Source organism: Oratosquilla oratoria, unplaced genomic scaffold (assembly GCF_046742065.1).
Source record: "Oratosquilla oratoria isolate Oo_2021 unplaced genomic scaffold, ASM4674206v1 SCAFFOLD72, whole genome shotgun sequence".
Classification (NCBI taxonomy): Eukaryota; Metazoa; Arthropoda; class Malacostraca; order Stomatopoda; family Squillidae; genus Oratosquilla; species Oratosquilla oratoria.
Window position 1 is genome coordinate 229,484 of NW_027467736.1, and position 58,829 is coordinate 288,312.

The 58,829-nt window shown below is 38.1% G+C and overlaps 2 protein-coding genes across 2 annotated transcripts; one reads left to right on the plus strand and one right to left on the minus strand.

Annotated features, from left to right (window-relative positions):
* The first annotated feature begins 2,851 nt into the window (after nt 1–2,851).
* Nucleotides 2,852–29,288, plus strand: LOC143023938 (uncharacterized). The gene is made up of 7 exons (XM_076182610.1): nt 2,852–4,867; nt 5,275–5,457; nt 9,138–9,337; nt 11,615–11,669; nt 17,289–17,400; nt 20,045–20,138; nt 25,039–29,288. The coding sequence occupies exons 1-6, from the start codon at nt 3,548–3,550 to the stop codon at nt 20,095–20,097; spliced, it is 1,923 nt and encodes a 640-aa protein (XP_076038725.1). The 5' UTR covers nt 2,852–3,547; the 3' UTR covers nt 20,098–20,138; nt 25,039–29,288.
* LOC143023939 (3-hydroxyanthranilate 3,4-dioxygenase-like) lies at nt 28,306–57,159 on the minus strand. Its single transcript, XM_076182611.1, has 7 exons — nt 57,022–57,159; nt 41,494–41,659; nt 39,470–39,576; nt 37,822–37,955; nt 35,461–35,567; nt 31,589–31,708; nt 28,306–30,174 (listed from the first exon to the last, which is right to left on the minus strand). Exons 1-7 carry the CDS (start codon nt 57,111–57,113, stop codon nt 29,998–30,000), a joined length of 903 nt encoding a protein of 300 aa, XP_076038726.1. The 5' UTR covers nt 57,114–57,159; the 3' UTR covers nt 28,306–29,997.
* Nucleotides 57,160–58,829: the final 1,670 nt, after the last annotated feature.

Genomic DNA, 58,829 nt, shown 5'->3' on the forward strand with positions numbered 1-58,829 from the left:
AGTGTAAAGATCAATCAAAACTATTCTACAGATTTGTAAACAACAAACTGAAAAACAAACAAGATTTGGAGAAATTAAGACAAGGAGGAGTTGAATACACACAGGAAATTGAAATGGCGGAAATTATGAACAAACATTTTAAATCTGTGTTTACAAGGGAGAACATACAACTTGAAGAGATTGAATGGAAAGAGAAAGCCCCCCCTATGAAAGAAATAGAAGTAACAAAGAATGAAATATTAACACACTTGAGTAATCTTGATGTCAGAAAATCGCATGGACCAGATGAAATGGCAAACTGGATTTTGAAAGAATGCAGGAATGAACTGGCATAATAAACAGTAACTTGAAAGAAGGTAAAGTTCCAGAAGATTGAAAAAAAGCAAATATAGTACCTATATATAAAGTGGGAAATAAAGAAGACCCTACCAACTATAGGCCAGTCTCTCTAACAAGTACAATAGCAAAAATATGTGAAAGAATTGTCAAAAATAGATGGGTAAAATATTTAAGAAAAAAAAACAACGTGCTAAATCGAAGACAATTTGGATTCAGACAAGGACGATCATGCATCACCAATTTAGTATGTTTCTATTCAAGGCTAATAGATATAATACAAGAAAGAGATGGATGGGCTGATTGTGCATTTCTAGACCTAAAAAAAGCTTTTGACAAAGTACCACATAAGAAGTTGCTTAAGAAATTAGAAACTGAAGGAGGAATACAGGGCAACCTGCTAAATTGGATGGAAGACTTTTTGCAAGAAAGAAAAATGAGAGTAGTGATAAGAGACCAACACTCAAAATGGGATGAAGTAATAAGCTGTGTTCCACAAGGAACAGTTCTGGCCCCAATAATGTTTGCTATATATATTAATGATATGGATGAAGGAATTGAAAGCTATATGAGCTTCTTTGCAGATGATGCAAAACTATTGAAAAAAAGTGAACACGGAAGAAGATTGTGAATCACTACAGAGAGATCTAAATAAAGTACAGGAATGGAGTAGGAAGTGGGAGATGGAGTTCAATACAAAGAAGTGTAGTATAATGGAATTTGGAAAAAGTAAAAAGGGTCCGAACTTGACACATAGAGAGATTAATCTAAGTAAATCATTTTTACCCACCGGTAAATCCTGGTCATCCATGCTGCCGATTGTTTCCTTGGCTGCAATTAGGAAGCAATCGGCAGCAATTAGGAAGCAATCGGCAGCATGGATGACCAGGATTTACCGGTGGGTAAAAATGATTTACTTAAATTAATCTCTCAGTGTGTCAAGTTCGGACCCTTCATGTTCAACAATGAAGAATATTGTCAGATACGTGGCTTGGCAATGGGAAGTCCGCTAAGTGCAGTCCTATCTTCGTTATACATGGAAGTCTTAGAAAGAGATCATTACATGAAGATAATCGGGAGAGGGACACATTGGTTTAGGTATGTAGATGACATTCTAGTCATTGCTCCAGAGAAGACCAATTTCTCTAAATTACTCAATAGGCTGAACTCAGTGGACTCGGACATTCAGTTCACAGTGGAACACGAGGTGGACAAAAAGCTACCTTTCTTAGACGTACTAATCTGGAGAAAGGACAATGGCACGGTGAGTTTTTCGGTCCACAGAAAGACAACTAACAAAAATGACCTTATTCATTACTTCTCGGCACAGCGAGAGAACCAAGAGAGGAGTAATGATTGGATTTTTTCTTAGGGCATTCCGGGTATGCAGTGAGGAGCATATTGATAGAGAGGTCAAATATATTTTTAAAGTCTTCACAGATCTCAGGTACCCGGAAGGATTGTTACACAGCTTGAGAAAAATAGCACTCAGAACATTGGATAAAAAGGATGAGGTTAAGGAAGATAAGGAAGGTGACTTCATTGTGGTTCCCAGTTCCAAACACACGGAAGAATTAGGACACCTACTACGCAACACAGGATTGAAGATTGCCAGCTCATCCAGCATGAAAATTGGCGAAATAGTGAGAGGTAAGGAGAGAAAAGACAACATCACTAATAGCGTGGTATACAAAATACCATGTAGCAGCTGCGAACTGAGCAACTTTGGAGAAACTGGGAGAGGTCTACGCAAGCGAACATACGAACACAAGAACGACCTAAAAGCCCACCGCACTTCCAACGCATTGGTGGTTCATGTGGACCAACTTGGACACCTTCCCAACTGGAGCGGGGTAGAGATTTTACAACAGGGGTTAGAAAAGAAAAAGAGGAAACTAGTTGAGGCAGCATATATAGCATCTCAGCCTTGCCTTAATCACAGGGACGGATTCATCAAACTGTCTCAAATGTCCGGACGACTCATCCGCCGGGAGATGAGGAAACAAGCGGACTCGAGTGGCGTGGGTTAGCAGGAACGCGGACATGAACGCGTGTATATATATGTTGATTTTATGCTTATGTACTCATACTCTGAAGAAGTCCTGTTAAGGACGAAACGTCAGTAAATTTACACTCCAACATTACTCGGTGTTTATCTCACCACCCTTCCACTCATTCTGTCGTCCTTCTGTCCAATATATATATATATATATATATATATATATATATATATATATATATGTATATGTATATATATATATATATATATATATGTATATATATATATATATATATATATATATATATATATATATATATATATATATATACATACACACACACACACACTTATGAAAAGAGTATGATATAATTGACAGAAGTACAGTACCTTAGACCTGGCATCAACCAATTTACTCTATCTCCTAATTCGATATCAAGGAAGTGCCAACAGCTAATACGGCTACTGTACATGAAATACGACAGCTTTAGTACGTTTTATACGACAGTCTCGCTTCGACAATTAGTAACGATGTTTTGGTTTGTGTATCAACAACAACAAACGGCAGAAGAACACATAGTCATAGTGTCTTGTGGTTGTGGAAGCAAAGGGAGTCCCTTACATCCCCTCCAAGAATAAAGAAAACTTACAATTCACAGTGTCAGTGTATATCGTCCGCCAATACCAATAGCGCGTCATTTTATGCGCACGCCATCAAAACGGCCAAATTCACATATCACGGGAAATTTAATTTAAATAAAATGTCACGTGAGTGTATTTTACTACGAGCATAGTAAATTTCAACCAATCACATATCGGTACATAGAAACATAAAAAAACATGGCAGCTTGCATTTAGGAATAAATCGAAAATTTGTTCATGTTTCAGCGTGAAAATAAGCTAGAAAACTCCAGTAACCGGGCAACAGACCCAAATAAACGGAAACTGCTAGTCTCACGGATTATTCTGATACCAAAAATCAGGGCAGGGTATCACGGGAATGTAATCAGAAAAGGTGTATTTTTATACCAGGTCGGGTAACTACAACGAACGTATTGAATTGTGGCATCTCAGCCGCCGGTGCTGACGTGTCCGTCGAACCATCTTTTCATGCTTTATCAAGATCTATTCTGGTACTCTGACCCACTGTAAGGTAGTATAATCCTCCAGTTATATCTTGTTATTGAACATTGTGTAACTGTACTTGCTGATATGTCATTCCTTGGGCCGTATAGTGAGAAGTTTGGCATAAAGGATGCAAACTTCCTGGAAGATTGCAGTCGGCTAAACATCAGCCAGGTGAACAATGGTACTATCCATGAGATGTTGAACTTCATAAAGAAACACAAAATTCCTTGGAAAGCTGTTTACTGTGCACTCTGCCATCAAATGCCAAGTCTGAGTGAAATAACTGAGGCTAGCCTCAAGCGATCATTCCACCGGGTGTATGAGCAGAGAAAAAGTAAGCGTGGAAAGCTCAGGACAAAATTTGTATCACAATTGTATTGCCTACCCCAGAAATCTGCACCTGCATCTCTGGCTACTACTGAGGCCGTGCATAGTGATAGTACAAGTACTACCTCTGATGCAGATGAGATTCCTGCAAGTACTAGCTCTGATCAGACTGATGTAGATCAGATTCCTGCAAGTACTAGCTCTGATGCAGATCAGATTCCTCGAATAGCTGCGGATTTCAATAGTGTAGCAGAAAAGGAAGCATTAAAGAAATTAGCTGTAGAGTGGAGGGAACTGAATGACCTTAAACTGAAGCTAGAGAGTGAGAACAAAGACCTGTCTCATAAGCTGGAGGAATGCATGCAAGAGGTAGTAGCTCTAAGGCAACTACACCCAAGTCGAGCAAGACAGGCCTTGACAAGAAAAGATGAGTCAGTAGCAAATTGGAAGGAGAAGTATGCTGTGATGAAGAAACTGAAGCAAAGTGCAGAAAAGAAGGCCTTCAAATATCAAGAAACTCGGGACCAGCTGAGGCGTTTAAAGGAAGCAAAGAGAAAAATGAAGATGAGAAACGATCTAAAAAAGAACGACCTCAAAAACAGTCAAACAAGGGAGGAAAACCTGAGCAATGGAAAAGTTGTGTCAATGATGGTAAAACAACTGATTGGCAAACGAGAAGAGAATGAGAATTTGGTCACACTGCTGAAATGTAGAGAGGAGGAATTGCTCAAAGAGAAGGAAAAGACCTCTGAAATTGAAGCTAATCTGAGGAATGTCATCGAGCAAAGGCGTGCTAACTCAGCAAAGATCAGACGCGCATCTTATGTTCTGCAGAATTATGGAGTGGCCCAAAAAAATGTGTCAGAAGCATTGCGTGCAGTTTATCGTGCCCTGATTGGTGAGACCCTACCCGGTCCACTGCTGTCATACACCACCACTGAGCCACTTACCCACTTTGTGGAAATGGAAACAAGAGAGCATGCAGGAGGACAAGCCGATGATTACCTTGATACCAACTTAACGACGCTCCAAGACACAGAGACTGCCAACAACACCAGCAATACCATGAGTGATCAGGTTTGTATTATTCCAGTATCACGCAAGCACATTTTTCAGATATTTTGTTGTCCTACTTAAAAGATCTATTATTTTCTATGTAATGGTTAGGTTAGGATATGTTACAGTTACTTGCAGTCAACATAAATTTCTTGTTAAATATATGTGTATGCATGTGATTCTTTAATTCTCCCAAATATTTGATCCTCGGCTGTTTTGGAATACTTCAAGAACAGTGAATTTTTTTTAGATATTATTGCAATGATTATGTAGGATCAAGTCATTATTGATTTCCATAGTTACTCATGAAAACAAAACAAAACATGAACATGAAATAATTTATCTGCAAAGGAGTAGTTTCTTAATTGATAGGCAAGGGAGATTATTTAGAATTTAAATGAGTCATAAGATGAACAATTTTATTTCAGAAAAAGGCCTTACAGGCTTTAAAGACCCCAAAACCAGAGCCAGAAATGCTAGTACCCCTCAAGCGTCCAATGGAAACCAAAGATGCGAAAGAAATGGCAAAGAAGATCATCAAGTCAGGAGCAATTAAAGTTCCTGAACGTCCACAGAACAACACTGAAAAGACCACTTTCAAAAGATCAATGGTAAGAGTTTGAAGAATATATCTGTCTACCTGTACTACCAAGCGGGCTTCTTCCTCCTTATATGAGAGGTAACCAAATCAAAGTCATGCACCTACTCCCACCCTTGTTCCACTCCTATCTTAGCTATTTGTCCTAGGGTAAAGTTTTAGTTGTGCACACGCAAGCGATATAGCAATAGAAAATTAATTATAATAGATCAATGTGATATGTGATTTTCTTGGCAGAAATCAATAACAAAAAAGTTGCTAAAACCTATTTTCTAACGAACGAAGTTGTGGCGGTTGAATGATATGCCACGTTTGTTTTGTTAGGTGCCAAGGTCGAAGAAATGAAAGGATGATAAGTTAGTCTATTCTAACCAAATCTAACCTACAAAACCTAACCAATGTTTAGTAATTTGGGACCTCAAATTCTAAAGATCATCCGGGTTGTCGTCATTGTCATGGGTACTGATGGCCTGATCTTTATTGTACCTCAGGCAATTAACAGACGATGGCAGAACCCTGTGTTCCCTCATAAAGTCCAAGGAAGCCCTATTGTCTTTGTAACAGCATTTATAAACGTCACTTGGAGTTGGACAATACTGGGTCTACAACGTGAAAACTGTCGTCTGATAGTGACTGGACTGGCACAGAGTCCATACCCTATCCTAGTGGCTTCATTCATTAGTAAATTTGCTTGTGGCAATATTTTTTTTTTTTTTCTTTCTTTTTTGGCCAAGAAAATCGCATATTATGTTCATGTATTATAATTTACAAAATTAATATTTAATTTTCTAATGCTATTTCATGTAAGTGTGCACAACTAAAATAGTACTGCTATTTGTAGATGAAGGGACATCCTTGTTTTCTGCCCACTGCCCAGGTCAGAAACAATGTAGCAAGACACAGCACATCTATAGCAGGGCCACTTCACTTACATGGCAACCCCCCCCCCCCCCCATCCCCTCATGCAGAAAATAAAAAATAGAGAAATCCCTCTGGACTGCATCAAAATATCATCCATACACAACTATTCTCCACTCACCTTTATCCCTGCCTTTTCCCTTCCTTGCTTAGAAGGCATTCTCCTCTTGCTCAAAGCCCCCTTTTACACCATCCATCCATCTCATTCTCCGTCTTCCCCTCAAGTTTACTTCCTTGAAGTTCACATTGGTGTGCTAGTATATGTAAATAAATACAGAAATACACTCACACCCAGGTAACTAAACAAGTCCTTCAAAAGCCACCAAACTCAATACTCCAACAATAGCCCTGAGATGTAAATCACATAGAAAAAGACCTTCCCATACCAGACAAAAACCACACTAGCACACTTGTGCTTAGGAGATCATCTGTCATTAAAACAAAACCAGCATAGAAGAGGCCTGGCCACAGATTCAAACTGCCAGAGATAAAGCCACCACACAGAAGATATAGAACACCTCATATGTTCCACACTAACAATCCTCAGACAATAAGATATTATCTCTTCCCTAAGTGAGTTATGGCCCTGCCTGGAGGCTGTTGCTGGTTTCTTGGAGGCTGCAGGTCTTCTGCATGAGAGACTAGAGGCAAGGGATTAATGTGTGTGTGTGTGTATATATATATATATATATATATATATATGTATATGCTATTAAGAACACGCGTACGTGTGTTCACTTATGCAAACTAGACCACTTGGAAAAAAGAAACTAATGAAGCAGAGCGCTTTCGTATATTACATCTTCAGTGCAACAAGTGAAGTTGCACTGAAGATGTAATATACAAAAGCGCTCTGCTTCGTTAGTTTCTTTTTTCCAAGTGGTCTAGTTTGCATATATATATATATATATATATATATATATATATATATATATATATATAATATATATATAATATATATATATATATATATATATATATATATATATACATTTCACCATATCAGCAACGTTAACTAATTCCAATAAAATTCATTTCAAACACAATTGAGACTAACAAAGTGCTCAATGGAAGCAAATTCAAAATATGAAACACTGTCTGTCTATGCCTCAAACCTAGCCAATATGTAACAAATGGACTGTGATTTAACCTGTTGCACTATCAAGATTGGGCAATTGGTTAAGTCACTGTCCCTATGTATCAGCTAGGTTTGAGTCCTAGCCCAACAACATATCAGTTTTTGAATATGTTTCCATCGAGCTCCTTGTTAGTTTCAATCATGTTTGTAAGGAATTAATCGGGAAAAAGTTAATGTGGTTGATAAGATGAAAATTTGTGTACTGGGGACCATTCAGTGTATGTTGTAATTATATACATATATCACTAGTGAGAAATGTATTAAGGTGTTTGTAAATCATAACTAACACCACAGATGGATATAAAGAAAGAGCTAAATAAGCAAATCTATATATTTTTATTGCTAACTGCAATCCTCTTCAGTAGTACAAAGTGGGGGGAGGATGCTATCTTTAGATAACAACTTCTTACAAAAGCAAAGGAACTAGGGAAGGAGTAGATACCACGACCCTCACTCTCTGGTGACCTGAGAATGACATGAGGTCGGGTCAGGGGGAGGGGGAGGATACCTATTAACAATTTGTTTTTTAATGAAGATTTATGAGATTATGTCAGTGGACCCCAGACATAATCTCAGCATTGTTCATTACAAAACAAACTGTAGGTATCCTGACCCGACCTTATGTCATCCTCAGGTCACCAGATAGCGAGGATAGAGGTATTTACTCCTTCCCTGGTTTCTTTTCTTTTGTAAGAGGTTGCTATTTAAAGATAGCACGCTCCTCCCAGTTTGTACTACTGAAGAGGATTGCAGTTAGCGGTTGAAACATATAGATTCACTTATTTAGCTCTTTTTTTTTCTGACTGGTGTTAATTGTGATACATATATATGTGTGTGTGGTTCACGGTGGTCTTGGATTGCCTGTTGGAAGAGAGCTCAGAGCTCATATACGATCTATGTGTAATGCTGTGACTTTACATACACCCACCCCTAACTCTGCCCATGGGAGTTGGAGTAACAACTTGCAGTGCAGCAATACTGAAATTTTTTCAGCCCTGGGCAGGATTTGAACCCAGGCTACCATAGTGGCAGCCGGAAACTTTAACCACTATGCCACAAGGTAGTTAAGTGTGTGTGTGTGTATGTATATGCATACACATACACATACCCGTACCTTTATATAGGGGGGACGGAGAGGGGGGGTCGCCGATTTAATGAAGTGGCCTTGCTGTGGATGTGCTGTGTCTTGAGGCACTGCTTCTGACCCAGGGCAGTGGACAGGGTGCAGGGATGACCCGTCATCTGGGAGGTGCTAAGATGGGAGGGAGGGTAGAGGGTTGTGGAGTGTTTTTGGGGATGGAATGGGTGGGAATGTTTTTATGCCTTTTCCTTTTTGGCTACCTCCCTAGTAAGGGGGAAAAAGCCTTGGTATATGTATGTATCATCATATCATTTATGGTGATCATCTTTTGATTTTACTTACATGCTTATGCATTGACACAACTTTTGCATGAAGGCATTTTGCCCTAGAAATGCATCAGTGTAGTAGAGGATTAAATTCACTATTAGATTGAAAATTGTGGCATATATCACTGACGACATTGACGTTGTGCATGCAAAAGGTGAAATATATGTTTTACACATTAAAGTTGTTTTGATGTTAGGAATATATCTCCTAATATTACCATTGTTTTCAGAATCTATATGATAGATTTGCCACTGCACGGGACCGAGAAGAGCGAGGGGAATTCACGCGTGACGGACGGGGAAGTGATGGCAAACCAAGACGGGGCCATACTATTTATGTATTTGGGAACAATATAACAGAAGAAATTTTGAAGAAAGCATTTTCAACATTTGGCAATATTGTAAATGTTAATATGGAGATTGGAAAGCAGTAAGTACATTTTTGTAAAATTTTTAGTTGTTGGAAGCAAATTCTGTAATCTCTATCTGTCTTTATACCAAGGACTTTTTCCACCTTATAGGGGAGGTAGCCAAGGCAAAGGCACACACCCATTCTAGTCCCATTCACCACCCTTGTTTACCTCTCGTCTTAGCTCCTTGTGGATAAAGGATCCCTATCTCCTGCTTATTGTTTATTGCCTGGGTTAGATGCCATGCAACAGGACAATACGTCCACGGCAAGGTCGTGTTTATTATGGATATAATTATTATGTGATGGATGATAAGATTATATGTTATCAGTTTTGACTACTTGTAAACTTTCTTTGCAGTTCAAAACTGGTGAAATAAACTATTGATATAATTATTATGTGATAGATGATAAGATTTTATGTTGTCAGTTTTGACTGTAAACTTTTTTGTAGTTCAAAACTGATGAAACAAATTATTATATATTGTTATACCAACATTGTGTTTGTTGTTGTGGTCTGTATGTAAGGTTATTTGGGATATTAGGATAGGGATTTTATGATATAAATATTTTACATTATCAGAGAAAGACATTGAAGAAATCTATATTACATGACATCAAGTTCCTTCTTTTTTTAATGTTTATATTTATCATCCGGTCTTTCTGCATTGCTTCTGACCTGGGTAGTAGGTGGGAGATAAGAGATAACCCATCATTCATAAGGAGCTAAGGTGAAGGTGAATATGGTAGCTAGGGATCTCATTACTTTTTTTTTTTTTTTTTTTGCTCTGAATTTATTGGGGACTCAGAAGAAATTTTCAGAATCAGTGGAGTTTGCAAGCTCTGTTGAATATATAGTAGTGTCAGGCAAAGTTGATAGAATATGTGAAGGTATTGCTATTGTTGGTGTGTCTGTTATGGTACTGACAAGTTTGAAAAATTAACCCAATGTCGGCTGTTTTCTGTCTTGATACAGCTCCTTAACCACTTCAGTACGGGACTTAAATCTCGCGGACAGCAGCCAATGCCAGCCGTATGACGTAACGAAATAATATTCGCATCATAAAATATAGTCGCCGCTTATATCGATCGTTCTCTCTTTAACCCGCGAATTTTGAAAACCACAGAGAATGGGATTCAGGGCGCATTTGGGAGAATGTAAAAACACGGGCGACTACAATAAATATAATCAAGACGCCGATATGGCAGCGTCGCGAATCCACTTGCTCCTCATGACGTCTACGTGTGCGGCACCGTATGGAAGGGGTTAATGACAATCACTCAAAGACACTTCACTTGTTCACACAAGGGTTGAGCTTCCTTGTTAAAAGTAGCATTCAGGTATTGTAACAATGTCCCCAGAATTACAAAGAAGTGATAATTTTGTCATTTTTGTTAGTGCCTCTTCTTCTTCACTCTGCTGCTGTTATGGTCGCCACATGCACCATTCAGAATTTGTCCATTAGTAATAAAATCCATTGCTTCAATGACTGAAATTCCTGTTTGACTGTAATATGTAGCACGGAAGATAGTAGCACACTGGTCTCCTATTTGTGAGGTCCCTGGTTCAAGGTGCTGTGACTGCTGCTGATAGATTTGATTATTTGAAAGACACCTCTGCAACTAGTGATTTCTTCCATGATGCCTACAACAACAAAGCAAGTAGAAATATCATTCAAATGCTACCATATGTACTGATGGGTTGGGGATTCGGTGAAATTTCTGAGGTGTGTGGACTGCAGTTTTGATTGGCATTGCTTCCTAGTCTAAAGTATGTAGTAGGTTCTAATCCATTGTGTGGCAAGACAGCAACAGACCGAACTCCTAATCATGAAGTCCCGGGTTTGAGGCAATGTAACTGCTGGATTTGATTATTTGAAAGACATCTTTGCAGCTAGTGATTTATTCCATTTATTTATTGATATATATATATTGTTTTTGTGATGTGATAGTACAGTTTTCGTCTTATAAGAAGCAAGCCGCTCAGGCGAGGGTTCAAATCCCAGTAGGAGAGTTTATTTCCATATATATATATATATATGTATGTATATATATATATATATATATATATATATATATATATATATATATATATATACACACATATATACACACACACACGCATATATGTATTTCTGTGTTTGTAATACAATATTAAAATAATTCCAACATTTTCTGAAGCAACACCACAGTGAATTAGTCATGAAGTGGTACTTGTTAGTTTCCCATTTCAGTATGGAAATGTATTAATGATCTTCGGATTAGATAGGTTTTTAATATTTTTACATTTCATTTCAGTGGTGGGTTTGTGACCTTTGACAAAGTAGAAGGAGCAGAGAAGGCCATTGCTGAGGTAAGATTTCTGAAATATGTTTTCCGAGTGTGCATGTACAGAGTAATGCTGTTTAGTCTCTCTCTATCTATATACCAAGGGTTTTCCACCTTTGTGAAGGAGGTAGCTATGTCAAAAGACACATATCCACTCCCATCCACCACCCTTTCCTTCCTCTCCATTTAGCTTCTCATGGATGACAGATCATCTCTGTATCTTACCCATTGCCCTGGGTTAGAAGCAGTGTACAGGCACACCTCGACTTACGTCGTTTTGACTTACGTCGTTTTCGAAGATACGTCGGTTTTCAAAAATAATATGGAAAAAAATTCAAGTTGTCGTTTTACTTGACTTTACGTCGGTCAGCCAATAATGGAATCGCATAAACACCAAAAAACGTTTCAAGCGTTTCAAGCAATTCATGTTACAATAAATAAGAATAAAAGCATGTAAAATTATATAAAGATTCAGTAACTGCTAAAATATATACCATAAAGTAGTATGGCCTAGTCCACTAGAACATGAAATCGCAACGGTACTTCCAATACGTATTTACCGTAAGCGGCGTCTCGACTCCCGCAATTCTTTTGGATTATTATCTGTTTACTGAAGTTTTGTAAATTTTCTCATTAACATTCACTTGTAACTGTAATATTTGCCCCCATGCCTCCTAAGAAAAGTTCTAGTGAAAGTGCTAAGCGTCATGCTATTTCGCTGGAGGAGAAAATGGCTATGATAAAACGTCATTGTAATGGTGAAAAAGTTGTATCGATTGCACGATGTTTTGGAGTAAGTCGGACAACTGTATCAACGATTGTGCATAATAAAGACAAGATTTTAACACATGTCACATCTGAAGCCCCATTGATGAAGAACACGATCATCAACAAGAAAAGAGGTAAGATATTTGAAGAAATGGAAAATCTTCTTTCGATTTGGGTTGATAGGAGGAATCGTCAGAATGCAAATCTTAGTCAAGAGCTCATTCAGGAAAAAGCGTTGTCTTTGTTTGAGGACCTAAAGGAAAAATATCCAGATGAAAAAGATGTAGATTTCAAAGCATGTCCTGGATGGTTTATGAGATATAAAAACAGGAGAAATTATCACTTCCTTAAAAGACAAGGTGAAAGTGCATCAGCTGATGAACAAGCAGTAGTGGAATTTCCTGCTACGTTGAAGAAAATCATCAAAGAATACGGGTTTCTTCCTGAGCAAATTTTCAACATGGACGAAACAGGATTATATGGGAAGAAATTGTCAGATTGTTCATTTGTTTCCAAGGAAGGGAAAACAATTCCAGGTTACAAGGTCTCAAAAGAACATGTGACCATAATGTTGGGAGGTAATTGTGAAGGATATTTTAAATTAAAGCCTCTGTTTGTTTATCATGCATACAACCCCTGTGCCCTGAAGACCATTCCCAAAGCATCTCTCCCTGTTATATGGATGGCTAACTCAAAAGCTTGGGTCACTGTTGTTATTTTCGAAGATTGGTTTTTCAATAATTTTGTCCCAGCAGCAGAGAAGTATTGTAAGGAGAAGGGGATTCCTTTTAAGGTTTTACTTATCTTAGATAATGCTCCTGGCCACCCACAAAACATCGCAGATTTTCACCCCAACATTACCGTCATATACCTCCCCCCAAACACTACATCTATTCTCCAGCCAATGGATCAGGGGATAATTGCTATCTTCAAACGTTATTATATGAAGCGTACGCTACGGCAAGCAATAGCTGCAATTGAAATGGATGAGTCTATCACACTTCGCGACTTTTGGAAGGGATATGACATCTACAAAGCTTTACAGAATGTAGCAGCAGCATGGAATGATGTTCAGAACACTGCTATGAATGGTGTATGGAAAAAGCTATGCCCGCAATTTGTGCACGAGTTTAAGGGCTTCGATACTGTTGTTGTCAACAAAGATTTGGTTACAATGAGCAAAGAGCTGGATATGAATTTGGAGGAAGAGGATTTCACAGATTTATTTGAAAAAGACAAGGAGTTACTGACAAACAAGGATTTGATGGAACTTCAGGAGCAACAAAAGAAAGAAGAAGAGGATGATGAATCTGAGCCACGCCACTTCACCATTAAGAAAATGGAGGAAGCATTTGCACACATCGAAAAAGGTCTTGCTATGTTTGAGGATATGGATCCAAATGCTCAACGCTTTTCCAAGATAATGGGGGCTTGTTATGAAGCTTTTGCTCCTTATAATCTAATCCTTGAAGAAAAGAACAAGAAGACGGTTCAAGGCACTCTTGACCAGTTTTTACGCGTCGAACGACGAGAATCAGCTGATGTTGATGTCGACAATCCCCAGCCATCTACGTCTACAACGTAAACATCAACATATTGTATCTACTGTTTTGGTAAACTGAAAATATATTAAAGTTTTTCACTTATTACAATATGATTATATGTAAGCTTGAAATAGTTTTTATTTCTTTGTTTTTTGTTTTGTTTTACCGTATGTTATTGACATTCATAGAGTACAGCACCGCGAAATAGCAACGCGTAAACATCGACATAATGTATGTACTGCGTTGGTAAATTAAAAATACTTTATTCAATTTTTCACTTATTACAAAATGATTAAGCTTAAACTAGTTTTTATTTACAGGTAAACGTCGACTTACGATGGCATTAGGTTTCGATAGATCCATCGTAAGACGATTTCATCGTAAGTCGATCCCCAATTTGTGTATCACTCTGTTCCGTGGTCACTGTGCCTAGCCTACCTGTATATTAACCACCAGAGATACTGAATATAGCCTATTAAACATGTACAGTAGTTTATTTAATTATTCTTATCCTTTTTGCCATATTCAAACACTATAATATGTATTTTCAGTACGGACTTAAATCTCGCGGGCAGCAGCCAATGCTAGCCGTACGACGTGTCGTAATAATGCTCGCATCATAAAATATAGTCACCGCTTATATCGATCGTTCTCTCTTTCACCCGCGAATTTTGAAAACCACAGAGAATGGGATTCAGGGCACATTTGAGAGAATGTAAAAACACAGGGGCGACTACAATAAATATAATCAAGACGCCGATATGGCAGCGTCGCGAATCCACTTGCTCCTCATAACGCCTACGTGTGCGGCACCGTATGGAAGGGGTTAAATATATCATATCGTCGTCGTCGTCGTCATCGTAAAGTCGAAAAATCGTAAGTCGCGGCCATCGTAAGTCGACGTTTACCTGTATTTGTTTTTTGTTTTGTTTCACCGTATGTAATTGACAATGCATTCATAAAGTACAGCAAATTGTACGTATTGATGAATAAGTACAGGTACTTTTTTATACTTTATTACAAAATGATAAATAAATGTTCTGTTTGGAAACTTAAAATAGATTTTTATTAACCTTGTTTAATAAAAAATGCAATCAAAAGTAAAATAAAGTACTGAAAAATGGCTATTGGCAGTTTAGCCTAGGCTACACCAGGCCTACCTAGCCTACTTGTAAGCAAATTCGACTTACGTCGTTTTTCGACTTACGTCGTGTCTCCTGGAACCAATTAACGACGTAAGGTGAGGTGTACCTGTAGTAAGATACAGTACATCCAGAGCAAGGCCACTTCATTTAATTAATGACCCCCCCCCCTCTATGTCTCCTCATGCTATTTCTTCATGCTGTTGAACAACTATAATGATAATTGTTGCCTCAGCTTTCACTGAAAAATAAAAAAAGGGCAGATATACACAAGAGTGACAAAATGTGGTTCATATACTTTCTAGCAGTAGAAAATGCAATCTCATGGAAGCATCTAAGACTATTAGACTGTAAAATAGTGTTTTACAAATATCCATACTATCGCCAAAATTCCAAAATTGTTCAACCTTTTCACACACAACCTCCCTTCTCCAAAATCATGACTCAACACCACATTGTCAATCTTTTGCTGTCAGTCACTCTTGTAGGAGACCCACAGCTCCCAAGTCTTTGCCAATGGCCATCAGATTGGCCCACAATTCTCCACATTAACATTCTGTAGATAGCAACTCAATATTTCTTCCATATGTGTCTTGTGTAGGTCAGCTCTCAGATAGATTAATAGATTAATCTGTCTATATCAGCATTTCTCAACCTTTTTACCCTTGTGTAACCTTTAGAATAAATTGCATGTCTCAAGGAAGCCCTGCACAAAAAATAAAGAAAAAAACATGTACCATATATTTCTAATTTCATTTTCATTGTAATAATAGGTTAGATAGGATGTATATATTACATTATTACAATAACCAAGAATATGTCGTGTGTGTTTAATTATGTATATGAAATTAAATACATACATATACCAAGGCTTTTTCCCCCTTACAAGGGAGGTAGCCAAAAAGGAAAAGGCATAAAATCATTCCCACCCATTCCATCCCAATGAAATTAAATTAAAAATCAAAAGTGTATTAGCTTATCTCGCTTGTTCTCGCAGAACCCTTAGGGACCTTTTGCAGAACCTTAGATAGAGTTCTGGGGAACCCTGGTTGAGAAATGCTGGTCTCTAAACTAAAATGTTTCTTTTCCCTAAAGGAAGTAACCAGCCAAGGCATGCACCAAACCTGTAGTCATTACACACCCATCCATCACCCAATTGTTTCCCTTTTATCTTAGCTAATTAACAATGAAGAGTCATCTGCCCTACCCACCCACCCACTCACTGCCTAGGTTAGAAGCAATGCAGCAAGACACACCACATCCACAACACAGCTGGATTATTAGATGTATAGATAAAGCATATACATATACCAAGGCTTTTTCCCCCTTACAAGGGAGGTAGCCAAAAAGAAAAAGGCATAAAATCATTTCCACCCATTCCATCCCTAAATACACTCCACTCCCCTCCACCCTCCCTCTTGTTTTAGCACCTCCTGGATGACGGGTCATCCATGCACCTTGTCCACCGCCCTGGGTCAGAGGCAGTGTCACAAGATACACATCCACTGCAAGTAGACAAAAATAATAGGTGAATCAAATAGATAATTGATAAACATACATACATACATACATACATATACCAAGACTTTTTCCCCCTTACAAGGGAGGTAGCCAAAAAGAAAATGGCATAAAATCATTTCCACCCATTCCATCCCTAAATACACTCCACTCCCCTCCACCCTCCCTATTGTCTTAGTACCTCCTGGATGACGGGTCATCCCTGCACCTTGTCCACCGCCCTGGGTCAGAAGCAGTGTTGCAAGACACAGCACATCCACAGCAAGGCCGCTTCATTAAATCAGCGACCCTCCCTCTCCGTCCCCCCATGCATAAAAGGAGATGGGGAGAAATCCCTTTGGGCTGCGTCAAATTTTGCTCACACATACTACCTCACCCCCCACCCCCCCACCCATTCCACCTCATGCATTACAACATCATCCATATACAACCATTCTCCATTCACTCCATTCCATTGTCACCAGATAATTGATAAACATAAATAATGGAATGCATGAATGAAAATAAAGAATAAATAAGAGATAATTGGGTACTGGTTTAGGCTTTATTCCCCATTCTTGAATGAACTTACCTTGGTAATGTGTTTCAGTACAACATGTATTCAGTAATTCAAATAGGTGGTTAGAGAAAAGAGCTAACGGATTATAATACTGGTTGTGTGTATTTGTACAGATGAACGGCAGCATGGTGTCGGGCATACAACTCAAGGTGACCTTGGCCAGGAGGCAGCTGGTTATAATTCCAATCAATGATGCCTCCTCTTCTGCTACTTGCTCTACAATAGGTAAGTGTGATTAGATTGAGTTCCTATGAAACCTTGTCTAACCACACCAACCATGCACATGATCCACAGACACGTGACATGGCACTCATCTTGAGCGGAACTTGCCTCATTTGCTGACTGCTTTCCCAGAACAAAATATCTTACCCAGCACCAACTCAGACAACAGGATATCGCTACACAAAGATGCCTAATGTCACCAGAGAAACATACATACCATGTCTAACCATACCCACCAACCATACGACTAACCCCCATAAGTAGAACTAACTCCAATGCTTAAGAATAGTGAATTAACACCTTTACTTATGACAACCCACTAACCCCCTTTATGTGGACTGTTTTGTAACCAAGACAGTAGAGCTGGCCTGGTCAAATGTCTGCCAGACTGATCTGCCCAGGTCATGCACCTGGCAGAAGGCAGACATTTGCCCTAGGCAGTGTTGAGGTGAAAGCCCGGCACTTACTGTGTTTTACTCAAAGGGCCCATTGATAATTTGTTATTTAAAACCCAGATTGTTGTTAATAGAAGAAACTGGCTTGGAGTTTATATCTCCCGCATTAAGTCTACCTTGTGTAACCACAACCCATTTAATGGTTACACTGGCGACAATGAGTTACAGGTTACACCTATCCAGGAATGTGATGATATGGTATAATGTACAAACTCCCTCCTGTTGGGAGGTGAGGACGGTGCCCCTTACAGAGGACTTTATAGCATGGAATCCAATGAACCATGCCCTTAGTTCAACTTTGCTGGTGGAAGGATTTGAACCGCAATCCCCTCTACCTTCACTGCAAGTAACAATTCCCTAACCCACTTGAGCAGCAAGCTTCCAGGAATGTAAATCTTTTCATTACTGTTGCAACATCCATCCAAATAGACTTGGCTTGTAAACTATGTACTCAAGAACACCCTGACACTGAACTATGATTATTTCACTCTCATTGCTACTGTAACCCACTGTTCAGATTAGGAGGAGGTGGTTTTATTTAGTCAGTGATGGAATGGAGTGGAAATATGGGATTCAGGTTAAGAGGTGTTGCTCAAGGACCAGGGAGGTCATGCAGTTCCAATTCAGTTCAAGGAACACTTTTCTTTTTGAGAAGAGAAGTTAAGATTTCCTTCATTTATGCCTTCTCTAGGGTGACATTTACTTTACACATTTTACTGTGGCTAATGATAACTCCATTGGAAGTATTGTATTTTGTCAAATTTGTTTCTTTGAACAGGGCCAAATCGAAGCAGAAAGGCATGGTCTGTTGCCATGAAACTGTCTGGAAAGATGGGCAAAATATAATACAATATAAAGATGGACTCAGAGCATGTATGCATAAAAGTATACCAACATAAGAAAAGAAATTAGACAATCACTCATGGTCAACACAGTAGAAACGTTCACCATACAAAAAAAAATCTATATATATGGTTTAGTTTAACATTATGAAACCTGGCCCCCTGCCAGGAGGCTAGGACAGTGCCCTTTACAGAGAATGTCATAGCATGAAATTTAATGTACCATGCCCTTGGTCCAGTTCGCTGGTGACAGGGTTCAAACTGTTGTCACCTCAACCTCTGCTGCAAGTAGCAATACTCTAACCCATTCAGCCAATGAGCATATATATATATATATATATATGTATATATATATATATACATATACATATATATATATACATATATATACATATATGTACATACATACATACATACATACATACATACATACATACATACTTACAAGGGAGGTAGCCAAAAAGAAAAAGGCATAAAAACCATTCCCACCCATTCCATCCCTAAATGCACTCCACTCCACTCCACCCTCCCTCTTTTTTCAGTAATTCACAAGAACACATGAAAATTATTTACAGAAAAAACACTGGGAAATTTAAGAAACTTAGTCCAAATGTTTTCATCTATTTAAGACATCTTCATGGAATACATATTCCCTGAAGATATCATAAATAGACAAAAACGTTCAGACTAAGTTTCTTATCTCCCAGAGGTTTTCTGCAATATATATGTATATATATATGTATATATATATATATATATATATATATATATATATATATATATATATATATGTATGTATGTATGTATGTATGTATATAAATATATATATTTAACATTGTATTTCTTCCACCTTTTATGAAAGATGAGGAGAAGTAAAAACCAGTGACTGTCTTCCATCTTTATACTAATTTCAGTTGGTGACATAAACAATCCCACACTAATACAATCCAGACATCAGTTTAAGGTTTCTTCCAAGAGATCTATGGGAGAGTCTAAGGACCATTAACAGCTGCTGTAGGGTTTCAGACTTCCAGTCATTTAGCTGCCTAATGTAGGCCTTATGGTCTCTTGCAGTCTTCCTCATTCTTATGTTCTTACATTCAGTCAGTGAAACATGGAAACTATTAAAAATTCAATGCAACTGCTGTATCTCATCTCATGTAAACATTACAAAATATGGTCTGTGAGAGACTAAGCTTTGGTTGTTTTTAGAAAATGTATTATCTTTATGGATCAAAAGGTCTCCTGTCGGCATGCTTTGCCTTTGTAAAATAATTTGAATATTGAATGACAGGATTGCAGTCATTTTGATGTTTGCAAACTGTATGTTTTTTTGTTTTTCTTCAACAGCTGCCAGTCACTCACAGAAAGGCTCTCACAAAGACAAGAGAGCTTTGGTTTAATATGATGTGGAATATTTCTAATGTGGGCTGTCTTTTCAAAGGTAAGCATATTTTGTGGTCTTCCACCTAATCTCCAACCCATAACATACTTCACTTCACTTCACTCTGCTGGATCTTGAACCTCATGTAGATTCTGGTCCGCCAACAGTAAGCCTCTCCATGTCCTTTGGTCCTGTGCTGCTTCCATTCAGGTTGCTTTATTTATTCCTCTTCTGTCCATCTCCGCATCCACACCATCCATCCATCTCATTCGAGGTCTCCCTCTGGGTATTCTTCCAGGGATTCTACCCATCATAACTTGTTTTGGAATTCTATAACATACACTGTTCACAAAACCATATAGACCTCGCAAGGATTTGATAGGAAGTTACGAACTGTGTAGGCTTGATCGCAGTGAATAAAGAAAATATAAAATTGGATAATTCATACAGGTTTGTTTATAAGTGATAGATACATACATACACCAAGGGCTTTTTCCCCTTTACAAGGGAGGTAGCCAAATTCAAAGGCATAAATCCACTCCTATTCACCATCCCTTCCTCCCTCCCTCTTTTCTTGGCTCCTCCTGGATGATAGGTCATCCTTGCATCTCACCCACTGCCTTGGGTCTGAAGCAATGCAGTAAGACACAGTGCATCCATGCTTCTTTTAATTAGCGACCTCCCCCCCCCCTTCTGTTCCCTCATGCAGAAAAAAAGAAGTTGGGGAGAAATCCCTTCGGGCTGCATCAAAATACCATATACACATACTCCCTCACTCCCCACACCTATCTTCCACCCACTCCCTTCCAAGCATCACAGCATCACCCATACACAACCATTCTCCAATCACCCCTATCTTCTGTCTTCTCCCTTCCTTCCCCAATACCCCTTTTACCCCATCCATCCACCTTATCCTTGGTCACCCCATCTTGTTTATTTCCTCCACCTCTGCCTTCTGCACCTCTTTTACTAATCTTCATTTATTAATTTTTTACATGTGTCCAAACCATCCCAATACTCTTTCAACAACCCTATGTCCCAACTCCCTTTCCACCCTCACTCTCCTCCTCACCTCATTTCTCACTCTGTCCATCCTAGTAACCCCTACCATACTTATTTCATCTCGAACACATTTAAATTTTTCCTCTCTTATGTCCCATGTCTCTGCCCCATACAGTGCTGTTGGCACAATCACCTCTTCATACAACCTCCTCTTAGCATCCATTCCCAAATGTCCATTTCTTATTACACTTTTTAATCCCCCAAGGCATTTACTTGCTTCTCATAATCTACATTCTACCTCCACCTCCACTCCTCCCTTTCCCACCACATTTGCCCTCAAGTTTTTAAAGCTATTTGCTCTAGTCTTTCTCCGTTAATACTCACTTTCAATTTGTTTCCATCCTCTCCCCTTATTTTAACCTACATTTATCTTCAACTTCCTTCCTTCACACACCTTCCCAAACTCTGCCACGAGCTTCCTTAATCCATCCTCTGATCATGCTACAAGCAGGATAAGTGATACAAAGTGATACGAAACTTTTTTTTTTTTCTTTTCTTTTTTTTTCTCCAATCTATGCACCATTTCTAATATTTGCATGAGGGGATGGAGAATGGGGTAGGGGTTGCCCATCAAGTGAAGCAGCCTTGGAAATCCATGTGAACAAATTGCATAAACACGGCAAAGGAAACGTGGACTGGAAGTGAAGCATCTATTCCTGATGTTTCGTCTATTGACTTTCTCAAAGGAATGAGCATACTAGATTGTGCAGAGTTTATATACCCACTTGGATCTACAAATGCTTCACTTCCAGTCCATGTTTCCTTTGCCGTGTTTATGAAAGAGCCTTGCCATGGATGTGCTGTGTCATGTTGCATTGCCTCAGACCAAGGCAGTGGGCAAGAGACAGGGATGACCCTTCATCCATGAGGAGTTAAAATGAGAGGGAAACACGAGTGGTGGATGAGAAATAGGCATTTGGGAATGGATGCAAAGATTATATGAAGGGGTGATTGTGCTGACAACACTGTATGGGGACAGAGACCTGGAATTTAAAAGAGATAGGAAAAGTTTAAATGTGTTTGAGATGAAATGTCTGAGAAATATGGTAGGGGTTACAGGGTTGGATAAAGTGAGAAATGAGGAGGTGATGAGGAGAGTAGGGGTGGAAAGGGAGATGGCAGATAGGGTTGATGAAAGAGTATTGGGATGGTTTGGACAAGTGGAAAGAATGAGTGAAGAAAGATTAGTAAAAGAAGTGTGGAAGGCAGAGGTGGATGGAGTGAACTTGAGGGGACGACCAAGGAAGAATGGATAGGGGTGAAAAGGGCTTTGAGCAAGAGGGGAATGTCTGTTGAACAAGGAGGGAGAAGGCAAGAGATAGGAATGAGTGGAGAATGGCTGTGTATAGATGCAAGGATAGGGGTGAGTAGGGAGTGGTCATGTGTAAGTGATATTTGATGCAGCCCAAAAGGATTTCTCCCTTTCTCCCTCTCTTCTCTTTTTCCACATGAGGGGACAGAGAGGCGGGGTCACTGAGTAAGTTAAGCAGCCTTGCTGTGGATGTGTTGTGTCTTGCTGCATTCCTTCTGACTCAGGGCAGTGGGCAGGATACAGGGATGACCCGTCATCCAGGAGGTGCCAAGATAAGAGGTAGGGTAGATGGTGGAGGGGAGTGGAGTGTATTAGGGATGGAATGGGTGGGAATGATTTCTATGCCTTTGTTTTTTGGCTACCTTCCATGTAAAGGGAAAAAAGCCTTTGGTATATGTAGGTATGCATGTTGATGTCTGGTGGGGGTTTCACAGAGTAGGAAGTTTGGTGGTCAGTCTTGCAGGATATCTTTTGTGATTGAGTATGGACATGTTTTTGTGTGGATGTATTGTGTGGTACAGGTGGTATTATTTGATTAATCTATCTGCCAGCTCCCTCTCCACCTCCATTTCTCACTCATTTCATCCTCATAACCTCAATCATGCTTCTCAAATACTTTATCTCAGGTAAATACATTTAAATTTATTTTCTCTGTTTCCCTTACATTCCAAGTCTGTGCCCCATACAGTGTTGTAGGCGCAATCACTCTTTCATATAGTCTTCTGTTTGTGCCTGTTCCTCATGACACTTTCCATTCCTCCTACAGTTTACCTCCACCTCTATTCCTCCATTTCCTGCTACATGTGACTCTGTATACTTAAAAATATTCAATTCCTTTGGCTTTCCTCCTTTAAGATGTACATTCAGCTCTGCCACCCTCATCCCTTGTATATCTCATCATCTTGCTTTTACCTTCATTTACTTTCAACTTTCTCCTCTCACATACCCACCTGAACTCGATCACTAACAGCCTTAGACCCTCCTCTGACCCAGCCACAAGTATTGCAAAGAGGAATTGGCTCACCTCCCGCCACTCTCACCAGTCATCTCCCATGCCATCACCCTTGCATTTACCTCCTTTATCACCCCATCCAAGAAAAGAGGGAGGGAGGGTTGGTGAATAGGAGTGGAGTACGTGAGGATAAAGTGAGTGGGAGTGGATTGCCTTTGACTTTGGATACCTCCCTTGTAAGGGGGAACAAACTGTTGGTATATGTATGTATGTATCACCCCATCCATGTACATGTTGAACAACTATAGTGACATTACACAATCTTGGCACAGTCACACCTTCACTTCAGACCATTCACTCTCATCACTTCAAACCTAAACACAAGTATTACTATTTGTCTATATACCAAAGGCCTACTCGTATTTCCCCTTACCAAGGCATGCACCCCCCCCCCATTCCACTCCATTCCATCACCCATTTGTTTCCCTCTCATCTTAGCTCCTCTTGGATGAAGGGTCATCCCTGTCTCTTGCCCACTGACCAGGTCATGAGCAGTGCAGCAAGACACAGTACATCCACAGCAGGGCCAGCTGCTTTATTTACAAACTCTACTACTTGCATAAAAACGTTTGATTGCCATTAACAGCTTTTTCCACTGTTTCATTCATCTGCAACACCTCCCACAATGTCTTCCTGTTGACCTTGTCATAAACCTTGTCCAGATCCATAAAAGCCCAAAAAATACTTTTCCCAAAATATACCTACATATCTGCCTTACTATAGAAATTTGACTTTTTTTTTCTACCTTTACCCACCGTGTTTCTTCTCAATTACTCCTATATACTTCTTAATCCCTTTATTTAACACCTTCCCATATGCCTTTCCAATTACATTCAACAGATTAATCCCTCTAAAACTATTACAGACCTATTTGTCCCATTTTCCTTAGTAAAATGGAAATATACAAGATGCTTGCGTAAGTAGCATGAAACTAGTATGAAACATACTAACCCTATCACTTTGGTAATGTTCCTAAGCCGAGTAAAAAGAAAAAAATAACCTGACAGACAATATAAAAGCTGCAGAATGTATCACTGTGGTGTAAGGGATAATCAAAATGATCTTAAACCGTTTGCTCTGATAACACTGTGGGTGGCTTGGCTCGGTAGTAGAGCACTGGCATTACGTTGCATGGTCCTAGGTTTATGCCCAGGTTTCTACCACCAGTCATCTCAGGTATGAATAAATACCAGCGTCTACTGGGGAGTCAAGGTGGGGAAGACCTGGCCACCTTACCATAACCTGAAATTTTAGTATACATGTCTGTAGAAGACATGATGTCATTCTATCTTGCATGAGACCAACTTTGGTTCCGATGATAACATTACCTAAGTTGAGTGATATGATTTGGTACTAGCTAGAATGAAATGTGTAATGTGCTATCACAGAAAATGGGTTCATTCTATTGCTACTCTAATGGCTATTGATCAAGACCCTAATTTGTCCTGAGTATGACCTCTTGATTTGATGAAGTCATCTAACATTAGCCTGAATGAAATTTGTGAAAGGTTTTACCATTGTCAAGGGGTGAAATTTTATATGGAAAGACTTTTTTTATATGAATTTCTTTTTAGTTACAGATGTCTTGAAGTCAAACGAGTTTCATGACAGCCACAAATGCCCACATGCTGGAAGACTGGTATTTTATATTTGCTTAGAATGATGTATTGATAGAATATTCCAATATATCAAACAGTATAAACTTTATGCTATGAGATATCCTGCATGTAGGAAAAATTATATCATCACAGATATAGATAAATATATTTCACATCAATTTCCAAGTGTTTTCTTATCCACTCATAACAGTTCCATTAACGAGGAAGTTTCAATTCGACAATTTGAGTTGTGGGTTATTCATGAACGAATTGAATTTGTTTGACTTTAACAGTAACTGCACAAAGAATAGAAATATGAAATTTCTTTTACTACTTCCCTGATAGTTAGTAGGGTCTTCCTTGTTTCCCCCTTTATATATTGATACTATATTTTCTCTTTTCCATTCTTCTGGGACTTTTCCTTCTTTCAATGAACAGCTTATTAAACTACGTATTTTGTTTGTTAGTTTGTTCCTGTATGCTCTCAAAATCCAGTTTGCCATTTCATCTGGTCCATGTGATTTTCTGACATCGAGATTACTCAAGTGATTCATTATTTCTTTCCTTGTTACTTCTATCTCTTTCATCTCTAAGTTGTATGTTCTCCCTCGTAAACACCGATTTAAAATGCTAGTTCATAATTTCTGCCATTTCTATTTCCTCTGTGCATTCAACTCCTTGTCGTAGTTTCTCTAATTCTTGTTTGTCTTTCAGATTGTTGTTTACAAATCTATAAAATAGTTTTGGTTGATCTTTACATTTTTCTATGACATCTTTTTCGTATTTTCTCTATTCTTCTCTGCACACTTGTACATATTGATTTCTGTAATTAGTATATCTTTTAAATTTTTCAGGTCTTTTGTCTTTATTCCATTTTATCCAAGCTTTATCCCTTTTGTCTCTTAATACCCTTACATATTTTGTTGTACCAACACTTTACATATCCTTTTTCTTTTTTCTTTTGTTTTGGAACATACTTTTCCACTCTATAAATTTTTGTCAGAATATTCCATTCCTCTTCTACTATTGTTTTCTCCTTGTGTATCCTTTCCCAGTCTGCTTTTTTAAAGAATTCTCTTATCTTATAGAAAAAAAATCCATACATCAATCTTCCCTTTCTATATTGTTCGTTTTTTCCCCTGTATTTTTCCTCATTTAGTTCCAGTTCAACCAATATGTGGTCACTTTTACTTCCTGGTGTCTTATATTCAATTTTGTCCACAATTTCAGGTTCTGATGTGATTATTAGATCCAGTCTCAATGGTTCTTCTTCATTTCTATACCTAGTATTCTCTTGTATCCATTGCGACATTTTATTTTCTATAATCATATCAAGTAGTCCATTTCCCCATAGGTCGTCTCCACCCTTCACTGTCATCTCTTCCCAGCAGAATTCTTTATAAAGTCCCCCATTATAACTATTCTTCTTCCATCTCCCATTATCTTATTTAGGGTTATCCTTATATCTTCTAACATATTTTTGTGTTCTTTCTCTTCCCATGGAGCCGTTTTAGGAGGCACATAATTTACCACAAACATCCCTGTCCTCCACTTCCATCATAATCATCTATACTCTATTCTTTCCATATTTGACATTCCTCACGTTTATATCCTTCTTAGTCAGGAACATAACTCCACCCCCTTGTTTTACCCCTCTGTTTCTAATCCAATAATTACATGGACCATGTCCTACACTGTTGGGTGGTAGTGGACCTTTGAATTTTGTCTCTACAATTTCCATTATGTCCGGTTCTTTTTCCTTCAGGTAATCATTCAGTTCATTCAAGCCTGTTATCAAGCTATCTATATTTGTGTAAGACACTTTTAATTTTCTGCTACTTCCATCCTGTTTTCTGTTTCCCTTCCGTTTTTCTCTGTTATGAACCATTTCCTCACTTTCATATTCACTACTCTGCAATTGAATTTCTCTTTGACTCTGTACTGTTCTCGTTTTTTCCTTAGCTTCTATTGTTTTTCTCATCCTCTCTTTCCTCTTTATTCATCTCTCTTTTTATCCATACCTGTTCATATAGATCACTTTATGCTAGTTTCCCTGTTTTTGCTAAGATATTCTCTGCTGTCGTTTGTGACCTGAATTTAACCTTAATTGATCTGGTCTTATTTGTATTGTATTTCCCTAGTCTACATATTTCTCCAATTTCTTTCCCTATTTCTTGTTCATTTTCTTGAACTACTTCTAATATCTTGTTTACTTTTTTCTTCTCCTTTACTCCTGTAGTCCTATTTGGATTATGCTTCTCTTCCATCCCTAATATAATTATACACTTCTTTTTATCCGCTAAGTCTCTTACTATATTCTCCTTCTCCCTCATCACTTTGATAACCGTGTCCTTAGTTTGTTCTTTCATCTGTTGTTTTGCTATATCTCTAAATTCAATTTTGTTATTATTTTGGACTTTTCTCCAACCCTGTACCTCTTTTGCTATGGACTCTTTATTATTCTTTTTTAATTCCTCATTCTTATCCTTTACTTCTTTTAACTGTCTTTTTAATTCTTCTATTTCTTTATTTAGGTTTTCGTTCTCCTTTAGTTCTTCCAATTTATCAACTCTTTGTGTAATCCATGTAAGTTGACTGAACCTAACCTCCCAGTGTTCGTTCATTTTCTGTAGTTTTTCCTCTAGACTTGCTAATTGGGGGAAGGTTGTCATCTCCTCCCTCATTAAATCCGTGGAAATAAATATCTTCACCTTCCATTGCGCTGTTCTTATCTATATTTCTAATTTTTACATTTTTACCAACCTCTTCGATTTCACCTCTATCGTCTGCGCATCTTTTGTTGACATTCCGTCTGACTTCCGGGGCCCATTCGTCCCCTTCCTCATTTCCTTCCATTTTCATCAGCAATCCTTCCCTTTCTCCTTTTTCTTCACCTTCCCACTACACCACGAGCTTTCCCCTTCCCTACTAATATAACACAGGTACTCCCTCATCGCTGAGATCCACGAAATTTGAAGTTTTTCCTGAAGTTCCAAACTTCGCTGTCACTTCGACTGTCGTGTGTGTGTGTGCGTACGTGTTAGTGCGCGCAAGCTCTCTTTTTCTAAGTCAGTCAGCTAAATAAGATTGTCTATCATTAACCAGGATAAAACATGGCGTAGTACCAGTACCAATAACTGGGCCCCGAGTTGGTCAGGGACACCCGTAAGCCGATCAAATCAGTTCACATCAACAAATCTGCACGAACCTTGTGAAACCTGCAACGGAAAACAAGAATAAAGCTTTGTATTTAAAAATAGATTTTATTGATACATGTTTATTGAATACAAAGTTGAAGAAAAAATAGCATTGACGTGAAAGAAATGCCAGATGGACCCACTGCGTATTTTTCTCTTTATTTTGGGCCTTAGATTATTTTGTTTTCACTGGAGCTGGAAGCGTCCTCAAAGTAGCCACGGAACCGTTACGTCGAATTGTTGACATTTGCCACTTTTACTAGTTGCGTAAACATTCAAAGCACATGCGTTGTGATGCATACGTTCTTATTCATTTATATATTTTTACGATGTTAAAAGTAGTAATTACTTTTGGCAAAAAAACAAATAAATGAATAAATAGATGAAAAATAACAAATTTGTAGCTGCTATGATGACGCCATGGTCTACTCCCTAGCCCCACACTCGCCACACCTCTACGATCGTCAGACGATGTTGAATCTATGAAATTAATATTTCCTTTTTTAAACAACGGTAGCAAAACAATCTCCTTGCAACGCAATTGTAATATCTTGTTAAAAAGAAACGAACTAAAAATATTCACGTAATAGAAAAAATATATATATCGTAGCGTTAACATGATTGTTGTGGCTAACCTAAAGGCAAGATCCCAAAGCGATTTTTTTCGACTAAATATCTGATGGATGCACGCTGACCAAGCGAATTTGAGCGTCACTGCTTGCGGCGGAAGTCGAGATGACGGTTATTCGAGCTCTGCCGCCTGCGAGTTGGACCAAAGGCATGGTTGATTAAATTCCACGCCACAAAGTCCTCAACAGAAGCCACCATCTTAACCCTCTGATAGGGGAAGTTCGTGACGTGAAGCCAAATCATCATCATCAAAAAGGTGCTAATATAGCGTGAGGTCTACCGCCATAATATGTCGCCTACCCAGGTGCAGAATGAGGTCTACCACGTGCCCTGCGTTCCTCCGGGATGCTCCCCGCACCTGTCCATTAAACATGTGTCCTGCCCACATATATAAAAAAACGTGACCTGTTCTGACCTACCCTAACCTAACCTATTTGTGTCATTCTTAGAATATATACAAAGTGTGTGTCGCTAAAATGTATGGAAATATATGATAACTTGTTTATTTTTACACTTCTTCCTTTAATATGAATGTAATTAGAAATCCGATTATCTATCTCATCATTCCTAGGATATGTACAAAATATGTGTTTATCGCTAAACTAAATGTATGGAAATGGTAGATCTCACGTTATAGTGCAAACGGGAGGTAGATCTCACGCTGTAGTGTGGTAGACTTCACGCTATAGTGTGGTAGACCTCACGCCATAGTGTGGTAGACCTCACGCCATAGTGTGACATACCTCACGCCATAGTGTGACATACCTCACGCTATAGTGTGACAGACCTCACGCTATAGTGTGGTGAACCTCACGCTATAGTGCGGTAGACCTCACGCAATAGTGTGGCAGACCTCACGCTATAGTGTGGAAGACCTCACGCTATAGTATGGTAGACCTCACGCTATATTGTGGTAGACCTCACGCTATAGTGTGGTAGACCTCACGCTATAGTGTGGTAGACCTCACGCCATAGTGTGGTAGACCTCACGCTATAGTGTGGTAGACCTCACGCTATAGTGTGGTAGACCTCACGCCATAGTGTGGTAGACCTCACGCTATAGTGTGGTAGACCTCACGCTATAGTGTGGTAGACCTCTGCTACTCGTCTACTTGGCGAGATGCTTAAACCCGCGGTCTTTGCATTCGGGGTCCATGACTACAGATATGGTCAGAGAACCCTGAGGCCTCGCCATGCTGTAAGGAGTGTTCGTTGCCACCAGGAAGCAGTCTTGTGGCTTGAGTGTCGTCTTTGTCTCCTTAACCGTCACTTCGCATTCCCCTTCCTGAAAAAGAAGAAAACCGTATATACTGTGTATATGTATATATATATACATATATATATACATATATATATATAAATATATACATACACACATATATATATATATATATATATATATATAATAAATGAATAAACAAATAAATAGAAATAATATAATATGAATAATAATAAATGAAATAAGTAAATAAATACGTAAAGTTAAATGATAACCAAACAGGTAAATGGCAAATAATGATAAATTGACAGATGAATAATAAACAATAATCAGGAAATTATATATATATATATATATATATATATATATCGTATATATGACCTAAGTGGAGTAGGAAACTCAAGACTAAGACTCCTGTGTTTCCTACTCCACTTACGTCAACCTGTCAGAATGTCTCAACAATATATATATAATATATATATATATATATATAATATATATATATATATATATATATACTGCATATAATCAACCCGACCCTCGCGGCGGAATAGTAGCGACTGGTGTATATATAAAACAATACTTTCAGAACTGAGAGGTTTTTCCCTATGCTAAGATCTTCTGGCGTGCATGATAACGACACCCGCGAAAGGGCCATTTGAAGAGGGTTTGGTTCCTCATTTTAATCAAATATCTATGATTTTATGGGGGAATATGCAGTAATTCCCCTTCGATACCCAGGAGGCGCCATCGGTCCCCCAAACTCTTGTAAACTGGGCCATTTTCCTCGTAAATACAGGGGTGGGTGCAAACAAATAGATAAATAAATAAATAAATTGATAAATAAATAAAAATGCACACAGGGTTTTCCGGATAAATATTTGTCGATATTATAAAACATTTTCTCTGTTGAACACTGGTGGAAGCCATGATGGAATTCTCCGCGAGCTAGAGTTTAGAGACCACAAGTGGTAGGAATATAAACAAATAAATAATTAAAATGCTGCCCGTTGGGGAAAGAACTGAACGCAGATTGGTCATAGTCCATCCCCACCTTTGTAAGATATCAGGGATGAACACAAAGTTGGCCATAGGCCACTGGTTACATGTATCGGCAGGTGCACCAAAACCCTTAAGGGTTTATACACGGAGTTATTTTTCCTCACATATCCTATCTCAAACCTCCATTTGAACAATTAGAATATGACTTCGCTTAAAGAAATCTAGACCTCTTTAAGAACATTTCAACTGTATACCCAACATTCGTATAGTTTACATTGTCTTAGTTCATCATTCAGCTTTGCTGTATATGACGAAAAGATAATTTGATATTTGGAAATTTGAAAAATAAAATATTGTAACCGAGGTCGTTTTTACTCAAATGAACGCTCAACTGTTGGCGCTGGTGAAGCCCAGTGTGGTGCCTTTAGGACTTCCTGCTACACCTCGGATCACCTTTCCTTCGTTTGTGTCAACTTACCACCTGCCAGAGCCACACTTCGCCTTTGCTAACCACTTTGTCGACGAAAGATCCTCGACCCAAGACTTCGACGTCACTCTGGTAGTCGGTTCCGAAAAGCCTCTTGCTGCCCTCGCCGGTCTGGGTTGAGGGACCGGAAAGAACAGAAAATCATAAGAATGGAGGAGACACTTGCTGCCCTCGCCGGTCTGGGTTGAGGGACCGGAAAGAACAGAAGATCATAAGAATGGAGCGTTTGCTGTCCTCGCCGTCAACATGGATTATGGGACCGAAGAAAATATAAAAATATAAAAATGCAAGAGACCGTAAGGCCTACACTAGGCACTTCCATGTCACCACCTGTCATCCATATCCACAAAGTTATCTAATCTTCTCTTAAAACAACCTATTGTTTCAGCGCTCACTAATTAAATGGTTACTAAGTCTGTTACATTCGTTAAATTCTCTATTGGAAAGCCCGTTCTTGCTTATTTCTCTTTTAAACCTAAAACTGTCCATGAAATGATTGAAAATCATCTCTGAATATCGAGATGGAAATAAAGAAAACGACTGCCCCAGATATACATTCACATACACATCTGAACATATGAACGTGGTTTTCAAGATTCCATCTTTCAAATATTATTTTAATATTCACAATCAATACTCTCACCGTACGTTCTTTAAATTGGGGATATGAATTCCTTCTTGGAGAAAGGTGAATTGCTTCTTCGCTACTTCCAAGTGACAGGGTCTATGAGGTGGGACTTCCAGCCGGCACTTGTTCCGGGGCCCGCTCGAGAACAAACACTACTACTCCCATCCCAAGATATCCACTTGCGTTCATATACCCAAAATAACTATACTTATCACACCGCACTTATTTCCTTTTTTTTTACCAATATTTATCATTATCATGGAAGTATAACATTTATGCGAGTTTACATGTAGATTTAACGGATATCAAATCCTTAATTTTGAGAAGAAATAAAAATCCTCCATCGGGGTCTAAGTGGCTCCCGTGGATATTTATCCCAAGGGTGATGTAGCGACAGACTAAAGGACAATATGCTCAGTGCTAATATTCATTTCCATCTAACTATGCTAACACTAACTTCATTTTTCCCTTTCACTATCTAAAGTTCCATTGGCGATGATTGGAGCAGATGATCTCTGGAATTTTCTAGTCACAACCCAAACGGCGGCGTTGCGAGCCCAACGGTCGCCCAGCAAATGCTCAGGGTGGCGTGAGATTATCTGCTCAAAATTCATTGTTGAATAAGAACATAATTAAATGATTATACATTGCATGCGTGCAAAGTATAATTCTATCAATCACTCCAACCTGTTTTCTATTAAGAGGATACAAAGGGGGCGTGAGGTCATCTGCTCAAAAATCATTGTTGAATAAGAATAATTTAATAATAATAATAATAATAGTAATAATAATAATAATAATAATAATAACATTATTATTAATAATATTGTTAATAATGATAATGATAATTACATTAATAATAATAATAATAATAATAATAATAATAATTATAATAATAATGATAATAATAGTAATAATAATAAAGTATCTGTCGTTGCATACGTGCAAAGTATAATTCTATGAATCACTCTAACCCGTTTTCAATTAAGATGGAGAGGTTGGCGTGATTAAAAAAGATAAGTCCGATTAGCGATTATCTGATTATCCAATTCGATTAATTTCTAAAGTGATTCGATATTTCAATGAGCGATTAAATATTTTAAAGCGGTTTTCATTGTTTCTAAAGTGAATTTAATGTTTTTTACCCTAAATTAGCCATTTCTAGTTAATACAAAGAGAAACCAAGCTTTTAAGATAAAGAATGAACATTTTATTCTAATTAGAATATAATAAACAAAAAATAAACTATAGAGTACATATTACACAAAATACACACAGTAATACTAATATATTCTCCCAGAAAAAAGATAGGGTCAACTAACAAAGACAACGTTGATCTGGATTAATCGCAAATCATTTTAAATATTCGGCAGTTCGATTAATCGGATAATCGGACCTCTGAATCGGACCGCCCACCTCTGTTAAGATATAAATAGAAAATATATATAAACAGAAAACCACTGATCAATTTACATGAGGAAGGAAATAGAAAAAAAAAATTGCCTTAAATATAGCCAACCTTTCCTCCACTTGGTTAGGAAGCAGCTCCCAGAAAGATTACCAAATCTGCGGTCACAGTAACTAAACACAACCAAGTTGCAATGAATTACAATGATAAAATATGGCAACAGAAGATCTTTCGGTCCTTAACGAAGCTGGATAAAAAAAAATTATTGGGGATTTATCTAAGTGAATTTTAAGACTTCGAACTGTATTACATGAATTACATTACTATATCATTGTACTGCATTACTGTATTACATTACCTTCGCTGGAAACCTATTTCATTCATCGACAACACGGTTGGCAATTTAGTTTTCCTATTTATCGGTTAAATCTACGTCCTGACAGCTTGAGGCCGTCATATCTCGTGTTGTTAGCATTTGGTGTGATTTTTATTTTTCCAATTTTTTATATAACATTACATACACCTGGACGTTAAATATGCCAAGAAATTAGAAAATATCTTTAGGAGTTCGATAGTTACGGATATTTGTCATAATAAATTTATCTGGAAAGAGCTGGCAATGATCCGTGGAAAATGAAATCGGCTCGACCGACTGATAGGTTATCTAAAGTCACGTAGTTGCTCTTGTCTTAGAATGAAATATCGTGGCTTGTGTCATATTGCCTCGTACAAGATCTTACAGATCAATCGAGATTGAATTTACATGAAATACAAATGGCGGCACATTTTGGGGGGCGGCAATTCTATTCTGGACATGCCGCCCACAATGCTAACAAAATTATTTTAATAAGAAAAAAAAAAAAGCTCAAAGGAGCCCTGAATATTTTATTGTAATATACGAATTTTGCGTTAGAATTAATAAATATGAAATACTTTCCCTTTATCCTTTCTGCAATAAGGACATTAAATATAATTTTTAAAATCCGTTTCATTATTACGCAAGCCAATAGCTAAAACAGGCTGTAAGGGAGAGTGGAGATGGGAAGTGGTGATGGGGGCGGGGGAGGGGGCGTCACTGAGAACTTTGCCCCGGGGCGCCACTTAGATCACAGGCAAAATATGACATCATTCAAGGTCCAGGAGAAAATGAAAGAAAGAACGTATATTTTCTGTCACACCCTCGTAAATCTAAATTATTTTGTACCGGTATAAGCAGACTTGAGGGAAAGTTAATGAAGTATCAGTTCATCCCAACAGAATGGCAACACCGCGCCCAGCACCATGAGATCGTGACGTCATATGTCCTCGTCTGTGTTTAGCACACTTTTAAGAAATGTATTTTGATGTTAGTTATGAAAAAAAAACATATACAATTCTATATGTGATAAAATTAGGAATTTTGGAAGAGCTTCTGTATGTCGGCATGTTAACTTGTAAACCCCACTTCTGGTAGGAAGTTATTCGACTATAATCTAGATGTTGCGTCGGTCACGTAGGCCATTTTTCTGTCGTTGTCAGGTGGTTGATTCTATTTTCGCGTGTCATACTAATTGATTGTCCGCAAGGATACAAAAAGACACATCAATACTACAAACACCTATCAACATTTTTCCTGGAGAGATCTAAGGGAGATTCTGAAGACCTTTTCTGACTACTGTAGGGTCGCAGTTTTCCGATCAGTGAAATTCGAATTAGTAGTAGTAAAAAAAAAAAAAGTAGTAGTAGTAGTAGTATCATCATCGAATTATTATCAATTATCATAAGCACAAACTTAAGTCGCATGAGCCTTCCTCTTGGAAGATTAAACTATTTCACAAACCAGTTTACAGGACATACCTGGGTCCGGTGTTTGGCAAGCCAAGGGGCAAGAAGGAAGGGCGCCTCTAGTCTGCGTTCGACGTCAGGAACCCACGGTGGGTTGTCCGTGATGGTCCCTGAAAAAAGACGTGGTAATTAAGAGTTGGGCACAGAACCGTGGCAAGAGGCACTCTACAATCCCAAGGGGGAAATTATGATGACGGCACACTAGGTCAGCATGCTACTTACTTTCGCTACTTCGTTTGAGTAGAAACTACTTCGGTTACGATATTCTACACCGGTAAGAACATCTCAACAATGTGTCTAACAATCGTACAGGATTAATTTCTCTTAGTTCGGCATTCAGTCACTCACTATATGACGCAAGAGTAGTTCGACATTTGGTCATTTGAAAACCAAAAGATCGTAACCGAGGTCGTTTCAACTCCAACGAAACTAGGGTGATCAGACGTCCCGTATTTAAAGCATTTGTCCTGCGTCCCGTATCGGCCTACCCCGGGGCGCGTTTTGACCTGTATTTTCAAGATTTTAAACACTTCGCATGGAAATTTGAGACAATTTTACATTTTACAGGTATATTAATTAAAAAGCAACAATATCTGAGTGAAATTATATATAAATATGAGCACCGTGCAGATCTGGTAACACGGCGGAGGCGTGGCTTGGCCGCTTAAGTCGGTCTCAGTCATGATCGCACTCTCGCATGAAGTGCACGTGAGGGGTGAGGATATACAGATTTGTTTTATTGAACTGGAGTGGGTTGAACTTCTTAAGCATGTGTCCAGCCGTTGGCTTTCATTGAGAATGACAGTAGATCGTATACTAAGGGTGTGACCTGCATTGTATTCCTACTTCAGTAGTACATATATTTGTAGGCATATGAGAAAGCTTCTAAAAATGGATCAACCTGAGGACGACAACTCTGCATATACAAATATTGTTGCCATTTGTTTCATGTTTTGTGCAAACTTGTTCCGTGTTTTTGAAGAAGCCAGCCTCAAGCTCCAGTCAGCCTCTACATCTTCCCCTGAGCTGTTTGACATTGTCAAACATCTTCATGGCAAACTGAACAGGAGATCCGCAGATGGCTGCTTTGGATATCAAACACAGCGTGATCTTGCTTCTGTGACAGAAAGGAGGGAATTAACAAAAAATTCCTCGGTTGTCTCAAAGCAGCCACTACCTACCCGGAAAAGTGGGTCGACTTGTCAGATAGAAGTCCTCTCTATGCTCTGAAATGCCTGACCTTGAATGGTTAACTAACTTTCAGATCTCTGGTTGATTGTGTAGAAAAATGAATCTACATGATGTTCTATCAGTTGATGGGCTCTATGATGAATTCTGCATGCTTACGTCACTGTTGCAAGGAATGGACAAGGGTAAGACAGTTGTCGAGAAGTAGAACCAGGTTTTCATAGAATGGAAGGACTTAAAGAATCTTTTTTCTTTGGTTTCATTTGAACTGAATATTCCCTCTTCAAAGCCCAGTGGAAAGTGTTCTCTTTGATGGGCCAACGATGGGATGGATACAGGAACAGGTGCAGTGTCGAACTGATTAAGTCAGTTACAGATAAGTGAAATTTCACACTGACCTGTTCAGAGTTCATTACATATGCTCAAACCAAACCTCAGCTCTTGAAAGCAGTTGCATCAAATGCAAAATATGCCATTAAAAATAACCGAATAGCCACAATGAATTTAATCTTTCATTCTAAAATGATGATTTTTTTTTCATCGTCTCAATTTTTCTGCAATAAACTTAGTATAATCACATTATCCATACACCTCTTTAATTTATGTGTCCCATATTCAAATTTTCAAAATCTGGTCACCTTGAACGAAATAACAAAATCAAGTAGCACGCAAGCGAGAAATGCCTAAGATGATATAGATAAATTAGATAACGTAACTCCTAATATGATTCTTAAGGTATAGGCGTTAATCAGGACGTCGATCACCGGGCTAATACTCTCAATTCATTTGTTTATAACCGTTTCGTTTTCAGAATTCGCAGCCGTTACAGTGGTCGGCTTGTCACATGGGACATTTATATTTGTTTACATTAGTATCGCGGTTTGAATGGGTGTTATATGGAAGCATTTGAATGTGTTGAGTCATTCATGCCGTTGTGTTATTATTTTGTAATTACCAACAAAAACGGATGCTACAACTGATACACCAGGTATGAGTTTTGGCTATTGTACTTGAAAATCATACTTCTTATTACATCGTTGTTTGCAAAAGTACTCTGTGCCTTGGAAATAGTGACATTAAAACTAATCTCATAAATAAACTAAATCCAGTTACTTGTGACCATAGATTTTTTTATGTGAAGTTTCACAATACTAATGAATGACGTCACATCTTCACCTGGGATGGGTTTTCCTGTGGCATGTTGCTTCGAAGCGAAATATTCCTTGATGACCGGTCCCAGTTGGGTGCCTAAGTCTTCACAGTAGAACCACTTCTCGAAGAGCGTTTCCGTCGTGTCGCCGACGAAGTATCTGTGTCGAAGAGACCAAAGAACAGGTGAAGTCATAAATACGAATACTTCTCGACGTACGATAAGCGTCGGTCCCTAGAAACCCATCATAAACGTGACATCGTACTAGTTATTTTTCGCTAGTATGCTACTTGCTTTCGCTACTTCATTTGATTAGAAACGACTTCGGTTACGATATATTTTTTTCAATTTTCTAAATATAAAATTTACTCCCGTGTCATATAGCGAGAACCAGAATGACGAGCTAAGAGAAATTAATCTTTTACGAACATTAGACACACTGTTGAGATGTTCTTACGGAAGTGTAGAATATTGTAACCGAAGTCGTTTCTCCTCAAACGAAGTAGCAAAAGTAAGTAGCATGCTAACCTAGTGTGTCGCCACCTTCGAAAAACCCGTAAGTCGAAAGCTAGGGGGTTGGGCGACCCGTGAATACAACACGCAATATAGCAATTATCATAAATGAGGTTAATATTTCCTAAAGACACATAAATTTAGCAAAATAATCAACACAACAGTATTTTTATATATATATATGTATATATATATATATATATATATATATATATATGTGTGTGTGTGTGTGTGTGTGTGTGTGTAATCTAGATGCTTTTTGTTTTACCTTCGAAAAATCGAAGTACAAGAGCATCCGCATGATGTTATCGTCATGGCTGCCGAATTTTCTAAATAACATCCTAACTTGATGATGTTGCCATCAATAAGTCTGTTGTTTTCAACGCACATACGTATTTTGGCAGACAATCTAGTTTTAAGAAATGGATTGTTTATAAAAATCTTCAAAGTTTTCACATAAGAAGGTTGGGTGGACTGTGTGTGTCCGGAGAAAACGTTTGATAAAGTGCATTATCATGATATATCTATATATATATATATATATATATATATATATATATATATATATATATATATATATATATATATATATATATATATATTTTTTTTTTTTTTTTTTTTTTTTTTTTTTTTTTTAATGGAACGTGCTGAAGATGTTCAAAGTAAACTACTTGAATGAATAAAGCCCTGTTCACTCTAGCGGTTTAAACCGCGGCGGTTCAATTACAACCTGATTACAATGTAAATTAATGGACGCGTTCACACCCAACCGCGTAGTTTTTCTTGACTATGCGGTACCGCCAAGAATTCCGTGCGGTTCAAACCGCTAGTATGAACAGGGCCTATAGGACATCCTGAAAGACCGGCTCATGAGAACAGTAGTAAAGAAGAAGATGAACGAAGAGATGATGACAAAGATCAGAATACTTGATCCTCTCTTCATTAGAATAAGCAGCGGTGGTGTGCTCTCTGCATAAGGCAAAGGATGTAAATAAGACTGAGAGAATGCAAAGATCAGTGACCAAACTAGTTCCTTGCCGAGCAGACGGTTAGGTGAACTGTAGAAGTTGGGTACAAAGTATAAATGTACACTGAAAGTATTGGGCCTACCATTATTGGGAAAGAGATAAGTGGGGGGGGGGGCGTGATTAGTTTGCTTACCTGAGACAGTCCAATTCGGTCTTCATTCGTTCCCTCTCTATGACAAGACCAACTGTGTTGTCAAAGCGTTGAGGTGAGTGTGGGATTTTACCAGGCAGAAGAAACACCTGCGCACACAGAAAGGACAGCGGTGGTTCACAAACATGTAAATTATTTAGTCTTTCATAAACAACACGTTTTTTTTTCTCTTTCTTCATTTTTGTTTACGGGTAAGGTGAGCGACTCGAAATTTTCTCAGAATTTTTGGACTTGGGGGGAAGTAAAAAAGAATACAGGTATAGTGGCTATAAAAGGCGCCATCTACATATTGTTTTCGTGGTAAATTTTAGTCTTTTAAAGGACCAAACAAGAGCAGGTTAATTAATTTTAGATAAACAACTATATGACTCGTCCGAAGACCTTCAAGTCTTGAGTCACAGAATTGGGGAGTTCAATCTTAATGATGATTAAACCGGTTTGGTAAGAATGTATATTAGATAATAAGTTTATTTGGAGTTTTAAGGTGGATTGAAATGATTCTGGAGGTAGTCTGAAGCTAACTTCTTCCAAATGGAGGCAGTAGTAATCTCTTATCAGTTTACCACCGCAGATATTTTTTACGACAGCTATACCCTGAAATAAAAAAGAAGCTCCCCTCTTTTGTGAGATAAGCCTATCATTTCAGTATCAACTGTTAATCCACGTTTATGTCTCATTTTGTAACCATAATACTTAAATCATGAAAATAAAGAGTATACTACATATATTCCAGAATAACTCGACCACACCGAGTTGCCGCAACGACAGTAGCGCCTCTGGTGGCCACCACTTGAACGAAAATGTAGGAACAATGAGTGCTGTAGTGAATATAGCATGACTTGTGCATCTATAGCAAGGACACTTATGTAAGTCGAATAACTGCAGTACGATTAAGTCTTATTTATCAATAAAAGATTCATCCACGGTGTTAATAAATCAACAGGTAAAAGATATGCGCCTCCCAAGGCGCCCTATAATGCTTTTGTACAGAGACTTGACGATACGGTACGAGTCACGTGACCCAGGGAGCCATTTTGTGGCCAAATCATTTACGCTCACGCATACTGTTTGTCCTTGTCATTGTTCACTGAATACGCCGGGTTGTTGTGTATTCGGGTACACCAACAGTACCTTTTATATGTTGTCAACCCTTTCCATACCCCACGTGTACATACGCGAACGCACGCATATGGAGTGAGCGAGTACTCCAACGTCTTCAACTCTCGAGGAATTCTCTATTCTCCTCGGGATCTGACGCCAAGGGACATTCAATTCTCTCCAGTGACTAAAGGACTAGGCCTTCTAGCAAACGTCCGAACACCTGCTCGGACAATGGGCCTCGCCAGCGTTTCGGGTCAAACGCCCGAACACCTGCTCGGACAACGGACCTCACGCTTCCCGACTACAATAGACGCGGCTCCGGTCATTGTTGCCTTCCGACTCGACAAACTCCCCCCTTTTTTTAATATGTACAAATTGTAAATATGACAACAGCCTACTTGTACCTGTAAAATATTTATTCTGGCAATCCCACCGAGTCTCACTCGGAGGTTGCATGTACTTGTAAACTAGAGAAGGCTGGAACATTAAAGTAAAGACAAAACTCCTCATTTGTCTCATCAGTACCCTAATGTAGATACTTAACTACAAATCTACATATACAAAGTACCTTTATACAACGAGTTGCGACCACTCCGGACACGCCGCCATCTTGTGGCCATTCTGCAGAGTTATCGTAACTCTATCCTACATTATGCTCTGCTTCAGATGGTCCGAGGAAAATTAGAATCACTTTATGGCAACAGCTCTGGTTGTTGCCATATTTCTCACCCCAACCGAAACAGTGTACAGAAGTCGTCGGCCACCGTAGAATTTGCAAGTAGGAGCAAATGTACACACTACATACCTTATACCACATATCGTATACATATACTTCATACCATATACCTCACATATCATACCATAAACATATACCTCATACTATATACTTTATACCTCATACTCACCTCACCTTCCTTGATGATCACGTCCTTGAATTTTCCACCCTCTAGCGTGACGAGATTCATGTCACCCTTGACCATGTAGAAGAACTCTTCACCCTCCTCCAGATGGAAGTCCTTGCGGATGTTGGGTCCCCCAACGTAGAACACTTTCAGCTGGCCCTCGCCGTGCCTATGGAATCAGAACCAATCAAGATTTAAGAAGTAAATAGGCAAGAACTGGTTTACCAATTGATTGGTTAATGAATGGAATAGACTTAGTAACCATATAGTGAGCGCTGAAACTAATGTTTGTTTTAAATGAAGGTTAGATAACTTTATGAACGGGGATGGTAGCAGGGAATGGATATAGGACTGCCTCCTATATCCTCCATTTTCTATGTTGTTAAAACCTGCGTCAGGAACATAGGATGGACTTGACATGGGTCAGGAGCATAGGATACACAACTGTGGGCTTTTGAACCTGGCACAGCTAAGTCTAGCGTGGCCCGGGTGTCATTACCAATACATGATAATGATGATAATGTTTAACGTCAAGAAACTCCTCTATCAAGAGGCTGGGACGGTATCCCTTACAGAGGACTTTGTAGCGTGATATTTAATTAACCATGCCCTTGGTCCAACTTGCCGGTGGCAGGGTTCAAACTGCAATCACTTCAACCTTCGCCGCAAGTAGCGACGCTCTAACCTGCTCGGTCAGCTCTGGGTATCCTATAGATTTATAACAGAAATGTTTCTCTTCCAGCCTTAGTCATTTTCCAGGCCATAAAAGAATGCAACTTTTAATTTTGGGGAAATTTCATTGTGGTCTACATAAAACATTCAGTCATGACAGTACCAACCCCGATTCAACTCCGTCCCAATGGGTACAAAGTCGATACTTTAAAGTGTTTTATCCTACTGTATGCCCCATTTATATATAACCAGTTTTCTGATATCATATATATATATATATATATATATATATATATATATATATATATATATATATATATATAATTGAAGACATGTCGAAATACGTTTAGGAAAAGAAAAAAAATGATAAAATGTCTTTTGGATTCCAGTTGCCAATCACCCTCTTACTTTCACAGAAAGGTACATTTTAGCTCTCTCTCTCTCTCTCTCTCTCTCTCTCTCTCACACACACACACACACGCACATATTATATATATATATATATATATATATATATATATATATATATATATATATATATATATATATATATATATATATACATTATCAACCCCAATGCACTTTAATTCTAAGCCATCAACACCGGGAGACCCGTGGGAGCCAACATGCAGAAATTAAAACGAAGCCGGTTAAGTCACTACAGCACTTGTCACGTGCTAGCCGGGTTCGAGTCCTTGGCCGCACCACGTTTCAATTTCTGCATGTTGGCCCCCACGGATTTCTCGATGTTGATGGCTTAGAATTAAAGTGCATTGCGGTTAATAAAAACGTATCTCTATTCACTGGGACCCATTCAGTGTTGTACATTATATATTATAAAAAATCATTCCCGGGGTATTAACTTGTTTTCTTACTCGCGTACTCATGCGGCATGAGAAGCTGTAACCTATGGGAATGAATGTCAACAGCCTTGGAACTCGAGATTATAAAAGAAAGCGAAGATCGTGGCGGTCACGTTCAACACTCAGAAGTCACGAAGAGATGTGGCGTCATGCAGAGCTCACGGAAAACGTCATGCAGCTTTTATAGCTCTGTAGCGGGTGTTAGTTACGAGGAATAGATTGGTTAATGCGAGTTCTTGCCCTATGTTGGTCAGAAATGGACAGTTTTTACATGCGGCCCGAAGCTGTATATATACCGCGTGGTCAAGCCCCCGTGGCGGGTCAGTGCTGACCAGGCAGGCATACGCGCCAGATTGCGGGGCATCCTTTCTGATGCGTGCCACGTGGTCAATTCAATGCGCGCCATGTGCTTTGTACAGCTCCTCGGCTACCAGATGGAGAAATGCCACAAAGATGAATAGTTTGGCCGTGGGCATAGTGGAAGGAGAGTTACCACCAAATAAGGGGTTAATCGAGACAGATAATTTACATCTTCATGAGAGGGGCGCAGGGGTCCTCAACTTTTTTTCACTGCATTTCCTTTTTTCGAATTATCATCATCCATGTTCCCTCCATTTCTTCCCAAATCCCACCCCAAAATAAACGAATAAAATTATATTAATAGAATGTCGATGAAGATAGATCCTTTGTTTTATCATAAAGTTGACAAACATAATCATCTTCCGTCAGAACAGAGTTATCTCTTTATTTTCAGATTCCTCACATTATACAGAAATGCATCATTTGTGACAGCAGGCCATAACCACCCTAAATTCTTGTCTTGGTCCCCAGGTTAAGAACCACTGGGTTGGGGAGATCAATAGAACAGCCAAGGGGAATCAATAGAACAGGCAAGGGGCAGCTTAGACGAAAGCCGAAGTGCTACACGGTACAGAAAGGATTTGAAATATCATATTTAGGAAACGCTGCATGTAACCTCTCTCTTCGTTGTGACCCAAGCAGTCTCTCTCCTCGCTTTTCTCTCTTCGTTGTGACCCAAGCAGCCTCTCTCCTCGCTTTTATCTCTTCGTTTAGACCAGTCATTCTCAACGAGGGCGATTTTTGAGCTCAGGGAGGCGAAAGACGTCACAGGTATTGCTTCTAACTGACAAAATTTAAGCCTAATAGAAAAGATCTAGCAGCGAAGCACCAGCTGGGCCCAAGGGTCTCATTAAAACACAACGTAAGTAAAACATTTTAAATTAGTTGTTTATCATTGTTGCAATAATTTTTATTATTATTATTTTCCAATTAAGGGGGGCGATCCTTTTTTTTCAATTGAAAAAGGGGGCGATATGGCTAAAAAGGTTGAGATACCCTGATGTAGACCCTTTGCGGACCAGAGATTCTTTCTCTTGGATGAATATCTGAGGCCATCTGGCGGCAGTGGGATTAACAAGGGCTTCAAAACGGCCACGTTCGTCCTACTGGACAGTAAAGGGATAACTGTTCGTGAATAGACTAAGAGAACGGTCGTGGATGAAAGTGAGTGGAAGCGAGTATGAGAGAGAATGGGAGACGGAGAGTGACAAAGAGTGAGGATGAGAGTTGGTAGAATTGAAATTGGGTGTCATTCCATTTCCCAATACGAACACTGTGACCGCTGTAAGTGGATGATTGTGAGCATCAAGGAACAAGGAATCAATTGATAGTTTGTAAGATTTCCTAAGAAGAATTTACGGTACACGATTGCGTTGTGCGCACCAATGACACCCCTTGTAAAGAAGGATTACCAAATCATAACCTTTTCCCTTGACTCCTCGAAAAAAAAAAAAAAAAAAATCAGAAAAGAGGGATGCTACTTTACCGTGTGGTCCACCTGGTATTTTGTACTTTAGCGTGCAGTCTACCTGCACTTTTTCACATTAGCGTGCGGTCTACCTGCAATTTTACACTTTATCTTTCGGCCTACTTGACCTAACCTGACTTATATTCTCCGGCCAGGAGCACTCAGGTAAATCAGGAGTACTCAAGTTATAATCATATCATGAAAGGTCAATTCACAGCGGATACTGCGGTACGGTAGACTGCAAGCTAAATTACTATCTACAAAACTTCCCCGCAGAAGACTGACACCTACTTTCGATTGATTAGTTTTCGATAGGTTCCATCTAACACACACACTACATATATATATATATATATATATATATATAAATATATATATATATATTTGGTGTTGGTTTTGTGTGTAATGAAGATGTCAAACATAACGGTACCACTTAGAGTTATCGAGAATATGTATAAAATATTAAGGAATATAAACACAATGAAGGACTTCCAATGGGGTCTCCATTGAGTGCGGTGGCAGCATCACTTTACATGGAAACATTGGAAAAGGAATATTTTCTACATATCCCAGATAACTCCACGTGGTATCGTTACGTTGATGACCTCTTCATTGCACACATTATATATATATATATATATATATATATATATATATATATATATATATATATATATATACACACATATATATAATTATCAAAGCCGGGTGATTTATTTAGACTTGGAGATATAATATTACACGGAGTAATGTAAGCCATGTCCAAGATGTTTGATGACGATGCAGATTTTTCCCGCTTCCTCAGTCATCTATCACCACTCGCTCACCCTCCTACCCACTCACTCCATCTGAGTATATACATCGACAGCATCAATCTTACTTGTCTGCATTCGCATTTCCCTGATTTTTGTGCGAGTTTCTGTCTATATATCAACCTCTCTTTGTATCCACACCTGCACGTATATATGTGTAGACATGCATGTACGCGCGCACATAAATTAGTGCAAAGTCCTTTTTCTTAATTTTCTCATTCTTCCTAGCCAACTTACTTTCTGTGGATGAAGAGACATGTATACAATAACAATTCCAGCCATTTACAAGTTGATCGAGATAAGGTGGCGAGAAATTCCTTCATTCAAGCCAAGTAGAAAGTCTTCTTTAACGCTCCAGCTTCCAGAAATCCCTCTCAACCTGAATAAAATCATCTGGCGTTGCTCTGAAAAAAAAATCAACCCTTATAGTGAGAGGGACTTTCCTAAAATTGAATATAGTGGTCTGGTACCATGAGGAAGCGTTGTAACGAAACAGACGAACCCCAAACCTCATGACGTCATGTCATTTTGTTTTATCTTTTATCTTTATTTCATCCTATTATCTTTATTTAATCAGGCGAGTGATCGGATTTCTCAAGCTGGAATAAGCTAGACAACAACTGAAACTATGGTAGCTTGGCAAAAGTATTGCTAAGCCTTCTGATATAGTTTTTGGTTAATAGAGTATTATCTTATGGGGAAATATGTTAAATTTAGAATAATTATGCTTAATCTGGTCACCATGCAAGGCTGGTCTTTGAGTACGACGCACGCATAGAAACAGCAACATGGCTTTATATCGCAATTCTATCTTATCTTATATTCAATTAATCTTATTTTATTTTATTTTATTTATCTTTATTTGATTATTTATCTACTTATTTATTTTGTTGCTACTACGTTCAGCACACAACAGACTGACTTTGAACATGCGATGGTTCTTCAATACGTTGCGCGCATAGAAACAAGAATAAGCCTGGAAGCAGACGAATCAGGACTCGGGCGTGTGCCAGACAAACCGGTCCTTCCGGTACTGTCCACTTATGCGGCGCTGTCGTACTAGTAGGCAACGAAGATGCTACACAATACCTGCTGATACATAAGCCTACACAATACCTGCTGATACAGAGCCTACACTATACCTGCTGATACAGAGCTTACACGATACCTGCTGATACAGCCTACACGGTACCTGTTAATTTATAAATACACAGCCTACACGATACCTGCTGATACATAGCCTACACGATACCTGCTGATACATAGCCTACACGATACCTGCTGATACATAGCCTACACGATACCTGCTGATACATAGCCTACACGATACCTGCTGATACATAGCCTACACGATACCTGCTGATACATAGCCTACACGATACCTGTTAATTCATAAGTACACAGCCTACACGATACCTGCTGAATTATAAGTAAATAGCCTACACGATACCTGCTGAATTATAAGTACATAGACTACACGATACCTGCTGAATAAGTACATGGCCTACACGATACCTACTGATTTATAAAAACATAGCCTACATAATACCAACTGATTTATAAGTGGATGCATGCATGAGCTCACACAAACACATACAAACTTGGAATAGCTTAGAAGGTGAGATAGCCCAACATTAATTAAAATCTAATTATAATAACTGGAAATCAAGGATATCGATTAAGTTGGAACTGTACATAGATTTGAGGCTAGGTATAGTAAATTGGAGAATAGGAGACGGGACCTGTATATTGCAATTAGGTACACACACACACACACACACACACACACACACACACACACACACACACACACACACATGCATTCTCACGATAGTGCAGTGGTACCGTTCTCGGCAGCTAATTCAGCGATCCGATTTCGAGTCCCGCCTAGGTCTGAAAAAAACATCAGCATCGCTGTACTGCGATCTGGTACTCTAATACTGATGGGCGAGGAGTTGTGTGTGTGTGTGTGTGTGTGTGTGTATTTACCTAGTTGTATTTACCTAGTTGTATTTTACGGGAAGGGGAGCTATGCTCGTGGGGTCCCGTCTTCATATCTCATTTTATCTAAACTATTTTTAAATTCATGTATTGTTTTTGCACACACCACTTTCTCATCTAACTTGTTCCAACTGTCTATTACTCTGTGAGGAAAGCTATTCTTTTTCAAATCTCTTCTATAGCTGTCTTTTTTTTATTTTCTTTCCGTGTCCTCTTGTATTTCTGTCATCCCATTTTATCAGATTCTCTCTATCAGTAATTTCTATGCCTTTCATGATTCTGTAAATAGCTATCAAATCTCCTCTCTCTCTTCTTTGCTCTAGTGTCTGTAGTTTAAGTTTTTGTAGTCTCTCTTCATATGATAGTTTTGAGAGTGTTGGTGCCAGTTTTGTGATTGCTCTTTGTATTCTTTCAAGTTTTTTTATACATTTTTTTGTACTTGGTGACCATATCGTTGCTGCATATTCTAATCTTGGTCTTATCAGGGTGATTAGGATTTTCCTCACCATTTCTTCATCCAGGTATGTAAATGCCACTTTGATTGTTTTTATTAAATCATAAGTTTCTCCAAAAATCGTATTTATGTGTTTCTCAGGTGACATATTATTCATAACAATGACTCCCAGGTCCTTCTCATTTTCTACTTTTTTTATTCCTTCTTCTCCCAAATTATATGATCCTGTTATTCTATTTTTGCTTTTTCCAAATTCCATCATACTACACTTTTTTGTATTGAACTCCATCTCCCACTTCTTACTCCATTCTTGTACTTTATTTAGATCCCTCTGTAGTGATTCACAATCTTCTTCAGTTTTTACTCTTTTCAGTAGTTTTGCATCATCTGCAAAGAAGCTCATATAGCTTTCAATTCCTTCATCCATATCATTAATATATATAGCAAACATTATTGGGGCCAGAACTGTTCCCTGCGGGACACCGCTTATTACTTCATTCCATTTTGAGTGCTGATCTCTTATCACTACTCTCATTTTTCTTTCTTGCAAAAAGTCTTCCATCCAATTTAGCAATTTACCTTGTATTCCTCCTTCATATTCTAATTTCTTAAGCAACTTCTTATGTGGTACTTTGTCAAAAGCTTTTTTTAGGTCTAGAAATGCACAATCAGCCCATCCATCTCTTTCTTGTATTATATCTATTAGCCTTGAATAGAAACATATTAAATTGGTGACGCATGACCGTCCTTGTCTGAATCCAAATTGCCTTGGATTTAGTACGTTGTTTTTTTTCCAAGTATTTTACCCATCTACTTTTGATAATTCTTTCACAAATTTTTGCTATTGTACTTGTTAGAGAGACTGGTCTATAGTTGGTAGGTTCTTCTTTATTTCCTCCTTTATATATAGGTACTATATTTGCTTTTTTCCAATCTTCTGGAACTTTTCCTTCTTTTAAGGAACTGCTTATTATGCTATGTATTTTGTCTGCCAGTTCATTCCTGCATTCTTTCAGAATCCAGTTTGCTATTTCATCTGGCCCATGCGATTTTCTGACATCAAAATTACCCAAGTGTGTCAATATTTCATTCTTTGTTACTTCTATTTCTTCCATAGGGGGGACTTTTTCTTTCCACTCAATCTCTTCAGGTTGTATATTTTCCCTTGTAAACACTGATTTAAAATGTTTGTTCATAATTTCTGCCATTTCCATTTCCTCAGTGTATTCAACTCCTCCTTGTCTCAATTTCTCCAAGTCTTGTTTGTTTTTCAGTTTATTGTTTACAAATCTGTAGAATAGTTTTGGTTGATCTTTACACTTTTCTATAACATCTTTTTCATATTTTCTTTTTTTCTCTCTGCACTTTTGTACATATTCATTTCTATAACCAGTATATATTTTCCATTTTTCAGGTCTTCTGTCTTTTTTCCATCTGGTCCAGGCTTTGTCTCTTTTGTCTTTTAACTCCCTACAACTTTTGTTGTACCAGCATTTTACATATTCTTTTTCTTGTTTTTGTCTTGGGACATACTTTTCCACTCCTTTTTTGTAAATTTTTGTCAAAATATTCCATTTCTCTTCCACTGATGTTTCTTCTTTGTATATTTCTTCCCAGTTTTCTTGTTGGAAGAATTCTCTTATTTTATCAAAGTTTGTTTTTTCATACATCATTCTTCCTTTTCTATATTGTTCATTTCTTTTCATATATTTTTCTTCATTAAGTTCCAGTTCAATCAATATGTGGTCACTTTTACCTATTGGTGTTTTATATTCAATCTTGTCCACTATTCTAGGTTCAGATGTAATTATTAAGTCTAGCCTCGATGGTTCTTCTTCATGTCTATACCTAGTGTTCTCTTGTATCCATTGTGTCATTGAATGGTCAGTAATCATCTCAAGTAGAGCATTTCCCCATGAGTCATCACCACTCTTTACTGTCATTTCTTCCCAGCAGATTTCTTTGCAATTAAAGTCGCCCATCATAACTATTCTTCCTCCGTCTTCCATTATTTTAGTTAATGCTATCATTGTGTCCTCTAGCATACTTTTATATTCACTCTCCTCCCATGAGGCTGTTTTCGGAGGCACATAATTGATCACAAATTTTCTGCTCTTCTTATCTCTGTCTTCCACTTCTATCATAATCATCTCTACTGTATTCTTTCCATATATGACACCTTTCACATTTATATCCTTCTTAGTCAGGAACATAACTCCACCCCCTTGCTTTTTCTCTCTGTTTCTAATCCAATAATTGTATGCATCATGTCCTACACTGTTGGGTGGTAGTGGGCCTTTTAATTTTGTTTCTACAATTCCCATTATGTCCGGTTCTTTTTCTTTCAAATAATCATTCAGCTCATTCAATCCTGTTATTAATCCATCTATATTTGTGTAAGACACTCTTAGTTTTCTGCCACTTCCATTGTGTTCTCTGTTTCCCTTATGTTTTTCTTTTGTATGTCGAACTTCCTTAGTTTCATGTTCACTACTCTCCAATAGAATCTCTCTTTCTCTGACTCCGTTCTGTTCTCGTTTTTTGTCTTAGCTTCCAGTCTTTTCTGCTTTTCTTCTTCTCTTTCCTCTTTATTCATTTCTCTTTTTATCCACATCTTTTTGTATTGTTCACTTGTTGCTAGTTTCCCTGTTTTGGATAAGATATTCTCTGCCGTTGTTTGTGACTTGAATTTAATCTTAATTGGTCTGGTCTTGTCTGAGCTATACTTTCCGAGTCTAAATTTCTCTTCGATTTGTTTCATAATTCCTGGTTCATCTTCCTGAACTGATTCTAGTAATTGGCTTACTTTTTCATTTTCCTCTTTGATTCTTGTGGTTCTATCTGTGTTGTGTTTCTCTTCCATTCCTAATATAATTATACATTTCTTCTTGTCTGCTAAATCCCTTACTATATTCTCCTTTTGTCTCATCACTTTAATAACTGAGTCTTCAGTATGTTCTTTCAATTGCTGTTTGACTATGTCAGTGAATGAAATCTTATTTCCTTCTTGGGTTTGCTTCCAATTTTTACTTTCTTTAGCTATTGTTTCTCTGTTTTCTTTACTATTCTTCTTCAATTCCTCATTCTCCCCCTTTACCTCTCTTAACTGTCTTTTTAGTTCTTCTATTTCATCAGTTAAGTTTTTATTCGCCTTTTCCAGTTCTTCCAATCTTTCAACCCTTTTTAAAATGGTGTTCATATGACCTAACCTACTCTCCAAGTCCTCGATCACCTTATCAACCTTCTTCTCTAGTCTTGTCAGTCGGGGGGGGGGGGGGGGGGGGGGGGGGGGGGGGGGGGGGGGGGGGGGGGGGGCCTTTGTGTCCCCCCCACTCTCTTTAAATCCCTTGAAAATATTCTCATCACTTTCTGCTATATTGCTCCTATCTATACCTCTAATCTTCACATTCCTATTAGACATGTTATCATCCAACTCGTCTTGGGGTCGTTTGTCTACCTTACGGCGGCCCGTCAGGGCCATTTCCTCCACCTCCTCATTACCTTCCATTTCCCCAGCAATCCCTCCCCCTCTCCTCTTTCCTTACTTTCCCACTACCCCACGAGCAATTTCCCCCCACCCTGCAAATACAAAAAGGCACTTCTCTTTGCGTTGGTATCCACAATCTGCACTTTTCTTCAGAGCGTTCTTCAAGCCGTCCGTTCGTTGAAAGTGTGTGTGTGTGTGTATGTGTGTGTGTGTGTGTGTGTGTGTGTGTGTGTGTGTGTGTGTATTTACCTAGTTGTATTTACCTAGTTGTATTTTACGGGAAGGGGAGCTATGCTCGTGGGGTCCCGTCTTCATATCTCATTTTATCTAAACTATTTTTAAATTCATGTATTGTTTTTGCACACACCACTTTCTCATCTAACTTGTTCCAACTGTCTATTGCTCTGTGAGGAAAGCTGTTCTTTTTCAAATCTCTTCTATAGTTGTCTTTTTTTATTTTCTTTCCGTGTCCTCTTGTATTTCTGTCATCCCATTTTATCAGATTCTCTCTATCAGTAATTTCTATGCCTTTCATGATTCTGTAAATAGCTATCAAATCTCCTCTCTCTCTTCTTTGCTCTAGTGTCTGTAGTTTAAGTTTTTGTAGTCTCTCTTCATATGATAGTTTTGAGAGTGTTGGTGCCAGTTTAGTAATTGCTCTTTGTATTCTTTCAAGTTTTTTTATACATTTTTTTGTACTTGGTGACCATATCGTTGCTGCATATTCCAATCTTGGTCTTATCAGGGTGATTAGGATTTTCCTCACCATTTCTTCATCCAGGTATGTAAATGCCACTTTGATTGTTCTTATTAAATTATAAGTTTCTCCAAAAATCTTATTTATATGTTTCTCAGGTGACATATTATTCATAACAATGACTCCCAGGTCCCTCTCATTTTCTACTCTTTTTATTCCTTCTTCTCCCAAATTATATGATCCTGTTATTCTGTTTTTGCTTTTTCCAAATTCCATTATACTACACTTTTTTGTATTGAACTCCATCTCCCACTTCCTACTCCATTCTTGTACTTTATTTAGATCTCTCTGTAGTGATTCACAATCTTCTTCAGTTTTCACTCTTTTCAGTAATTTTGCATCATCTGCAAAGAAGCTCATATAGCTTTCAATTCCTTCATCCATATCATTGATATATATAGCAAACATTATTGGGGCCAGAACTGTTCCCTGCGGGACACCGCTTATTACTTCATTCCATTTTGAGTGCTGATCTCTTATCACTACTCTCATTTTTCTTTCTTGCAAAAAGTCTTCCATCCAATTTAGCAATTTACCTTGTATTCCTCCTTCATATTCTAATTTCTTAAGCAACTTCTTATGTGGTACTTTGTCAAAAGCTTTTTTTAGGTCTAGAAATGCACAATCAGCCCATCCATCTCTTTCTTGTATTATATCTATTAGCCTTGAATAGAAACATATTAAATTGGTGACGCATGATCGTCCTTGTCTGAATCCAAATTGCCTTGGATTTAGTACGTTGTTTTTTTCCAAGTATTTTACCCATCTACTTTTGATAATTCTTTCACATATTTTTGCTATTGTACTTGTTAGAGAGACTGGTCTATAGTTGGTAGGTTCTTCTTTATTTCCTCCTTTATATATAGGTACTATATTTGCTTTTTTCCAATCTTCTGGAACTTTTCCTTCTTTTAAGGAACTGCTTATTATGCTATGTATTTTGTCTGCCAGTTCATTCCTACATTCTTTCAGAATCCAGTTTGCTATTTCATCTGGCCCATGCGATTTTCTGACATCAAAATTACCCAAGTGTGTCAATATTTCATTCTTCGTTACTTCTATTTCTTCCATAGGGGGGACTTTTTCCTTCCACTCAATCTCTTCAGGTTGTATATTTTCCCTTGTAAACACTGATTTAAAATGTTTGTTCATAATTTCTGCCATTTCCATTTCCTCAGTGTATTCAACTCCTCCTTGTCTTAATTTCTCCAAGTCTTGTTTGTTTTTCAGTTTATTGTTTACAAATCTGTAGAATAGTTTTGGTTGATCTTTACACTTTTCTATAACATCTTTTTCATATTTTCTTTTTTCCTCTCTGCACTTTTGTACATATTCATTTCTATAAGCAGTATATATTTTCCATTTTTCAGGTCTTCTGTCTTTTTTCCATCCGGTCCAGGCTTTGTCTCTTTTGTCTTTTAACTCCCTACAACTTTTGTTGTACCAGCATTTTACATATTCTTTTTCTTGTTTTTGTCTTGGGACATACTTTTCCACTCCTTCTTTGTAAATTTTTGTCAAAATATTCCATTTCTCTTCCACTGATGTTTCTTCTTTGTATATTTCTTCCCAGTTTTCTTGTTGGAAGAATTCTCTTATTTTATCAAAGTTTGTTTTTTCATACATCATTCTTCCTTTTCTATATTGTTCATTTCTTTTCATATATTTTTCTTCATTAAGTTCCAGTTCAATCAATATGTGGTCACTTTTACCTATTGGTGTTTTATATTCAATCTTGTCCACTATTCTAGGTTCAGATGTAATTATTAAGTCTATACCTAGTGTTCTCTTGTATCCATTGTGTCATTGAATGGTCAGTAATCATCTCAAGTAGAGCATTTCCCCATGAGTCATCACCACTCTTTACTGTCATTTCTTCCCAGCAGATTTCTTTGCAATTAAAGTCGCCCATCATAACTATTCTTCCTCCGTCTTCCATTATTTTAGTTAATGCTATCTTTGTGTCCTCTAACATACTTTTATGTTCACTCTCCTCCCATGAGGCTGTTTTCGGAGGCACATGATTGATCACAAATTTTCTGCTCTTCTTATCTCGGTCTTCCACTTCTATCATAATCATCTCTACTGTATTCTTTCCATATATGACACCTTTCACGTTTATATCCTTCTTTGTCAGGAACATAACTCCACCCCCTTGTTTTTTCTCTCTGTTTCTAATCCAATAATTGTATGTATCATGTCCTACACTGTTGGGTGGTAGTGGGCCTTTTAATTTTGTTTCTACAATTCCCATTATGTCCGGTTCTTTTTCTTTCAAATAATCATTCAGTTCATTCAATCCTGTTATCAATCCATCTATATTTGTGTAAGACACTCTTAGTTTTCTGCCACTTCCATTGTGTTCTCTGTTTCCCTTATGTTTTTCTTTAGTATGTCGAACTGCTTTATTTTCATGTTCACTACTCTCCAATAGAATCTCTCTTTCTCTGACTCCGTTCTTTCCTCGTTTTTTGCCTTAGCTTCAATTCTTTTCTGCTTTTCTGCCTCTCTTTCCTCCTTATTCATTTCTCTTTTTATCCATACCTTTTTATATTGATAATTTGTTGCTAGTTTCCCTGTCTTGGATAGAATTTTCTCTGCCGTTGTTTGTGACCTGAATTTAATCTTAATTGGTCTGGTCTTATCTGTACTATATTTTCCGAGTCTGAATTTTTCCTCAATTTCCTTTATAATTTCTGGTTCATCTTCCTGGACTAATTTTAATAAACTGCTTACCCTTTCATTTTCCTCCTTGATTCTTGCGGTTCTATCTGGGTTATGTTTCTCTTCCATTCCTAATATAATTATACATTTCTTTTTGTCAGCTAATTCTCTTACTATATTCTCCTTCTGTCTCATCACTTTAATAACTGAGTCTTCATTATGTTCTTTCAATTGCTGTTTGACTATGTCAGTGAATGAAACCTTATTCCCTTCTTGAGTTATTCTCCAATTTTTAGCTTCTGTAGCTATTTTCTCACTGTTTTCATTACTATTCTTCTTCAATTTCTCATTCTCCTCCTTTACATTTCCTAACTGTCTTTTTAGGTCCTCTACTTCTTCAGTTAAGTTTCTGTTAGCCTTCTCTAGTTGTTCCAACCTTTCAATTCTCTGGAAAATGGAGTCTACATTACCTAACTTACGTTCCAAGTCCTCGATCACCTTATCAACTCTCTCCTCTAGTCTTATCAGTCGGGGGGGGGGTTGTGTCCCCCCCACCCTCTTTAAATCCCTGGAACATATTCTCGTCACTTTCTACTGTATTTCTCCTCTCTATACTTCTAATCTTTACATTTTTATTTGCCATTTCGTCATCCGGTGGTCGTTTCATGTTGACCTTACGCCCGTCTGCCTGGGCCAAGTCCTCCACATCCTCATTTCCTTCCATTTCCCCAGCAATCCCTCCCCTTCTCCTCTTTTCCTACTTACCTACTGCCTCACGAGCAATTTCCCCCCCCCCTGCAAATACAAAAAGGCACTTCTCTTTGCGTTGGTATCCACAATCTGCACTTTTCTTCAGAGCGTTCTTCAAGCCGTCCGTTCGTTGAAAGTGTGTGTGTGTGTGTGTGTGTGTGTGTGTGTAGATCACAACACTACTCATGGATAAGGCCATGTACGAGCTGGTTATAATTGTCAATCACGAGTCCAACACATGCTCCAAGACCGTGGTGGATCAAACACGAGCGTGCGCTTGCGCGAATTTTAAATGGAGAACGGGGCACATGAGCGTTGCCCTTTTCCTGTACAATACAAATTGGTATACCCGCGCACGTAGGCAAGCACGCGCGCGCACACACACACACAGACACACACACACACACACACACACACACACACACACACACACACACACGCAAACACACACAAATGCTGTTACGCTCTGTAAGATAACTGGAGAACAAGAGAATGCATTACGTGAGCGTTGTCTCTATCCCGTTATATATATATATATATATATATATAGAGATATATATATATATATATATATATATATATGTATACATATATATATACATATATATATATATATATATTTATATACATACATATATATATATATATATATATATATACATACATGTATATGTGTGTGTTTTCTACTGCATGACGATAACTTGCGGGACAAGCAAACATCAACAGCTAGACCACTTCCTTAACTCTCCCACTGATGACCCGACACGGACTGTGTGAGCGACGGTTCCAAGCTCATTGTGACAAGTGTGTGACAACGGCAGACGACAACTGCGGAGACTAAAGACACAGCAGAGAATTTATGGGGACGTTGCAAAAAATCCGCAACTCCAGAGTACCTGAGGACTGTTTATCTTTAGGAGATAATACTTGGGGTGGCTGATCTTAACAAGCTCATTCCTAGGTTAGGTAAAGTTTGGTTTGGTTGGGCGATTTATATTTACAAGCTCATTTCTGTGGGGTAAATTATATCTTTACTTAGATATTCTTCTACCTTCTTTAAAGTGAAGCTCCTCTCTACATAAGTTGTCATTGGCCAGGATGAAATTAATAAAGTACGTCAGTATAAGGTGTTTACAACTGCGCCACAGGCGATGGTAATTACGATCTAAATTATCCTGACTCTAGGCAATTCTATTCAGCTCAAAGAAATTCACGATGAAGGTTAATTAGAGTCGTCACTTACATCATCTTATTGCACACCGGCGGAAGAAAGTATTTCTTGTTTTCCTCAATCCACGTCGGGATGTTGAGGTGTATATGGCTGTATGACGTCATCACTTCACCAAGTTTCGAACCAGACTGAAGTTGCGAGGATGTCTTGAGCTGTGTTTTGCCGGGTTGGGGAATTTGGGTGTCGGTTGCCTACTAGCCAAGGACACTGGATTCGGTTGAATTTGTGACTTCGTAGTGACGCTGTGTTGTTTATTTTTCTGGATAATTTAGGGTGATTTTTGTCGGATGAGAACTCAAAGGCATGTATAATTCTTTTCGTCATTTCTATGGTATACACTTGCAATCCCTGTATTGGAATATTGGTTTCTTATCTGTTGTCAATATTCTGGGGCTGAGTTTCCTAATATGTTTTACCTTCTAATAAATGTAATATCCCAATGCCCTACATAAGAAAATCTTACGACCTTACTATACTTTTTTCTCTTTCATAATATTTTTTCTGACAACCTATGACGGATCCTGACGATTGCCAGGCGTTTTTATTCAGCCGAATGGTTATTGTCTGAAATTATCCTTTCGGCCTGATGATATCCTTCACGAAATTTAATGTAGCCAAAGCCAGACAATTCCATTCGGCTGCGGAGTTTGTTTACGTCAGTGACCCCCAGACAATGTGGGACGTCTTTCATGAATTTTTAGTTCAGGTTTATTCAACAGAATAGAATACAATTTATACATACATATGTACACTTTTTTTTTTATACAAAATTACTTGTTGATAAGGGAGAACGTGAAGCAAAGCTTATGGGGAAGTGCTCTCCCTTAGAAAAGAATTATTTTTATTCTTTTTATTTATTTTTGTTAAATGTTAGTATGAGACATACATACACATATACACACATATATACACAATTTGCTCTCAGTTCTACTCATAGTGGTGGTCCACAAGCCATCACTACCGGTACGCAGCTCTGAGAGCCCAGGCCATACTAAGGAATCATTAGAGGAATTGGTAGAATCTACGATTAAGGTTACATAATGTTTATTTTTTAGTTAATAAACTGACAGTTATTTTTATCATTTTTGTATATGCTTTAATATTGTATAATTTACAAAATAAATAGAAGATAAAAAATTATCAACTTTAATTATATTTATTATATATCTATATATATTATATATATATATATATATATGTGCAAGTATCATAAAACACACGTGATAACACCGATATGCTTAACACCAGAGGGAAAAGAAAAATTCTTGGAATTCGAGCGCTTTCGTGATATTTTCACATCTTCAAGGATTACAATAGAATGAATAAGTACAGATTAAAATGAGATACATACGATAGAGGTTTCCATATGTCAAACCTCTCTCGTGTGTATATATATATCTCATCTTACTCTGTACTTATTCTATTGTAATCCTCATAGATGTGAAAATATCACGAAAGCGCTCGGATTCCAAGAATTGTTCCCCTCCCTGTGGTGTTCAGTATATATATATATATATATATATATATATATATATATATATATATATATATATTATATATCGTTTTCGGTATAAATCAATATTGCTATGAAATATTACCAATACGTGGTACACTGAAAAAAAAACGCCGGTCTGTCACATCAGATATTTTGTGAAACACTGCTTTAGCTAACACAGTAAGACGTAAAGACGTGTTTACTAGAACTTCCGTGCTAATTCACCATCGCTTACCCAATCTTTTCCGTCCCTAGCACCACCTGCTATCAGGCCTAACCAGTCCAGCGCCCCAAAACTAATATTATATTTCCAGAAAGATAAAGA

What these genes read in the sequence shown, in the direction of transcription:
- LOC143023938 (XM_076182610.1), top strand. Translation starts at nt 3,548, where the DNA reads ATGTCATTCCTTGGGCCGTATAGTGAGAAGTTTGGCATAAAGGATGCA. An exon ending in CCACTTTCAAAAGATCAATG is followed by an intron (nt 5,458 to 9,137) that starts GTAAGAGTTTGA and finishes CATTGTTTTCAG; the next exon opens with AATCTATATGATAGATTTGC. An exon ending in TGCTACTTGCTCTACAATAG is followed by an intron (nt 17,401 to 20,044) that starts GTAAGTGTGATT and finishes TTTCTTCAACAG; the next exon opens with CTGCCAGTCACTCACAGAAA.
- LOC143023939 (XM_076182611.1), bottom strand. Translation starts at nt 57,113, where the DNA reads ATGACGTCATACAGCCATATACACCTCAACATCCCGACGTGGATTGAG. An exon ending in ACCGAATTGGACTGTCTCAG is followed by an intron (nt 37,956 to 39,469) that starts GTAAGCAAACTA and finishes TCTTCGACACAG; the next exon opens with ATACTTCGTCGGCGACACGA. An exon ending in AAGTGTGGCTCTGGCAGGTG is followed by an intron (nt 30,175 to 31,588) that starts GTAAGTTGACAC and finishes CTTCTTTTTCAG; the next exon opens with GAAGGGGAATGCGAAGTGAC.